The sequence below is a fragment of the Diospyros lotus genome, chromosome 12 (genome assembly GCF_014633365.1).
Source record: "Diospyros lotus cultivar Yz01 chromosome 12, ASM1463336v1, whole genome shotgun sequence".
In the NCBI taxonomy this organism is placed as follows: Eukaryota; Viridiplantae; Streptophyta; class Magnoliopsida; order Ericales; family Ebenaceae; genus Diospyros; species Diospyros lotus.
Genome location: NC_068349.1, coordinates 9468257 through 9529204, shown reverse-complemented (window position 1 = coordinate 9529204; position 60948 = coordinate 9468257). Strand labels below are relative to the sequence as shown.

The 60948-nt window shown below is 34.8% G+C and overlaps 3 protein-coding genes and 1 pseudogene across 5 annotated transcripts; all 4 read right to left on the bottom strand.

The window, feature by feature from the left end:
- Window positions 1–5403: 5403 nt before the first annotated feature.
- Window positions 5404–8703, bottom strand: LOC127787479 (cytochrome c oxidase subunit 6b-3-like; annotated as a pseudogene).
- A 678-nt stretch (window positions 8704–9381) lies between these two features.
- Window positions 9382–20578, bottom strand: LOC127787007 (vesicle transport protein GOT1-like). 3 transcript variants are annotated; one of them, XM_052314830.1, is made up of 8 exons: window positions 20469–20578; window positions 20304–20360; window positions 20048–20132; window positions 18760–18851; window positions 18556–18636; window positions 18366–18463; window positions 18202–18283; window positions 9382–9720 (listed from the first exon to the last, which is right to left on the bottom strand). In XM_052314830.1, exons 3-8 carry the CDS (start codon window positions 20076–20078, stop codon window positions 9682–9684), a joined length of 423 nt encoding a protein of 140 aa, XP_052170790.1. In that variant the 5' UTR covers window positions 20079–20132; window positions 20304–20360; window positions 20469–20578; the 3' UTR covers window positions 9382–9681. The 3 variants fall into 3 exon arrangements, with proteins under 3 accessions (XP_052170790.1, XP_052170792.1, XP_052170791.1); XM_052314832.1 differs by having other exon boundaries at window positions 20048–20128; window positions 20469–20561; XM_052314831.1 differs by lacking the exon at window positions 20469–20578 and having other exon boundaries at window positions 20304–20459.
- Window positions 20579–21162: 584 nt separating this feature from the next.
- On the bottom strand, window positions 21163–29950 carry LOC127787006 (haloacid dehalogenase-like hydrolase domain-containing protein Sgpp). The gene is made up of 5 exons (XM_052314829.1): window positions 29715–29950; window positions 22408–22522; window positions 22137–22288; window positions 21719–21980; window positions 21163–21627 (listed from the first exon to the last, which is right to left on the bottom strand). The coding sequence occupies exons 1-5, from the start codon at window positions 29744–29746 to the stop codon at window positions 21451–21453; spliced, it is 738 nt and encodes a 245-aa protein (XP_052170789.1). The 5' UTR covers window positions 29747–29950; the 3' UTR covers window positions 21163–21450.
- Window positions 29951–48523: 18573 nt separating this feature from the next.
- LOC127787478 (uncharacterized) lies at window positions 48524–50090 on the bottom strand. The gene is made up of 4 exons (XM_052315540.1): window positions 50045–50090; window positions 49192–49298; window positions 49010–49098; window positions 48524–48896 (listed from the first exon to the last, which is right to left on the bottom strand). Exons 1-4 carry the CDS (start codon window positions 50088–50090, stop codon window positions 48524–48526), a joined length of 615 nt encoding a protein of 204 aa, XP_052171500.1.
- Window positions 50091–60948: the final 10858 nt, after the last annotated feature.

The following is a 60948-nucleotide window of genomic DNA, read 5'->3' as shown; positions in this document are numbered from 1 at the left end:
GTTAAAATCTTAGGCTTTTTTTTATTGTGATTGTGATATGGATTCCTCATTAACATTACTAGGGATTCCTCTCGAAATTTGATCATCACCATCCATTCTAAGTTTCTAACAGAAGAATCCACACTGTAAATAATTAAAACAATTCATTTTAAATAATTAACACAAACTTTAGGCTTTAGCTAGGCAAATAATTAACACAAAACTTAACTTACCTTTAGGCTTTAGATAGGCAACAGAGGCAGGCGGCGTGAGCGAGAGAGGGCGAGAGGCGAGACCGAGAGTGAGGGGCGCGGGCGATAGAGGGCGACTGAGGGGCGAGGGCGAGGGTTGAGGGTGAGGGCGAGACAGAGGGCGAGCGAGGGCGATAGCGAGGGGCGAGGGCGAGGGCGAGGGCGAGGGCGAGACAGAGGGCGAGCGAGGGCGAGAGCGAGGGGCGCGGGTGAGGGCGAGGGTGAGGGCGAGACAGAAGGCGAGCGAGGGCGAGAGCGAGGGGCGCGGGTGAGGGCGAGGGTGAGGGAGAGCGAGGGGCGCAGGCGAGGGCGAGGGTAAGTGAGGGCGAGAGCGAGGGGCGTGGGCGAGGGCGAGGCAGAGGGTGGGGGCGTGGGCGAGAGGCGAGGCTGAGGGGGGGTTTTGTGGCCGATTAGCGGGCCAGCCCGGCCCGTCACCATTTGGCTCGTCGGGCCAAGCAGGGTCGGGCCAAATTGGCTCGGCCTTAAATGAGCCAGCAAAATGCTGGCCCTAGCCCGATCTCGGGCCCTAACGGGCTAGCCCGTCGGGCCGAGCCCATTTTGCCATCTCTATGTATTATAAGTTTGTCAACTAACTTTTTTCGCAGAAAGCATAATGGTTAGTTTTTCAAATCCCAATGATCACAAATGGCTAGCTAGTTTTCTCTTTAATCTTTTAGGATGCTTATAAATACAACTCAAGGATGATTATGAAGAGACTAATGGATCGAAATAAAATGATTTGAGTTTACATCTTATACACATTTTATTTACAATGATTGTGCTTCATTTTCTCTCTTCAATGCTTTGATATAAATTTGTATTAATTCATTCAAATCTTATTTTGTATTTTGAGAGATCTTGTAACTAAGAGATTCATCTCTTAAATTCTTTTTTTTTGTTAAAATCTTGTATTTCATAGCTTGTTGTGTTAAAGGACTTGGTCTTTGAAGCAAGGGGTTGAAATACCTAGCTAGGTGCTGGAGGGGAGGGTTTGTTTGTGTAAACAAGAGATTTGTAATTTCCTAGTCTTGAACTAGATAACCTAATTGGTTAAGTAGGAGGTTTTAGTGAATTGATTGAAAAATTCTTAGTGAGGAACTAAGGTAGTGGACTAGGTTTAATTAAGTCAAACCACTATAAATCTTTGTGTTCTTTTCTTACTTGTGTTGTTTGGTTTGTTTATCATTACTAGAATTTCATTATCACATTTGTCATTTTATACGTTTTATGTTTTAAATCACTAAAACCTCAATTTGTATCAAAAAATCTTTCAAATTCTATCAAGTTTTTAAAATACCCAATTCACCCTGTGTGTGCCATAGGATTTCAAACCTATCATTATGGTATTTTGTATAGTGAATTTCCCACTATATTAGAGGGATACAATGATGGTAATTGGATCTTGGATTCAAAGGGGACAAAATCCACTAGTGGTTATATATTCACTCTTGGTGGGAGTGCTATTGCTTGAAAATCGGCCAAACAAATTATCATTGCTAGATTCACCATGGAATAAGAGTTTATGGCTTTAAAGTTAGCTAGTAATGAGGCTAAGTGGTTAAGAAATTTCTTGACAAATATTTCGTTTGGAATGAAATCAATGCCTCCAGTGTCTATTCACTGTGATTGTCAAGTGGCAATAACCATTGCAAAGAATAAGTGATAAAACAATTGCTAAAAAATGGAGTTATATCGATCAATTATGTGAAGTCAGAAGTGAATTTGATGGATTCTCTGACTAAACCTTTGGGAAGACAATTAATAATTGAAATATTGAGGGGAATGAGACTTCAGCTAATTTGAGTTATTAATAGTGATGGCAACCCAACCAATATGAATGGAAATCCTAAGAATTAGGTTCATATGGGTAATAACAAGTCACTATTAATCATGTAAGCACTATTTATTTAATTATCCATTCTTATGGTGTGATAATGCAAGACTGCAATAAAAGAGATGATGAGCTAAAAACTCTTAATGATTTTCATATCCCTTATGGGTGGTGTACTTAGTTGTAGGATACACTTGATGAAATCACTTATATTAGTATGGAGTGAGGTCATTCCTATGAGATCGTGGTGAAATATGTAGAGCACTAATGAATAACCAGGTGCGCTGTAACGCACTGTTTCTCAAGCGCGTTATAACTCAGGACAATTCTGGGATATTTTTTTTTTTCATACTACTAAAACTAAGACTAAATCATATCATTACTCTTATACATCCCAAAATTTCATTCATTTATCTCCAAGGAGAATTATCATAAACATTAAATGCGAAGATAGAATCGAACCTAATAGCATAACGTTAATAAAAAATCAGCTCTCACATCACAAGAACATAAATTTCTCAACATGAGTTAATCATAAGTTCTCAACTACCATTAACCCTAAATAGGGTTTTACATCATCATTTCTCAAACATTTAGAATTCGAAGTAGCAGAACTTAAATACATGAGCAACATAACATACGTTCAACTGATCATACAACTCATCACGCACTTTGCTAAGTGCCATTACATACCTCGTTCATCCTCGTTTCTGCTACTATCTTTATCTAGAACGTTTGAATATTCCAAGGGCAAAGCCCATATTAGATGATGAATCATCTAAGTAAGGATACAAAACATTTAATGCTCATGTATGTATGCAATGCACATAACATCATAACTCTTATGTTTGGGTCGACTGCACCTTAAGATTACTTGCCATTTTTTCAGTCTCCCTACCAGACCGAGGTGTATGGGTGCACCCTTGGCAAAGTAACGGAGCCAGTACCTAATCTCAAACCCATGCAACGTATGGCCGTGAATCTCATCATACTTATATGCATACTTTGTCATCAATACATGTAAATGCAATCCACATGACATGTTCACATCAAGACATGACAACATGATGAAAATATTTACATAAAATCAAGTTTTGGTAGAACCACTTACAAGCCATTTTCATAAATTAAATCTAGTTGAATAGGATCACTTACCTTGCAAAAAGATAATTTTGCCCCTAACATAATTTTACCTCAAAATTCGCGTCGGACTTCCAATCATACTCAATTATGAATCTTGACGTATCTTGGGCATCATAATTACTTAAGAAAATCAGATTTATAATTTTCTCTAATTTTCCTAATTTCTCCCATTTTCTTCTATTATTTCCTCAAATTATGAAATAAATAGCTTCTCATAAAAGTTTCTCAATTTCTCTTCACAATAATTCCTAAAACAATATTTCTAAGCCCCATAAATTTCCTCATAATTTTCAGAATCCATATTCTATTTATTTCTCATTTTCTCTTTGATTTTCAAGCATCTATTGCTTCAAAAATTCATAATAAATACCAATCATGCATTTCTTTTCCAATTTCATTATCAAAAATTCTAAAATATCATTCTCATATTTTTGAAATTTTTCAAGAAATTTTTGAAGATAGCTCACCTTCTCGCGGAACGATTCGGTATTCTTTTATATTGCGACGAAACCTCAATTTGCGCATCCAACAATGCCTTCTACCACAAATTTTCACACAAACTACTAAACCCAGCCTATAGGATTTTTCTAAGAATTTTTTGGTATTTTTTTTTCTCTCTCTCTCTCTCTATTTTTTTTTTCTTTCTCTTTTTCAAATCTCTTTCTCACTCTCAAATCTTTCTTTCAACTTTTCTCCTTCTAATTTAAGTTCTCAAACCTTTCAAGTTTCCTCTATTTATAAGAGATTGAATTAAGCTTAACATAATTGTAGTGACCCACTATCTTTAATTATTTTGTCATATTTATTAATTATTTTTCGCTAATCTCACAAAAAATCCTTAATTATTTATCAACACCTTACTTTGTCTCTCACATTTCTCAATTATTTCACTTACCATCTTTAATTATTTTGTCATATTTCTTAATTATTTTCCACTAAATCTCACTCATAATCTTTAATTATTTGTCCACACCTTATTTTGTCTCCAACATTTCTTAATTATTTCACTCATTTTCTTTGATTATTTGTCCACACTTTAATTTGTCTATCACATTTCTCAATTATTTTACCCATCATCTTTAATTATTTTATCATATTTCTTAATTATTTTTCACTAAATCTCACTCATAATCTTTAATTATTTGTCCACACCCTACTTTGTCTCCAACATTTCTTAATTATTTCACTCATTATCTTTGATTATTTGTCCATACATTAATTTGTCTCCCACATTTCTCAATTATTTCATCCATCATCTTTAATTATTTTGTCATTTTTCTTAATTATTTTTCACTAAATCTCAGTTATAATTTTTAATTATTTGTCCACACCCTACTTTGTCTCCAACATTTCTCAATTATTTCACTCACTATCTTTAATTATTTTGTCACCTTAATTATTTTTCACTAAATCTTCTTCTAAATAGATTATTTTTTTATTTAATTCATTAATTTTAAACTTATTTTCTTAGCCTACTAATTAGCCCATTTTCTTATCCTTTTATTGTTTTCAACTTAGCCCACTAACTCTAAGTCCATTTAATTAGTCTTTATTTTTTCAATTTTAGCCCACTAACTCTAAGCCCATTTACTTAGTCTTTATTTTTCCAACTTAGCCCACTAACTCTAAATCCATTAATTTTTTTTCAATTATAATCTCTAATTGATGTTAAAAATATTTTAAATACAAAATTAATTATTATTATTCTCAAAATACTAGGATATTACATGCATGCACGACCTATTCGTGCAAAATCGCATTGAACAATAGATTATATGAGAAATATAATATGATTAGTGAGATTATAATTTTCACTAAAATTTATGGTTCATAGAAGATTTAATCTTCACAATTTATTTTGTAAGTTATATCTCATTCAATCTAGGCTTAGTTCATAGTCCAAAAGACACCATATTTGATGTATTATATCATTATGAGTAAACCTAACCAAATTCATTTCCTTTGAAGCCTTTTAAAATAGGTGGAGGATTGTTATAAATAAAAATATTTCAAAAGGCGTTTATCAAATATTTTGCATATTTTATGTCAAATTGTTTACATGTGCCCAAAGAAGTTTTCAGAGCTTATCTAATATCTTGGATTTAATGTTTGTTTGGAGTTTGGATGAGAAAAAGAGAGAAAGTTGAGCTTCTTATCCTTTCAATTTTTCACCCTAACTCAAAGATTTGTTTCCAGTAGTGGGAACTACTTTAGAGTCGCAGCAGCAACAATGGCCACAATGGTTGCTCTCCATAGCTTCTTCACTTATTTTTCTCTCTCTCTTCTCTTCTTCCTTCTAACGAGCCAAGTTATTTTCCGATTAGTTGTCAATGTTCACATGATTTGGCAGCTATAAATATCATCATTGGCTTTTGCTTCAAATATAATGAGAACACTAGTCTTTCCCTCCCCTAAACACCTTTTGCTCTCTGTTTGTTAGGTTTTTCTTCTATTAAAATTCTCTCGTTGTTCATGCTCTTGGTTTCAAATTAGAAGAGCCTATTGAATCCTGGTGGATACGTTACGTCGGCGAAATATCCTTGAGGATAGTGTCTAACACGTCTCAGGCTTTTGATCTTGTTTTTCTTATTTTTACAACAGTAAGAAACAATATTCTAAGATTGATGTTGAAAGATCTTCTATAAAGACAATTCCATACAATAGTATTGTGCGTAGTTTGATAAATATGAATGTTTATAATAAACATGATGTTGTATATGTAGTGAGTCTTATTGGCAAATATTTATCTAATTATGGACATGAACATATTGATGGGAGAGAGAGAATAACCAAAGATTCACTTGTTCTCCCTATTTGATTGAATCTGTGAGAAGTAAACACAATGGCACAACAAACACCACAATATATGAAACACAAAAATAATTTAAACAAGAACAAAACTTTAAGGCACGAGACAAGCAATTTTTAATGTGGAAAACCCCTTTTAATGTGAAAGGGTAAAAACTAGGAGACCCAATGGTCCACTCCAAAAAATTCCACCATGAATAACAAGCTTCTACAAATGATTGTTCAGCAGCAACAACAGGTACATAACCTCAATCAGCTAGCTATCATGAACAACTTTAAAGCATAACACAAAAGAGAGACTAAAGAGATATAATTGAAATTAGGCTGTTGTTTTAGAGTACAAAACTAGAGTTTTGGAACTCAAATAAACGATCTGACCATCCAAAATATTGAAGTTCCAGATGTCCTATGCTTGCTAACTAAAAATCAGTCAAATCAAACTACAGATGACCCTCATATCTACAAATGATCAAAAAAATATTCGCTACTGTTCAACTTAGAAAATTCCAAACAACAAATCCTCTGTTCAGAGACCAATAATCGGATCTACAAATCTTAAAACGTTAATCCGACTATTAGAATGAAGAACCAGATATCTTCTACAAATTGACCAAAAATCAACAAGATGGAACCACGAATAATGCCTCAATCGATCACTTGATCAAACCGCACACTCCACACACCTCTTCTCCAACTCTCATCTCTTTTCTTGTTCAAAAACACACGATTGCCCATACACACACCTCAAGGGGCCTTGGGTTTCTTGCTCATGTGCCAAATAAGTTTTGGGCTTCTCCACATAATAACGGACCAAAAACCCAGCACATATGGTAGTTACAAAGAGAAGGCGATGAGTTACTTGTAAAAAACTAGAAATCACATGCTTATTTATAAAAGAGTTAAATCATTTTGAGTTTATAAATCATGCAGATGTAGATTTAACAAGTTTAAATGATAAAAAATCTATATCAGACTATATCCTTATGCTTGTAGGTGGTGCGACATCATAAAGGAGATCATCCATCATGCAATCTTATTACTTTTATGTATAATATGAACCCAGAACTGATTTGCCATTAAGTTGGTCAATGAAGAGAGCTAAAAAAACCCTAAAGACTAAGCTGCTTTCTTATCCAAAATACAGTATTTTATATAAATAAAAACTATGTTAATCTATATCATTGAAAACCATTCCACAATTATCAAAGAGAGCAGAGGAAATATTAAAAAATATTTAATCTAAACATGAATCTCAATGTGTTAATTCGACATATAATGCCTAAAAAATACTCGGGTAAGAAAGAATTTGACTGTAAATTTGAATATTCTTTTATAACTTTCTTGAAATTGGGTGTTGTTTAAATTGTGTGTAGTATTATTTAATATTAGATCTACCAATGTCTGAAAAATACTCAGGCAAGGAAGAACCAAACGACTGTAAATTCTGAATATTCCCTTTTCACTTTCTTTAAATTGTGTGTTGGATTATATAATAATATTGTGTGACTCTATACATTCAACACCAAAACCATGAAAATTTCTATTTCATCTCCATCTAATTTCAAATTTGTGCCAATCACAATCTCAAAAAACCTAATTTTGAAACATTTCTTTTACTTTTCTGTACAAAAAAGTATCACTAAACATGACCAGATTTATATTTGAGCAAGAGGGGAGGAAGAGTTCCATTGCGAAACATACACAATGGCAAATTATGGGTGCCAGTCCACCATTGCGTTGCAGCTTCTTAGTTCTTTCACATGACATGAGTGCTTGGCCACGATCCCACCTTTCTTTTTTTTTTTTTTCTTTTTTTTCTTTTTTGTGGTTTTAAATTGGGCCCGGAAATATTCCAAGCTGTCTCTGCTCATTCCACCTCTCAATCTGCTCGTCATCCCAAAATCATCAAAATGAAGACAAACAATTACAAGTCATCAATGTTAAGCGAGGCAAGTATATACAGCTACGTTTCCACTCTTAAAAAACAGAAAAGTGAATTAGAAATCTGTATTTCCATATCAAAATAGTGACATATGATCCGAGGGGTGTGGATGTGTATCAGTATTTATCTACGCATGATCGTATCACCTGTGAAATTATTAAATTAGATTCTTACCCAGTCAGAAGGGCATAGAGCGCGATAGTACTTTGCAAACTTTTGTGGCACTCTACTGCGTCGTCACCCTTTGCTTGAATACACCTAAAAAGTAACGAAAAGAAAATTTTTTGGAGTTTACAGGGAATACAAAGGAAATTTGGTTTGAGAAAGAGCCGTAGCGTACGAACTTGTGGAACTCAAGGTAACGAGTGTAGCAATGGCGCGTTTGGTTGGTGGTGGGGGAACCTCCAGTCGAATGGCGCCGTACCTATCTCCTCCACCTGTTCATCGATTCAAACAGCACACATGACGCTATTATCCGTTATATCCCTAATCACTCTCTCTAATTAAAAGGAAAACATAAAATCAAATCAAATCTCCCTTAAATTGGCTCTAAACTCTTCAACTATTATCTCCTCAACTATATCCTTGAGAGAGGGAGAGACCTTGAGAGAGGGCATCGGAGGGGCCTTGGAGGCGTAGACGGAGCCGGGCTCATGAGCGGGTCTCGGAGCCTGCTGCCCGGTGGCCACTTTGCTGACATCTCTGGCCCTCATCTTGTCATGCGGATCTACGGCCGAATCTACCGACATCTTCTTCTTCTTCTTCTTCTTTCTTCTTCTATTCCGATCTCTTTCTCTCTCTCTGATTTCTTTCCGTCCGATTGCATAAGCTGCTCCAGCGCTCCGTATTTGAATGCTGCAACCTGCAACTGCTTTAAGTTTCGTTTCGGCCAATCGTGTCATCAACCTTTGCTTGCGACATAGCCACGTAGCCGTGGGAGTTTGTTGAGGTGTCGTGAAGGGAGGCTACGTATTAGCACGTGGCACTTACGCTCGTTTGGATAATTTCCTTTTGGTAAGAAAGCATTGAGAACTCAATTTCAAGAAAATTTATTCTTATATTTGGTTGCCCATGGAATGAAAAGAATTAATAAATAGAATTCACCGTGATAACGCATGTATAAAAATGTTCTTTTTTCTTTTCATGTATGAGAAAATCTTAATTTCAAACATATTAGTACCAGTTAGAATTATTCAAAAATTACAATTTAAATTGAGAAAATAGTTATTCTTTAAAAAAAATAAAAAAAAATTACGGATAAAAACGGACTCCACGGGCTCTCACAAAGCGAAAAGTTTAATTCATTAATACACTAAATACAATTGATTTGATATGCTTAGTGATGATAAATTAGGCACATGTGCCCACATAATTTTTTGAAGTTAAAAGAGAATTAAGAAATCCAAACATATTCACTCAGATCGAAATTGCACTTCCAAAAGGTAGAGATTAATAAAAATGAATGAAACCTGTACATTGATACATGTAGTAGATGCAAACAGAGAGTGGTGACATATCCCTTTCTAAGTATGATGCTAGATTCATCAATTCAGAACCAACACTAAGAAAATCAAGGAAACAGAAAGCACTGGTATATCATATCAACAGCCGGGAATGACGTAAAGATTGCCACATTGCTACCAGAATCATTCATCTGCAAGTACTTTACAACCGTTAACAAGTAGGTCAAGCTGCACAGCTTCCTTGCATTTCCATGGATCTAAGGTTCATACAGGCACCCTTTTGCCGCGATAACGATCAAAGAACTGCAGAACGAAATAAGCAGATTTCAGATCAAAAGTTTTAAGGCCTAAACACATAAAGAGATCGAGATCATTCATTAATGGGCGACCAGGATGGCATAGCATTCAAATGGTTAGAGAAGTAAACGTCTGAGGACTGAACAGTAGGAACATTTTATGAACTGTACTGGCTACAATAGACCACAAGAATGAAAGTGCACTTCGTGATTATACCACCTTCTGGACTACACGAAATGTGCCGTTGAGCGGCAGGTAAAGATGCGAGTTCAAAATATCGCATAGAGAAATTTAGGGTGGAGCATAGCCATTGTGCAAAGTATGATTATGCTTAATTCAATCCACTTGTTGGGTCGATCGATTAATCTAGTGCTTGGGTAATGAAAGCATGCCACCGAAAATAGTAGGGCGAATCCAATTTAACAACCCAAACGTCTCACCAAATTATTGCAATGCGTTCATTTCTGTCATCCTGTTGTCATACACTTGGTCAAGTTCCTAGTCACATGATTATTTATTCTAACTTATATGATGTGCAAGGAGTAGGCCAAAGAATTGAAAGTAAATAAACATGGCGTCTTCCTTTCTATCATCCAGTATCATCATGACCTTTTGTTGGTGCCAAGTTCTGTTGAGGTGACTATGTATCCCAGGTTATTCAGTGGGCAAATCTGAGGCCTAAAAAGGGCCATTAATAAACACCAATCATGCTCAATACTGGCACATATTAATTCCATGTCGTATACAAGCCCAAGTCAAGTTACGTTCTAAGACAAGTAGGTCGTTGGCACTTGGCACAACCCAAGCCCCCTTGGTTGCCAAGTAAGTGTAACCAGCATGTGCCTTAAGCTTTTTTTTTTTTTTTTGGGAGAGAGCTAGTAATAGAATGGAATGAATGAAAAATGAGTAAAATGACATGGAAAATATTTTCTCCCCATTTCGAAAAGGAGGGAAAGTAAAGTACTTTCTCCTCATTTGGAAGAGCCATGAAAATGAAAGAAGTGGAAAATTATTAAACAAATGACAATTGCACCCTCATAATAGATATATAAAAAAGATGAGACTTGGATATTTATACAAATAGAGGTTAGTTTTGTCCATGCAACCCCCCCCCCAAACAAACCCAACTTGGGAGAGAGAAAAAATGGAAATTTGGCTCGAAATACTTTCCATCCATTTTTATTCTGATCCACTAATAATGTCTCCCAAACGAGGTGAACCACTTCTCATCTATTTCCATTCCATCCCCTCTACAAGCACACTGTTAATAACGATAGAAAGAGAAAGTAAGCAAAACTAGAGAGAAGCTCAACATCACTCTATTAACTAGGAAAATGCTACAAGATGTGGAAGATCTGATTACAGATGCAAGGAGGACAGGCATATATACCCATCCACCTCCTTAAAATGTGGCCGGTATCTCATCGATCAAAGGACCTATAAAAAAAGACTCTTCATCTTACTGGACTTGTTAAGGTAATTAACTTTGATACCACTTCTTGGGAAAACCAAATATAGTAACTAAATTCCACAACACCCATGGAGGATCAAAATCAGAGACACATCTCATGGTTCGGCAAATTGTTTAAGTTCATCAGCAAAGAAAAAAACTCTCTCACTCAACACCAAACCCCAATACACCCAAACTCAAAATCTCACTTGCATCCTAAGTGGTGCACCCAAGCACCATCTGATAATTAGATATGTGGCTCTATTTATAGAGAAAATAAGATAGGTCCTTAAAATAAGCTGAATTCTTGAAAGCTTCTTGAAAGCTTACTTGAATATTATTAAATCCGAGTAGAAGTATTTACAAGTACAAAATATCCATTATATCTCCTAGAAAATAGAAATAAACTCAAATTTAGATGAAAGTAACTAATATTCGAAATGTTGGAATTTATCTTATGTTTTCAATATGTATCTTTCCGTTGACTCTTGGAGCTTTATCTTATCTTCTAGGCTGCCTTATCTTTTAAATCTTGAAGTTTTATCTTATCCAACCACCTTATCTTCCTTTTTTTAAACTTGAACACCCAATCTCATCGTTTAACACTCCCCTTCAAGCTGGAAAATAAATACTTGACATTCCCAACTTGCCAATTAGAGATTTGAAACCTGGTCTTGCCATGGCTTTTGTAAACACATCAGCCACTTGACTTACTGTAGAAATATAGGATAGATTAATTCCTCCTTTCTCAATTTCCCTTTTTATAAAACTTCGGTATATTCTCACATGCTTCATTCAATCATGATAAACTGAATTTTTAACAATACAAATTGTTGATTTAATATTACTGTACACATTTGTTTGCTGTGACAAAGGAATATGTAAGTCTTCCATAAGCCTTTCTACCAAATCGCTTCACAAATTCCTTAAGCTATAGCACAGAATTCTGCCTCAGTACTACTATAGGCAACAACCGATTGCTTTTTACTTCCTCCATGTAATCACATTTCCCCATACTTTAGTACAATACCCTGAAGTTGACCGGCCATCTTCAATAGATCTTGCCCAATCCGCATTAACAAAGCCCTCAATTCCCCTTTCTGTTGTTTTTTGAAATAGCAATCCCTTTCCAGGTGTCCTTTTTAGATACCTTAGGACATGAAAAACAACATTCATATGTCTTTGGGTGGGAGAATGCATATATTGACTTATTACACTCACTGTATAGGCTATATCCGGCCTTGTAAGGGATAAGTAGATTAATTGTTGGTATCTTTCCTTCTCTACCGGGGCATCATCACTGATTTCTCCAGATTTCCAGCTCTTTTCTTGAGGTGTTCTAGCAAGTCTACACCCTAACATGCTTGTTTCTTTTAACAAATCAAGTGTATATTTTCTTTGTGAGATGAAAAGTCCTTTACTCGAGCCATCTCCATTCCTAAGAAATACCTCATTGTTCCTAGGTCTTTGACTTCAAATTCAGCTCTCAATTGTTTCTTCAAGATCACTATTTCTTGCATGCCATCTCTTGCCACTATAATATCATCCACATAGATGATCAATATAGCCTTCCTTCCATTAGCTGTGTGTTTTATGAACAACATATGGTCTGCTTAGCTCTATTTATACCCTAACCGACTTAGGGTCATGCTGAACTTCTTGAACTAGGCTCTTGGTGATTGTTTTAACCAGTATACAGACCTCTTAAACTTACAAACCTTTCCACTGTCCACTTCTTGCTCAAAACCAGATGGAACCCGTATATATATATCCTCATCCAGATCTCCATTGAGGAAGGCATTTTTGATATTGAATTGATATATATATATCCTCATCCAGATCTCCATTGAGGAAGACATTTTTGATATCGAATTGATATAAAGGCCACTCTAAATTAACAACAATAGAGAGTAATACCCTGATAGAATTCAATTTAGCCATAGGAGCAAATGTCTCTTCATAGTTAATCCCATAGGCTTGGGTGAATCCTTGGGCCATTAATCGGGCCTTATATCTTTCAACACTTCCATCTGTATGATGTTTTACCATGAATACCCACTTACACCCAACTACCTTTTTATTTAAGGGCAATTCTACTATATCCTAGATATTATTACCAACTAAGGCTTTCATCTCTTCCAAAACAACAACCTTCCACTTAGGATCCTTCATAGCACATTGGATGGTTTTGGGGATTTCAATGTTGTCTATGCTTGCAACAAATGCCTTGAATTGAGGAGACAACTTTGAATAAGTCAAATGATTATAAATAGGGTACTTAACACATAACCTTACCCCTTTTCGCAGTGCTATGGGAACAGACCAATCCAAATCATCCATCCTTGTAGTAGTGTTGTCCTCAGATTGACTAGGCTCCTCAGATGGACCAACCTTTGAATTCAATGTCTAACTGTGCTGAGGTTGTTGATGGCCTTTAGGCCGCCTATAATAAGCTAGGAGAGGACTGTTAGGAGTTGGGAGATGACTATCGGGGGCTGGAAGGTGAGTGTCAGGAGCTGTTTTAGGAGTAGGAGTAAGGTTGTTTGGGATCAGGCATAGAGGAGGTATTAGGAGGGTCAATAGATGCTACCAGTATGTTGTTAGGAGTTGATGCTAATGCTCCTCCTTGAAAACATACTAGCAATGTAGAGGGAATAGAAGCAAGCAGAGGGAGAGAGATGAGGGGATCCCAAGGCCATTCTGCACTGGCAAGCTCCTCTAAAGAAGATGTAAGAGGATAAAAGGGGGTGATCCTCATAGAATGTTACATCAGAGGACAAAAAAAATTTGCGAGGGGGGGTGGGGTGGGGTGCGCAATAGCACTTGTATCCTTTTTGGGAAGAAAAATACCTAACAAAGATACACTTAAGTGCCTTGGTTCAATTTTGGTCTGTGAGGGCTTATTATTGTGAACATATACAATGCAACCAAAAACCTTGGGAGAAAGAGAAGTAAGGAGATGAACATAAGGAAACAAATCACGAAGAGTGTTAAGAGGATTTCTAAATTGCAGGGCTTTAAAGGGAAAATGATTGATGAGATAAGAAACGGTAAGAACAGCTTCCCCCCAATAGGAATGAGAAACATAGGTAGTGAACATCATAGCTCGGCCCACCTCAATAAGATGTTTGTTTTTTCTTTCAACCACCCCATTTTGTTGAAGGGTGTATGGACATGCACTTTGATGAAATAATCAGTGAAATCATGGGAAAAAATATTCTCAGCCATTATTAGTTTGAAGAATATGAATAGGAGTTTAAAACATATTCAAAATGAGTTTGTGAAACCTTTTGAAGGTGCTACTGGCCTATGATTTTTCTCTTATAAGACAGAGCCAACAAACCCTAGTATAATCATCAATAAAGGTTATAAACCAACAGGAACCTGAGATATTGGGATGCTTAGCAAGACCCCAAATATCACTATGAATCAAGTGAAAAGGTTTAGATAGTTCATAGAGCTGTATAGAATAATGAGAACGAGGTTGTTTAGCAAGAGTACATTGCTCACACTGAAAAGATTCTTCTTTATTAATGAAAAGGTGAGGATACAAGGATTTTAGATATGAGAAACTAGAATGTCCTAGGCGTTTATGCGCCAACAGAACATTGGCATTAGCCGTTACAATAAGGACAACTTTATTGGTTGGAGAATTTGGGACATCTTTTGACATATAGTAAAGGCCATCTCTTACCTTAGCACTGTCAATCATCATCCTTGAAGACTAGTCTTGAAATATACAATAGGATGGGAAAAAAAGTCACACTACAATTCATGTCTCTTGTAGGTATACTAACTGATAGTAAATTATACTATAATCTAGGTACATGTAGAACAACTTTAGATTTAATAAACACATTGTTCCAAACCCCAAGACAGAAGAGGTTGTGCCATCAGCCATAGAAATATTAATAGTTGTGCTACAAGGTGTATAATCCATCATAGAATTAGCCAAACTTGACATATGATTTGATGCACCAGTATCCACTATCCAAACATGTTTAGGGAGCTTTCGTGATTAGTGAATACTGAAGAATACCTTGTAGAGCTATTGAAGTTGTTGGCTTAGGAGTATGAGGACTTGAGGGGTTTGTACATGTGGTTTGATTTGGCAGATAGGTTTAGATTTGTGTTGTTCTTAGGTTTAGTGGAAACTTTGGTAGCATAGGCTGATCTAGTTGTTTCTCTCTTATTTCATGGCTTCCAGTTTGCTAGTTTGCTATGAATCTTCCAGCATGTTTCCCTTGTATGCTATGGTTTGTTACAGTGGCCACACCACTGCTTGTCCTTCCCTTTATTTCTTAACAAAGTATCCTCTTTTTTTACAGTAGCAAGAGCAGAATTTTGAGGGCCTAAGAGTGAGTCTGTTTGTTGGGTAAGCATCACCTTATGCCTACTTTCTTCTCTCCTTACCTCAGCACACACCTCTCTCAGTTTAGGTAAAGGTTTAGTACCTAATAATCTTCCATGAACTTTATCCAAATTCAAGTTAAGACCATGGAGAAAATAAAAAAATGATCATTTTCCAACATTTTAGTGTATTTTGTGCAATCAGCTGGACACTCCCAACTAATAGTGTAGAATAAATCCATCTTATGCCATAACTCATTCAAAACATTATAGTATCCTGTAACATTAAGGTTACCTTGTCTAGTTGTACGAATGGCTGACCGAATTTCAAAGCATTGAGAGGTATTCTCCAAATCTGAGTATATTTCTTGGACTGCATCCCAAATCTCTTTTGCAATCTTGTAGAAGAGATAAGTTCTACCGATCCTTGGCTCCATTGAGTTAATAAGCCATGCCATGATAGTTAAATTTTTCGCTTCCCAAATGCCATAATTTGCTGCTATGTTTGGTGGGGTAGGATTAGCTCCTGTCAAGTATCTAGCTTTTCCCTTCCCTTTGATCATGAGCAAAACAAATTGAAACCATTCTTTGAAATTACTTCCATTCAATTTATGTTGAGTAATCTGTAGATGATGGTTATCAATAGGGTTTGTAGAAAAATTGGACTGAGAATGAGGGTTAGGAGAACTCGTGGCTGAGGCTTCAGTTATGGTTGGGTTTAGTAGAGTTTTGGCCATGATTTTTAAACAACCTAGACCTTAAGATCTAGGTTACTAGGACTTGGCTTTGATACCGTGAAATAAGTTGAATTCTTGAAAGCTTAGTAGAGGTATTTATACAAATACAATATATCTATTCTATCTCCTAGAAAATAGGAATAAATTCAAATTTAGATAACAGTTACTAATATTCGGGAATTTATCTCTTGTTTTCAAGCATATTCTTTCCCTTGAATCTTGGAGCTTTATCTTATCTTCTAGGCTACCTTATCTTTTAAATCTTGAAGTCTTATCTTATCCAACCACCTTATCTTCCTTTTTTTAAACTTGAACACCCAATCTCATCGTCCAATAGTCCTAAAACCAAAACTCATTGAATTTGGTGTCATGCAATTAACCTAGTCGTGCTTGCTTGGCACCCACGTGGATTTTAGCCTCTATAATTTCAGTAACCGGCATTATTCCCCAAAAGAAATGTCACAACCCTAGGGTTTAGCCTAGGATTGGAATGACAATTGGAAGGAGCTGATGAATAGAATTAAGAACATAATGCTGGGAGGAAGAAATGGATAGAAATTGGGAAAGAATGTAGAGAGAAATGGGGAAAAGAAATAGAGAGAAAATGAGAGGGAGATTGTAGAGAATTGTAGAGAGAGAATTAGAAATTTATTTAATCAATTCAAGCATGTCCAACAAACTCCTAACAACAGCCTTATATAGGCGTCATTGACTTCTAACAGCCTAACCACTTGCTAACAATATATCTTAACAGTTATTATAAACCTATTACAAGGTTACCCCCTTTATTATATTCCTATTACAGTATTGACCCTCCTATACTCCTAGGTACGTGACAAGAAAGACTTTATAACACACGGATATACAACCTCAATATTCAACCATTCCTTTTCTACTTGTTTGAGGGATAAATTCTCACACATAAACCCTCCTATCACATTCATAGCGTTTTCTTAACATTCTTTTTCCCGGTTAAGAAACTTAAACATAACTCTTAGGGGCTGTTTGAAAATGCTGTCAGTTCTTTTGTGCTTGTTTTCAGTGTTGGTTTTCATTCCATTCATATTGTGTTCATTTCAGTTTGCTGTCATTCGTCAAAAAACATGAAAATTGAAGCTAAAAATAGTGTTTTATTTTTGTGGATAGGTGTGATTTCTTAATATAATTATATTATAAATATAATACCAATAATAATAATTAATAATTGTAATTTTTTAATACGATATACTAGATTATATTATATATTATAAAATTGAAGTAGATTATATTATATATTATAAAATTGAAGAGGTGGGAAAGAAATTAAATGGAATGTACTCAGAACCCACTTTTAGGAGCTTCCAGAATTTTGGAAATCCATTTCAATTTTTTAAACAGCAGAATGGAAATCAAACAATCTTTCCATTTTCCATTCCAAAAGTTTGGAAATGGAATGAGTTTTTGGAATATTTTTAGGTCTTGTATGAAATTTAGGTTTTTTATTTTATTTTATTAAATTTGGTCTTTTTTTCATATCAGAGACCAAATGTCAAACTTTTTTAATTGTTGAGGGACCAAATGTCAATTTTTTTTTTTTAATTGTTGAGAGATCAAATATCATATTTATATATTAAGTCTAATTTGATGTGTCTTGCTAACGTGGCATTCACTTGGAGAAATGGGCATGTGAGTGCACACGCTAATGAGTCGTCACGACAAGAACTTAAAACAATATTTTTTAATAGTTTAGATACCAATTGTTGACGTTTTGCACTTCAAGGATCAAACGCTATATTTTTTAACTGTTGAGGGGCCTTCGTATGTATTAAACCTTTCCCAAAAACAAATCCCAACATAAATTACATAGAGAAAGCTAGCCAATATATACATGGCTCCAGTGAAGGGAGACAACCAGCAGAAATCCAAAAGAATTCTCTCTAAGAACACTGTAATGAATTGCAAGAAACGTACCGATCTAACATATGGCTGCTGGAACACCCAGCCAAGAAAAGGTATCTTCTGCAGAAAAACCACCAATGTTGGCCAAAAGCCACTGCATAGAATACCCATCAGCATCTTAAAATAAGGAAATATGAATAGCGCATCATAAAAAAACAGAAGGAAATACAATTAACCTGAAAAGAACAATAAACCCATATGCCTCTAGAATCATTCCCAACACGGGCCATCCAATAACAACCAAGAAAAATCCCACACCAAAAGAAATAGTTCCCTGTACAATTATCACAAGCACAGAGAGGTAAACAAAAAATGGAAAATAAGAATATCATTGGTGGAGCCAAAAAGACAGGGAGCAAAAATGACCTTGAAATTGCTACGTTTCATGAAGAACTGCATTGAGGACTTCAGCCCAATGGTTAATGTCACCCCTGAGAGGAATAGGATCTGATTCAGTACCACCAAAATAACACCAAGTTAAACAGACATCAAACTAAAGTAAACTAAATGAGAAGGGAAAATCAATAGAATAATCTGAGCAATGAAAAGATGATAGGAACTTTTACATACATTTCCCATTGCAATTAGACCCTTGTCAAAGAAGAAAATGATTCCCAAGAACGAGAAGAATATGCCAAATCCAGTCAGCCCTAGCCCAATCTCTGTTTTGTCACAAAGTTGCAATCCTTTAATTGATCAGAACTTTGAAATTGATCCAGTGACACAGCAAACCATTGAGAACAAGATTCATATTAAGTAAACATGGAACCCAAGTAAACATTCACTACTAGATAGGACAAATGGCCAAAAGCAAACATTCACTACAAAAACCAAAACTTGTGCAACTCACATGGAACCCAAGTAAACATTCACTACTAGATGGGACAAATGGCCAAAAGCAAACAGAAGTATTTCTTGTCAAGCAAAAGCAAAAGTATGAGATTTATATATACTCACATTCTTCATCCTACAAGATAATCAATTTCTGGTGACTTCAGGGTGTGGAGGCAATTAACAATTCAATCCTCCTTAAACACCAAACCCCAACTCAAAAAGTAAACTAATAGCACTGAGCAAGATCTACAAAATGTCCACGTGAAAACCATCTAGATTTTGCACAAGTAAACAAATAGCACTGAGCAAGATATTTCACTCAGCTCTGTGATGTGTATATTTCATGTGCTCACTCTCGTTGATGTGGTAACAACACCTTCAAACAGAATAATTGCCCATTACCTAACAATCTAAATGCATATGAACAGGTGAGTGGGAAATAGATCACTACTCCATCCACAGAACCACATCAGGCAATTATTGGCTGTCATGAGTAATAAACTTCACATCAGCCTTAACATACATCATCAGCGAACTGGAACGGCCGCAAGCAAGGGAGGAAAAAAGAAAGAAAAATGAAAAAAAAAAATGACTACCATCCCCTGAAGTGTGGTGATGGAAAATGATGTTTCCTACTTGGATAATTAAGAAGGCTATCAATATTATCCCAAGCGAGTCAAGTACAATTTCCAAATCAATTAGTAGGAAATGGCATCATTTCAGAACAACAATCACGGGCAATCCCCTGGAAATACTATGGATACAACCCGGGCCAATGATAACAAATTCGTGCAGTCATTGTGCAAGCGATGTGGCTAGTAAGCTAGCAAAGGATAATTGAGAGGCAGTATATTTGTCAGACCTCAGTCCATAACTAGCCTTAATTCCGCATTTAGTATTTATCTAGGTCGCAAAACGATGGGGCTACAGGCAAACTATACGCTACACAATCAAATGGGATAAACACATGCATATGTATTCGAATTGTTATCAAAGTCCAGAGAAATAATGCCCGTTCACTCACTTTTGCGGTCGTTCATTTCGAAGGAAATCATTTTGCCGATTCAGATGTGGCGACGCAATTGCCAAAATTCCAACAAGCCACCTGCCTAGCATACAAAAGCGAAACAAAAACAGACCAGATCGAAGCACATCGAAATTTTCAAAACCACGAAACAAGGACAAACAACTAGAAAGAAACAAATCTGCACAAAACATATCCGTCCACTAATATCAGTCTAGCGTGGCTATGGCCTGGAATATGAATCGAGAAATAGTACCTCCGCAAGTCTGAAGAAAATGAACTGGAATCAACGGCCTTCCGAGAATAGCAGGTTCTAAGATCGAATAAGCGACACAATCAAAGCCAGTGAGCATATACGCGTTAAACTGCATATATATATATATATATATAGAGAGAGAGAGAGAGAGAGAGAGAGGGGCACCGATTATCAGCTTCAGGCTTTCAGCCTTCTGTGCGAAGGAATGAACGGGATTTGCCCGATGATGTTGTCCGGCCAAACTGATTAATGACGACTCGGAAATGAATCAGAACGGCCGAGTTGACCCGTTGCGCTCTCAGTGATAATGTTTGGTGCGGATGTTAATTATTAAGCCCGGCCCAGTGACGTAGCAAGCAGGCCATGCCAGGCTGGGGTTCTCGACCCTTGACTCCTTCAGCCCGGCCCGTGACCCACTTGGCCTGTTCCAATTTTTTTTTTTTTTTAAAAGACAATCTTTTTGTGTATTTTCTACTCACTTGTGGTCTTTGGTACCTTCAAATGTTAATAATCTCAGCGGACAATCCCTTTTACTGGCGGAGATTGCGTGTGACAAAATTTACAACAAAAATAAAAATTATATTCATGACATGATCAAATTATGGTTGATATTACATTCATGACAATGATCATATGCATTATGCTATTATTACACAAATTTAGATGGAAAGTGGATTGTGATGAAACTTGGTCATGAATTACGATCATTATTGTGGTTTTAGCTATTATGTTTTCAATTTTAGAATAGATTAAAAATACACATTATGTGACCAACTCAAAATGTGTATGCAACGGCAGGGTTTTGACCCTCACTTGGCCCAATTTTAGGACAGAAAATTGCTTCCTTGGAAGGAGAAGATTCGAAAGAAGTTGTGTTCTAATTGTATTGACTCTGAAACTAAACTAGCAAAAACTTAGAACCATACGAGCAATTACTCTATCTTAAACCCCCAAATGCAAAGGGTCATGGTAATACAGAGGGAATCTCCACTCCACAAGTATTGCTACTATGTACCGCCTGCAATTTGAACTCTCAATTTAGCAGTGACGAATTGTATGATTGTTCAATTTAGTGGCCACAATCAGCTAACTCTCATAAATTGAGGACATTATTTTCTGTAGCTCAATGATGTAGTAATTAACAGCCTCAGGCTTTGCCTGCCTTCTTGTCGAGCTCTTCCAAAGCGGCCCACAACTTTGGGTCCTCGTAATCCTTAATAAGAAACATAGGATTGGCTTTCATCAAGTTTTCATGATTCCAGGCCGCCAAACCAATAACCGGCAGCTCAGCTTCAACAGCGGCTGTAATTCCCGACACAGAATCCTAAGCAAAAAACAACATATAAAGCATTAATCTCAGTAGCTAAGCAGCAGATTAACTAGAAGATGTGGCATAGTCTGATCAAAGCCAGAACCTCAAAGACAATAGCATGATCCTTTGACACCTTGAGCACTTCAAGAGCCTTCAAGTAGGGGTCTGGGAACGGCTTTGCACGCTCACATTCTCCCCCAATAATAAGAGCCTCAAAGAAATCAGAAAGGCCGAGAGTTGAGACCATTTGTTCTGCATTTGGTCTAGGAGCATTAGTCACGGCAGCCCGTCTCAGACCTCGATCTTCAATCCATTTCGTCACTTTGTAAAGGCCATCTATAGCCTTCAATTTGTCCTTTGCTAGTCTGTTATTTTTTTTAACATAAATTATAAGTAGTGATATTAGTTATAAGGGCCTTACAAAGATAATACCATAGATAAAAATGATTGGCAATAACCAAACCCTAATAGCAGGAGAATATTTTTGTTGTGGGTTATGGAGTGTGGGAATTGGAGTTTACCTTCGAAACATAGCTTCTTTATCATCTACAAATTTTAAGCCCCTTTCAAAATCCTCAGGGAAGAGAGCTTTAGCAATATCGTCATTATGCTTCCCTGCAATGTTCTCCATATAGAACTCCTCCGAAATAGGAACCCCACCATTGAAGCCTATCTGTTAAACACCACAAGCATCGTACTCTTAACTCTTCGAAGAGTTTATTCATAAAGAAGATTCATTTTGCAGAAAAATGAAATGAAATAACACTACATAAATAAAAGTGAAAAATATACCTCTTGAAGCATCACACGGAAAGCCTGATAATGGATGGGATCTGAATCACATAGAGTTCCATCAATATCGAACAGTACTAATTCAAGAGGAGCAACTTCAGAGAGGCAACTCAAGCTGCTTAGACAAAGCCCAGGCAAAAGTTAGCCACCCACTTCAAAACTCCAATAGATTAAAAAATTTTCTGTGCTTCATAGCTAACAAATGTCACCACCCATTCGGTCCATTAGATCAGTATTAACTGTTAATACTGCAATAGGACACATCAATGGCTTTACCCATTTATAAGATCAGTTGGTATCAAACTGCGAATGAGCCATGGCATTTGGCACATGGTAGCTAGTAATTAAAAAAAGACGGCACAAGAGAGCGGGCAAAGTTTTCCCTTGATTTCTTATGCTACCATTTGATCTAAAACAAAGGAACATCAAATCCAGTAAAAGTTGCACGGACGAAAATTTAACCTAGACAAATGATATTATTAAGACTCATTAGCATGGGACTATCAAGTTAAACATGCAAGCAATGAAAACACATGCAACCCTCTGTTGGGAAAGGAAGGCTAGACTACTAAGTCACACGCAACAGAAATAACACTTTCCCTGTATTCATTTTGTGCAAATTAAGTAGTCAAGCAACACACAACAAATATAACCAGCCAAGAGAAAATCACATGAGCACAAGACACAGAATTTTATGTGGAAAACCTTTCAGTGTGAAGGGAAAACCACGGGCCAAGCCAGCAAATATTCTTTTGCTATGTATAACAATGGGATTACACAAATATCCTTTCTAGCTCAAGCTAAAGGTCACCACAAGAGTATCGACATCAGATGTTCTTCATCTATGGTGGATTTCTACAAACAATAGATAGATCTCACTAAGATGGCATTACCTAGTCAGCCAGCTAAATGGGGTACAACAATCAGCACCAGAGCCTTCTTCTTCTTCTTCTTGATGCACTGCTTGTATTTCCAACTGCTTCTTCACTCTCTGCTGCCTCTCTTCTCAGCTTTCTCATTCTTCTGCTTCTCTCCAAGAAAAATTGATGCACCGCCACTGCACCACACCTTCCAATTTTCAGATATATATATATAGGTAGGGGAGGCACTGGCTTAGCCATTTCTCCTCCCTTTTTATTTTTATTTTGTGTGGGTCCCACCACATGGGTGGGACAATTAACAAATCTTCCCCTCACGTCCATGTGGGGAGAGCTGCCATGCCTGCTACCTTTTTGCACTAGACAAGTTTCTCTGTAGGCATGAGAATCAACCTTTCTAAACTTCTGTAGTTGACTTGATCAACCTTTCTCCTTCAACTCCTCTGAAAGGCGATGTGCCAGAAAATGTTTGGATAGGGAAAGAAGTTTCATATGGTTACTTGAGAGTGTTTGGTTGCAGGGCATTTGTTCACATTCTGAAAGATGAAATATCCAAGCTTGATGACATGGCAAAATAGTGTATCTTCCTGGGGGTATGGAAATGATGAGTTTGGCTACAAGCTATGGGATCCAAAGGATAGGAAAATTGTCAGAAGTAGGGATGTTGTGTTTCTTGAGAATCAAACTATTGATTACCTTGAAAAAGCAAAAAAACCTAAGCTAGCAAGAAAGCAATCAATTATAGATCCAAAGCCTCCTTCTATGTTGAATGACAATAGTGGGTAAGATGCACATGATGAAGATGATAGTGGTAATGGTACAATTAATGAGCCAACACTTGATGATGATGACTTGCTAGATGATCATGATGAGCCAGTTTCTTTAGAGCCACCAATACAATCTCAGTTGAGAGGATCAGAAAGAGAATGCAAGCCCCTCTGAGAGATATCCATCCAATGACTATGTTTCTATCACTAAAGGGGAAGAATCAGAAAGTTATCAAGAGGTTATGTCTAGCTAGAAAAAGGAGTGGTTGAAAGCCATGCAAGATGAGATGAAATCCTTGCATGAAAACCACACATTTGAATTGATGTAATTTCCAAAGGGAAGGAGTGCATTGTAGAACAAATGGGTTTTCAGGCTAAAGGCAGATGAAAACAACTCACAGCCAAGGTATAAGGCATGGTTGGTTGTAAAAGGAATTGGACATCATATCCGATCCATTATCATCAGTATAGATTATCTCAATGTGAAACTTCTTGATCTCTAGTGCATCTCGAATCCAATGGTACCTCACATCAATGTGCTTTAACCTAGAATGGAATGTAGGATTCTTGCTAAGATGGATGGCACTTTGACTGTCATAATACAATACAAACTTTTCTTACTCCAGACTTAAATCTTGTAGGAACTCTTTCACCCATAAAAGTTCCTTAGCAGGTTATGTGATAGCAATATATTCTGCCTCAATGGAAGATAAAGGCAACACATTTTTGTAGTCTTGATTGCCATGACACTGCTCCCCCTGAGAAGGTCATCAGGTACCCAGATGTGGACTTTCTAGAATTAAGATCATTTACCATGTTTGCATCTATGTACCCATCCAACATAGGTTTACCATCACTACAACACAAACAAACTCTAGCAGTGCCTTTGAGATACCTTAATATCTACTTGACAGCATTCCAATGCTCATTTTCAAGGTTTGAGAGAAATCAACTACATGAGCAACATCTGACCTTGTGCATACCATGGCATATATCAAACTACCCAAGGCTAATGCATAAGGGACTTTCTTCATTTCCTCTTTTACTTTCTCACTTGAAGGACACTATTTCCAGATTAACTTGAAATGACATGCAAATGGAGAACAAACTGATTTGGGTTTGCTCATGTTGAAATTCTGTAATACCTTTTCGGTATCTTTTTTGAGATAACCAAAGCTTCCCATTCTTCCTATCGCGATCTGTTTTGTCGGTCCTAAATCCTTCATTGCAAAGGACTTGCTCAATTCACCTTTCAAATTCTGAATTCTCTTAGCATCATGGCCAACGATTAAGATGTCATCCAAATATACCAAGAGAATAATGAAATCACCATTAGAGAATTTCTTCACAAATACAAAATGATCAGAGATTGTCTTACCATACCCGTGATTTTTCATGGAGGAATCAAACTTCTCATACCACTGTTGAGGTGTTTGCTTGAGCCCATACAAACTTTTCTTCAATTTGCAAACCAAATGCTTTTTTCCCTTAACAGGGAACCTCTGTCTATTCCATGTAAATTTTCCTCCTCTAAGTCACCATGAAGAAAAGTTGTCTTCATATCAAGATGCTTAATCTCTAAATTCATGGTTGTTGCTAAACCAAGCACAACTTTGATTGAGGACATCTTAACTACGTGTGAGAAAATTTCTTCAAGGCCCATACCCTTCTTTTGACCAAATTCTTCACAACCAATTGTGCGTTATACCTTGGTTATGAGCTATTTTCATTTGCCTTTATCCTAAAAACCCATTTGTTCTTCAATGCTCTCTTGCCCTTTGGCGATTCCATCAATTCAAATGTGTGGTTTTCATGCAAGGATTTCATCTCATCTTGTAGGGCTTCCAACCACTCCTTCTTGTTCTAGCTAGACATATTCTTTTGATAACTTTGTAGTTCTTCCCCTTCAGTGATAGACACATAGTTACTGGATGGATATCTCTAAGAGGGCTTGCATTCTCTTTCTAATATTCTCAACTGAGACTGTACTAGTGGCTCTGAAAAAATTGGCTCATCGTGTTCATCTAGCAAGTCGTCATCATCAAGTGTTGACTCATTAACTGTACCATTACCACCATCTTTTTCATGTACATCTTCCCCACTATTGTCATTCAACATGGAATGAGGCTCTGGATCTATAATTGATTGCTTTCCTGCTAGCTTAGGCTTTTTTGCTTTTTCAAGGTGTTCAACAATTTGATCCATAAGGAACACAACATCCCTACTTCTGACAATTTTCCTGTCCTTTGGGTCCCATAGCCTGTGGTTAAACTCATCATTTCCATACCCTAGGAAGATACATTGTTTTGCCTTGTCATCAAGTTTGGATCTTTCATCTTTCGGAATATGAACAAATACCCTGCAGCCAAACACTCTTGAGTGACCACATGAAACTTCCTTCCCTATCCAAGCCTTTCCTGGCACATCGCCATACAGAGGAGTTGAAGGAGAAATGTTGATCAACTCAACTATAGTTCTCATTGCTTCACCCCAAAAACCTTTTGACAACTTTGCATGAGAGAGCATACATTTGATCCTTTCAACAATTGTGCGATTCTTTCTTTTTGCCACTCCATTCTACTGAGGTGTCCTAGGCATTGTCGTCTCAAGCCTGTTGCCATGGTCCTTGCAATATTTCTCAAATGGACTACTCATCACCACTATTTGCTCAAACACATTTCAGCTGCCCTCCAATTTCTCTTTCAACGTTGACATGGAATTGTTTAAATGTCTTGAGCACCTGGTCTTTAGATTTCAAGGCAAAGGCCCAAACTTTCCTAGAATAATCAACAAAAGTGACAAAGTACATTGCACCACCAAGGGTTCTAGCATTTGTGGAGCAAACATCAGTGTGGACCAACTCTAAAACATGAGATTTTCTAGATGGGGAGGATCCATTAAATGCAACTCTGTGTTGCTTGCGAATAAAACAATGAGTACAAGTATTTAGATGTGTACCTTTCAACGGGAGGAGTTTCTTCTTAGGTAGTGTTTGTTAAAATGAGTAAGATAAGGCTCTATCAAGATAACTTATCTGTAAAGTTCAAGATAAGTTATCCGAAGGTGGAGAAGGGATAAATTTATCTTGAAAGTTCAAGATAAGAAGTCATGTGACTTCTTTCAAAAAATTTAACAAACACAATAGAAAGCACTTTTGTTCGGGATGCTTTCCATATCCCACCTTTTCCAATCTATATCTTAGTTAACAAACATTACCTTAATAAGAATGCTCAAACCCTTCTCACTCATGTCGCCAAGCCATTTATGCCATAAATCACTAGAGGAATCTTCAACTACATTTATCTCCTCTGTAATATTTTTGCTTGTGTGCGATATAGGCCTGTTTCTTGCCTCTAGCAATCACAAGGAAACCTTTAGTGAGCTTCCAAATTCCATCACCAAAATAGCTAGCATAACCTTCATCATCAAGTACTTCAATAGAAATCAATTGAAGGTGGATATATGGCACATGTTTGAAATTTTTGAGCACCAATACACATCCAAGATTGATTTTTAGATGAATATCTCCCATGCCAACAATTTTGCATACCCATCATTTTCCATCCTAGCTTCACCAAAATCACCAATGGTATAGCATTTGAAGAATTCACACTGAGAAGTAACATGATATGAGACAAAAAAATCAACTACCGAATTGGAATCCTCGCATGTGAGATTTACACAGCTTTCATCACACACAACAATTACCTCACCTTTAGATGCAACTGCACTAGTGTCCTTTTCTTCATTTTGCCCTTCGCCTTTTCCCTTACCTTGCTCCCTTTTCCATTTTCTACACTCATTTTTTTCATATTTCCTGGCTTGCCACAATGATAAAATTTAATTTCTTTTCTGGATTTTGACCTCCCTCTTGGCTTTTCCTGATCATTAGAATTTTGGGGGTTCCGCGCTCTATTCCTTTCCTCTTTCTCTATAATTAATGCTTCTGGCTAAGTAGTGAACCCTTGTTCCTTTCGTCCAGTTTCTTCATTAAGCAGACTCTCTTTTACCATGGTCCTTGACAACTTGTCATTTGGAGCTAAGGTGTTGATTGCCACAACAAGAGTTGTCCAACTATCTAGTAAAGTACCCAAAAGCAAATAGGCTTGTAGCTCATCCGGTAGGGGAATTTCCAAGTTATTCAGCTGGTTCACAATATCTTGAAAAATACTAGTATGCTCGGCCATGCTAGTTCCATCCCTGTATCACACATGGAGTAGCCATCTCACCAGAAAAGTTTTATTTTGTGCTGTCTTTCGCTCATACAAGCTCTCCAGCTTCTCCCGCAAAGCATTGGTGTTTGTCTCTTAAGCAGCATGATGAAATACACTATTACAATTGGGAGGACATGCGCAGGACAGCCAAACACCCTCCACTGTCACAATTGGGAGATACACCGATCAAAGCCAATTTTTTCTCTCTTTTCTCCATTATTGTTTAAACAAAAATGTTCCTTATCAATGAGATAGAAAGGCTTTATATAAAGTCTTTTCACCAAACCAGTATGGCTTTTGAGGTTCTTTTTCTCAAACCAGACATGCTTAGACCTTCTGTCAAGCCATATGATATTTTGAATTTGCTGTTGCTATCAACTTTATGTGAAGTAGTTGTTGCCAGCACTGAGCCAATATTCCACAACCATCTTGATATTTGAGAAGCGCTTTACTTTTTCACCATGTGTTTTAGTGAAATAGTGAAGTGGCTGCTAACAACTACCATACTCAAGCAATGACCCACAAAGAGTCTTGGTAAAAAGCCCCTTATTAGTGGGATATACAATTGGATATTAGATACTCCCCATAAAGTACTTAGGTTGATTACAAAATCAATTAACAATGGAAAATTGGACTATTATCAATGGAATAGAGAAATTGAAGCCCTTTTGATGAATGTAATCAAAAGAATAAAATAAAACATTATAGTGTTCCTCCCTGTTGAAAATCAATATCGACAGCACCATGGAAAAGGAGGAAAACGATTTGGATGTTCTGCTCTTTGCTGGAAGCAATCACACATTATGATGATCATTTTGTAACTTTCTTTGATACCATGTATGTTTTAGGAGTAGATTACCGATGAAGGAAGGAACAAGCTCATTATCCCTCATTAGGGATAATCACACTATATATATATATATAAATATATATTCTAACAACAAAGGGGTACATATATACATTTACAATAAAGTAATTTCTAAATATAGAGAAATTCCTAAATTCTCTTAACACACTCAAATTCATAATCTTCTGTAATATTCACCACAAAAAAGATAGGCCAAAAATCCTAAATTAACAGAGTTTTGAAGCACATCAAGAAACATCACAGTTCACAGATGATACATAGAGATAGAAGTTTCTTTCAAAGGTCATGCCCACAATCACACAAAAAACAAATAAGTAGGAAAATCTGTATCATCCAAAAGGGAATGGGGATTCTCATGGTAATGAAATGGCTCGCATTCACCAGCAAAAAAAAAAAATGAGAGAGAGAGAAATGGATTGCATTGCAACACAGCCCAGAAACTTCATCAATAAATCAAAGAAACAAATGAAACCCGGATAATTAAACTTGTTCCAACATCAAATCAACCGCAGAAAATTGTCATATATCAATATGTGCGCATATATAAATGTATAAAATATCTATATATATACATGATCACCTGTCGGCTGAGATTTCAACGGAAGAACCCATGATCAGATTGGCGGTCAGCAACCTTGTCTCAGTCAGTGAGAAACTGTTGTGTAGGAAATGGAAAATTTTCAGACTCCAGAGAAGGAAGATCGAAGACAAGCGAGTGGTGAAGCGAGAGAACGGGAGAGGGAGAAGGAGTAGGAGTAGGAGAAGGAGAGGGGTATTAATTAGGGAGAGAGAATAAGAGCGCCAGAGTTGCGTAACGGTGTCCGTCTCGGTTCAAACTCGTGCTATTAACGATATCTTTTGGATTAGGGATGAATTTTTAATTTAATTAATATATTTTTATTAAAAAATAAAAAAGTATAGATATTTATGTTTATATTGTATTTTTTTATTTTTTAATAAAAAATATTAACTAAATTGAAGATTCATCTTCAGATAAATAATATTATTTTTATTTTTAATATAATAAAATTAATTATAAATATCTATATGAAAGAATGTGAAAAGATTTAAATTTATAATATAAAATATCTTAAAAATACTTTATGCTAATATATATATATATATATATATGAGACTAAATCTTTCAATGGGACAACTGTGATTTCACAGAAAAGGAATATATTCCAAGGCTTTAATTTTTCTTTTGTTAATTATGGGTGAGTGGCAATTATAGAATTCTAAGCGCATCTTCAATGGGAAGTGGCATCTGAGGTGCCATTTTCATAATTGTCAAAATGACATTCTAGATTAAAAATTAATCATTCAAATGGGGTGGAATATGAGGTTGTAAAATAATAACAATTCTTTTGGGGTGCCATTTTTGCAATATTTGAAGAGAGAAAAAGGAAAAGATGCAAACTTCAATCATCATTTTTAATTGGTCTATTTCAACTTTTATTATAAAATTTAATAAAAAAATATTAAAATATTAATGATATCTCTATTTTGGCACTTACCATTGGAACAGATTTATTTTTTAAAAGTACTATAATTCTATTCAAAATTATAAATAAATAATTTAATGCTCTAAGGACTCGCATGCAATAAGCCCAAGTTCAGGGCGTGTTCAACCAAAAAGGAAAAAAAAAAAAATTGTTATTTTACACATTAATGCCATACCAACTTTGGGATCATTATGTGATATAAAAAACAAAAAAAAGTATATTGATTCGTTGTTGTCTAGATATGATAATAAATTTAAATGTTAAAAAATAGTATTCAAATTTTCAATTTCTATAAAAAAAAATTGATTAAAGGTTGTAAATATTTTTTGACAATTTTTTTGATATTTAAATTAGAGCCATTAAAAATTAAAAGAGAATGCAATGAGTTCAATACAGTATTTTTCGTATATATAGAAATAAGGAGCAACCTCTTATTTATAAGGGTGGTAGATGATAAGGGGTGGGGTCTTTCGTAATTTCAAAATTATCTATTTCTACTTTCAAGAAGAAAATATTAGAAATAACAATTTGTATTAAGTTTTAGAGGTACATTCCATGAAAAATTACTTGAGATAGTTTCTTTAGACCTCCTTCGAAGATTTGTGGAGAAGGTCCCCCAATAACTCTTTATTCGAAAGGGTATTTTCAAGATTTTTTTAGACTCGTGAGATTTATCTTCTTTTGTTGGTCTTTTGGAAATACAATAAATTAATTAACTACCCAACATTGCTATTCTCCGCATTATCTTTCACATATATATATTATTTCTAATGTATGTATTGAAGGACTGTGTGTCTTACTAATTGCAAAAGTGGGTCAGTATTAAAATCCAACTTGGATTTGTGCACTTCTTTTCCACGGTTCCAAAGCTGCAGTCAATGTTTGGTCCAATTTGCCCACTAGTAGTCGCATCTCCTTCTTGGGCATAAAAACAAGGCCTCTTTTTACTTTGTAATTGCTGTCTTTTTTTTATTATTTTGAAATGAAAAAATGATCAAATTTAAAATTATTATTATCAAAATACAATATTAAATTTATAACTCAGAAAAATTGATCTTGATATTTCTATGTGCGATGATCAAGACACCGTGGCCCTAAATGATCAGGAGACTTGAAGAAAGAAGATCTTGTTAATGAGTGGTTGTTTACTAATGAACGGGAAACCTCAAATGATCGAGAGGCCCTTAATAATTGAGAGGCCTGTCAAAACAAAAAAATTGTGAGAGATGTGAGAGGTTATTTTTGCACAAGTCGTTCGATACTTAAGTTAATTTTTGGGTACTTAAACGCAAAAATAAGATTCGAATATTTGAGTGAACGTACTTGAAAAATGAGGTGGCCCTCCTATTTATAGAATCTTATATCTGGGAGAGGAGACACGGTGACAATCATCTCGACTTTCTCAAGTGACATATTTTGAATATATTCTCAATATTTTTGACATATTCTATAAAATCTTGTAATATTCTTGACATATTTTATAGAATCTTATAATATTCTTAACATATTCTTAGCATATTTTGCTCGTGTGTTCGCATATTGGACTTGCACTTCACGGATTGCATTGCTTGTCCGCCACTTAGGTGATTGCAAGTCTTCAAGTCTTCAGTTGGCAGAGGCGACAGAGGTATCACCCACTCAGCAAGCCAATAAAATATGATAAGATTGGAGAAGAGAATTGGGAGATTAAAGTAACGCAAGGGAGTTGGAAGCCAAGTGCACTTGAAGAATAAAATAATACAAGTGAAGATAAAGTATGGCAATTGGTATTTGGATGTTGCACGAGCACTTTGATTTGTTAATGATCGAGCGGTGGCCTCTCGGTCATTGTCTTGCTCTTTTTATTTTATTTTATTTTTTTGTTAGTTTTTCTTTTGGGTTATGCATTTTGGCCCACTTCTGTATACATTTTAATCTAAGTACCTATTTATAAATTTGACCTGAATTCACTACTTAGATTTGATCCATATATAAATTATTTGTTGTTTGTAGGGCATGAAGGGATTTATCGCAACCGAGTCAGACGATCACACAAAAAATAAAGAAAAATAAGAGAGACACACGAGATTACCCAGGTTCACCCCAAGTTAGAGCTACGTCCTGTAAAGAATTTTTTACTATATTTTTCGGTTACAGCAGATTCAACAACTTACAATTGAACAAAAGAAACAAAAATATATATGTCTAAAAAATGGGCCTGAAACCTAAAACAATATAAAAAACTCTTAAGTCCAACCATACGGGCCAGCTTACGTAAAAGTCCAAACCCGTAGAGGTTTCGGGGGCGCTGCCCCCGAACCCCCGTATCCCGCGCGTAGGGGTCACATTTAGTTGGGTAACACTTCAATTCCCCTAAGCTCACGTGGGCGTACCCCGTGTGAGAAACAAGGGTCCCCGAAGTATTCACCAACTCCAACAAGGCATACCAAAAATATTAAAAAAGATAATGTGTAACTAAAATGTAGCATTGGGAGTTGAGTACGATTGATGAAAAAATGAAAAGTATAAGAATATGTTGTCTTTATAATTTTAGTCATGTTATTTTGTGATAATTGTGACTCAAAATTTAAATTTATCTGTGATTGAGATTCTTAATTTAACTATGATTAGAACTTCGAATTTGATTATGATTAGGATGTTAAATTCGATTGTGATTAGGATTTATTTCATTTGGACATTTCTCCTCTTACATCATCTTCTAATCAAGATATAATTTATTGTGTATATGTACAAATAAGTTTAAGTCTATAAATAGATATATGATATCTTGAAATTAGTGTAGCAATATTAGCTTAGTGATATTTGGTAGTGGCAATATCACTATTGTAGTACCAATATCATCTTAGTGATATTTTGTTCTTTCTACTCATAATTTTTCTCAATTTGAGTTTTTCATGTTAAATTTTGTGTTCGTTTGTGTGGTTGATGATTTGATAGTGGTTTGTTTTTTATTCAAAATTGTTGTTGTATTGTCTATAATTCCAATACTCTTAGGATTTTTGGACGTTTCTCACAAACGACGCCTCTACAGTATGTATTCTACCATATGATAGTGGTTTGTATTTTTTTGGAAAGATTCTTGATTAAACTGTCTTCTAGCATTGCCTCTACAGTATGTATTCTACTATCACTGCTTGGATCAATGTGTTTTCTGAGTTTAAGAGGCTCATGATTCTCATAATGTAGCTATTTTTTCTATCTTACACATCAAAAAATGTCCAAGTAGCTTGATCAATAAGAGAGATCTAGGATAGAAGAACTCGAGTTCGTGGATACCAGGGCCAGAATTGTTGCCCCTCATCAAGACTTATCCCACGAACGCATCCTTGTTGAATCAACTCAATGCCAGTATAATGAGAGCGGATTGTTTAGAAACCTTTATCGAGCATTCTAATTTACAGATGATAGATTCGAGAACTGGGAAGGATTGATTCCAGTCGAGTTTCGAACTCCAAAAGAGCTTTAATGGCGTCCATGTTGCTGATGGAGTATAATGGAATGGGAATGGCCTTCATATCTTTAGAGGCTCCCTTGAGAGCTTTCAGGAATCTGAGCTTGGATTGCTCGTCTTGGTTTTCTTCCATGGCTGCTCTAGTTTTTTGCCAATCTTAATTGCCCTATTCCCCAACCTTGCATCAGTCATCGCTGGCCTTACGCAAACGCTAGGAAGCCTTGTCTGTTACTTGGTCATTTATGCGACTACTATTTTTTCCCTTCAATGCTGCCATCATCGTTGCTTGTTGCGACCATTGTTTGGGCTTCTACGATCGTTACTTTGATCATCTGCCTCCGTAGTCGCTTATCTCGACCACTATTTTTGTTCCCTGGCAACGTCTTACTCTAGGTCTCTCGCGACCATCGCTTTGACCTTTATTGTGGGTTTTTTGCCATCATTGTTGTTGCCACAGTTGATCTTGTTATCGTTGCCCTATAGTTGATTTGTCGTCGCTAACTAGCAGTCGTCGGTCTCCTACGACCTTTGCATAGCCGCTTGTTGCTTAAGGCCTCCGTCTTTTACTTTTAGTGTCGTCTTTTGGAACTCTTCCACTTCCACTATGGATTCATTAATGAGATTATCATATACGTGTAATGTCTTTTTTCCCAATTGATTTGATCAGTTTTCTTACATCTTGAGATTGTGTGAGAGTTGTCGTAGTATTCGTAGGCTTTTTGGACGTTTCCTGTAGATGACGCTAATTTTTGTTCATAGATACAATAATAATTTTATTTGATTGAAAACATCATCGTCAACCCGCCTAGATCTGTAAGAAAGAAAACAATCAGAGGGTGCACTCCCTGCGCAAACACTCTGATGCTTAAGTCAGAGACTGAATATGAAAAAAATTGTATTGAAACCATTATCAAAGACGTACATTTTTTGGAATAAGTGCCTACTTATTTATAGAGGGATACAGAGTAATCTTAATTAATCTGAAATTATAATTCTTTATAGATAATGCCTATCTTGATTATTCATAGTCTTGTTAGAATTAAGATTATTACAAATAATGTTTACCTTGATTTTTCTTAATCTGGTTAGGATTATGATTCTAACATTTTGGAACCCATTAGGATTAGGATTCTTATGGATGATGTTTATCCTAATATTTTGAAATCCTTTTAGAATTAGAATTCTTTATGGATAATTGTTTATCTTTCTGAAAAAAAATCGAATGTCGGAGTTATCTAGTTGGCACGTTTGTGTAGGACCTCCTCATGCGATATGAAAATTTACGCCTTTTAGCCTAAAATAATATTTTGAGCTTTTGGGCATTTTCTTTGGTCTTTTTCCTATAACACAACAAAAATCATAACATATTTAAATTTATACTATTGTAAATGCAATGGTCCTCCTGTACGCAAGTAATATAACATGTATAAGAATATAGGGTGACATGAGTTGGTCGGGCACACCTTAAGAGGTTAGTTTGAGCACTATTTCATTTGTCAACTTAGTCTTAGTGTAAATTTGATAAAGTCTAAATTAAACATTATTGGTATTGGTCACAACTCACAAATATTATTGAAAGAACATAACAATTAAGAAGTCTGAAAACTTCATTATCAAGTTAAAAAACCCCCCCAAAAAATAGAGAGAGAGGAAAAGCTTAATGAAAGAGGCTAACCCGTTTAGGCAAAAGAGCTTAGCTATTTCTTATAAACACGAGGTCTAACTTTGTTTACAATGAGAATGCTATTTCGTATAAGCCTCGACCTCCATCAAGTTTCATTCACCATCATAAACCCTTCATCAATGCAAGCTTTGTCATGGTCTGAAAATTGTGAGCATGGTCCTATTGTTATATAAGGAGAATCCAAAGCTACTAGTCCTTCAATAGCATATATACACCTCAAAAAATTATATATTTGATGATGTTAGAAATAAATCACCAATATATTTATTAAGAAAAGAATGTATCAAATGACAAAAGTCTTATTTAGACTACAAAGATACTAGTAGACTGCAAAACAAAAGTGGTAAGAATGCCCTCGAGCTAATTGGAAAGGCCATTGCAATGCTTAAGTTAAATATGGAGTGAGAAGAGAATGAGATATTTTTATTTTTTATAGTCATGCAGAGGTAACACTTAATTTAGTATTAGGTTTTCTAATTCAAGAGTGGCTAAGAGAATTGCTATTATAGACAAATTAAAAGGATTAAGATTATCCTTCCAAACAAGTCTCCTAAGATTTAGGAGTAGAGGTATATCCCAAATCTATATATTATGATTTATATGAATTCCAAAACTTTAAGAATCTAATAATAAGTAAGATAGCCTTTCTCATAAATTAGTGAAAGTGCTTCCCTATTCAAACAATGGAAGGCCCCTAGTGGAGTATTGAGGCCAAACATGCCCTGTTCTACAAGTTGGGGCCAAACCTAAAAGCTAATTCTTAGGTATGATCAATATATTACGTAAATTTCTTTTAACAAAATTAGTTTTAGATCATATGAACAAGGAACAATTAATACCCTAAAAATAATGTGTTTAATTGATATGAATTTTAAGCCAAAACTAGAACCATGTGCAAGATTGCTAGAAAGAAATGTTGAATGAATGGTGTGTTGAAGAATTGTGGTGTTGTAATGGCAAATATGTTGTAGTAATCCAAAGATTCCAAGGCACAAAAACTCGTTTTCCTTAAGACTTTGTTTGTTCCAAAATGCAATGCACAAGGGATCTAAACAAGCCTCCAAGATATAATAAAATCAAAAGTAATGTTTGTTGGTGAATGTGCAATTCTCTACAACAAACCCGAACGCACAGTAATAACAAACACAAGAGGCTTTGTATTCTAATTCTGCAATAAACGAATATAAAGAATTGATCTTTGAATCAGTGGCGGAGCCACGTTATGGCCAGCTGAGGCCTTAGCCCTAGCTAACTTTTCTATTTTTTTAATTTTTTATATATATTATTATAGATAATTATAATTTAGCAAGGGCTAAAATTATAATTTGGCCTAGACTAAAAATCTTTCTTGGCTTCGCCACTACTTTGAATGCACAAAATTTATGAAATGTTATGTAAGAAGGTAGGAGAAGAATAAGGAGAGAGAAACAATATGAATCTTCAAGTATTTTGATCCAAGAATACATCAATTTATTTATAGATAATGTTACAATCCTTCACCAAAGATACAACCCTTCACCAAAGGTACACCCCTTCACCATAGGTTACAATCACTTATTTGTGTAAATAGAATTTAAAACAAGTGAAAGGTTATAACCATTCATATGTATAAATAGAATTCAAAACGAGTTAAAGGTTACAATCTCTAGTTCCTTGACTTGGATCTCTTCCCAAACATGTCAACCATTTTACAACAAATTCTTTTTGAAAATCTCTCCAACAATCCTGCACCATTTTCAAAATGAATGAAGTTTTGAAAAACTCTTGTGTGAGTTAGCCAAACTTATGCATAAACGAATGTATCTTTTGGACTCAAATCTTCACGTAGTGAAAGCATTTCAAATGTCAACCAAGGTGGCATGGTAGACAAGCTTTGAACCAATGACTCCTATCTGATTAACCAGAAATACCTCACGCTTTCGTTTAAATGTCCTTATTGTGTTCATAAGTACCGACACGTGAATAGGCCATGTGTCCATATCTTGGTTTTCTTTTCATGAATATCTTGAGTAGTTTGCCAAACCACTTTGGAGATGGAACCATAGGTAGGCATATTGAAAATACCAACGTATCTAAAGCATTTTCTAGAAATCTATATAAGCCTATTAAAAGCAAATTAGCTTAACCTCCCATTATCGATACATTCCCAAATATTTCTACCTTGGGATTAACTTAAATGTTTGCAATCACTCATATGATGTTCTTTACTCATTGAACCTAAGATCTTGATGTTTCAAGTGTTAGGTTGAGTTTCCATCACTAATGATTATGAATTGGCCACAATCCCATTCCCTTTGACATTTTAGAAACTAAATCCCTTGCAAGATCTTTCGTCAAAGGATCCACTAAGTTTTGACTTGACTTCATATAGTCCACTGTAATGACTCCATCTAAGATCAATTGTCTAATCATGCTATGTCTTAACCTAACGTGTCTAGACTTGCCATTAAATATTTGGCAATATGCTCTAGACAATGTAGCCTTACTATCACAATAGATAGAAACCAGAGGCATAGGTTTAGGCCAAATAGGAATTTCAATCAAAAAATTCCTTAGCCATTCCATTTTTTTACTACACAAAGCTAATGCTATAAACTTCGTGACCATGGTGGAATCCTCTATACAAGTTTATTTCTTTGAACCCCATGATAACACCTCTACTAAGTATGAAAATCCACCCACTTGTTGATGCATGATTTTCTCGATTAGTGATCCGACTAGCATCCATGAATCCTTCTAAAACAAGAGGATAACTGGAGTAATGTATGCCATAACTCACTATTCCTTTTAGATATTTTAGAATTATATAAACTCCTTACCAATGTAATAGGGTTGGATTGTTTGTATACCGGCTCATTTTTTCAATGGCAAAAACAATATCCAATCTTGTAGAAGTCATAGCATACATGAGACATCCAATAACCCGAGCATACTCTAATTGAGATACCGCTCTACCAATGTTAGAATACATTCTAACATTTGGATCAAATGGAGTAGATATAGACTTGCAATCAAAATGATCAAACTTTTTCAACATTTTTTTTTATATAATGTGATTGAGTAAGTATGGTCCCGGTATCTTCTCTTATGATTTTAATTCCAAAAATCACATCCGCAAGTCCCATATCCTTCGATCAAAGTTGGATGATAACAATGACTTAGTAATTTTTATGACTTCTAAGTCCGTTCCGAATACTAACATATCATCCACATATAAACAAATGATAACACCATTGTGTCCATTAAACTTGATATATACACATTTTTCAGATTCATGGATTCTAAATCCATTGGCAATAATAATTCTGTCAAACTTCTCATGCCATTACTGTTAGATATAAGCCCTTAAGACCAGTTCTAGTGACACAATAGGGCTTGATCTTGTAATTCTTTAAACCTTATTTAATGGCAAGTTTTATGTTTAATTGAAATTGCAATATGATTTAAATTGAACATACAAATATCCTTTAGTATAATAAGGAGTGGATACCATTCTTAATTGTTAAGAATAATCGAGACGGATAATCCACAATACGTTATACTATAAATATGTTCCTGGCCATAGAGTTCCTAACTTGGATAATTAGTAACTCGCAAAGGCTGGCACATCGTCTTCCTCCTTGTTCAGTATAAGATACCGAAAGACAAGATTGGTGGGTCTCATACCACTCTGTATAAGATACAGAAGGAAGACGAGTGGGTGCTCGTTATAGGAACGAGTTCACTGAACGGGACTATTAATATTGAATCACATGGGTTTTATCTCACGGGTCAATGATTTAATATTAACTGCGGATTTGCATTAGCCCTTAGACCTGAGATGACATGGATATCTGTGTGTTAGTGGATTAGGATATCAACGATATTATATGGTTGTCCTAATCAGGGATAGCCGTACGTATCTATGTGCCTAGTTCAGTGACACATGAGGTATGTGTGCATCAGACATGGAATCTATCATCTCGAGATATACGAGGAAGATATCCTATGCGATCCAGTGGTCACTTGACGATAAATCCTTGGCCGAGGTAATATGACGACGGAATTTGGATTCCGTAGAGGTTGTGTCATATTAGTCAAGTGTGATTATTGGATTTGGTCATACGACGAGATCGAGAGATTTGACCTACCGACCGTGATCTCATATCTCGTCGGGATATAGTATGATAGAGGGACTATATTGCAGGACACCGTAATGTAAGGTTCACATTCCCGCTTCACATTAAATTGGGTAATCATGACATATTGCTAGATGTCACTCGTGATTTACGAGAATTAATAATTGATTAATTCTCGTTGCCAATTTAATTGTGAACCCAGAAAGTCCCACCCAATAGAAATCGTTTTTTAAAAGAAAAAGGGGGCAAATTTAGTAATTATGGAATTACTAAATTATAAATGCAATTATTTAAGAAATAAGAATAATTAAATAAGTAATATGATTATTTATTTAATTATTAATTTGGTTTGGGCTTTTTGCTAGCACCTAAAGCCCGGCCCAATAGCATTTAGGGTTTTAGGGTTTCTTGTTTATAAATATAACATTAAACCCAAAATCCAATTTATCAATTAGTTGAATCAAAATGGAAATTTTAGAGAAAATTTCCGAGTCCCTTTTTCTCTCAAGTCTATTAAAGTCTTGACGATTTCGGGTGGACCGACTCGGCATCTCACGCGTGGGAGATATCAGGCGGGTTATCGACAACGAAATCAGATTTCGTTTCGAGATAACTTTTCGTTTTATGTCTTCGATTTAACCGTAAGATTTGAAAAACGTGATACCAATAAAATCAGATTTTATTTTCCACTGCGTATGATCAGATCAATGTTTTCTAACAGTGGTATCAGAGCCATCGTTTTTCCAAACTTATAGTTTTAATTTATTTGTTTGTCGGACATTATTTTGTGTTTTGAATCAAAAATAAACTTATGTATATGAGATATACATATGTGTATGTTGCTGGAAGAACAAAACAAAGATTATTTTATTTAAATGTTCAATTTAAAAGTGTTTGCTGGGACGTCAAACTATATATGTATGTATATATGTAATATATATATATATATACTTGCAGAAAACCAAAAAAAAAAAAAAAAACCAGTAAAAGGGAAGCGGCTGATTCGATCCGCCGCCGCCGCTGGGCGGCGCTGATGGCCGCGGCACCTCTGGGCGGTGCCGGCAGGCTGGTTGGCGCTGCTGGGCGGCATCGCCAGAGGGAGAGGCGCTGTTGGGCGGCGCCAGATGTAGTGATCGGCGTCGCCAGCGGCGCCCATGGCCGAAGGCCGCGCTGCTAGGCAGCGCGGCCATGGCCGCTGCAGCGACCGCCGTCGCGGTCGGTGACAGTGGCCGCGGGGGTGAGAGGTGGCTGCTGGGCAGCCACCTGGAAAGGGAGTCACCGCCTAAGGTGGTGGCGTGCAGCTGCGAGGCGCGGGCATAGCCCGCGACCGCCTAGGGCACAACGCGGGCTGGGCCCGCTTCCCTTTGCTGGGCCGCGGGCCTGGCCCGCGAGCGCAACCTTGGCCGCGTTCATGGGCCGGGCCAAGGGCCCGGCCACGCGGCCTGCATGGCCGCGTGCCTTGGGCAGGCGGCCATGCGCGTGCGCCCATGGCGCGCGTTGCCGCGAGCGGCCGCTCTTGCATGCGCGCGTAGGGCAAAACCCCCCCTTTTTTTTCATTTTTGTTTTTAATTTATTTTAAATATTTTCCAGCAAATTTAATTTCGAAAAAAAAAAAATTGTTTTTCAAAGCACTTAGGGTATAAATGTTATACACATGTCCGACAATCATATAAATTTTATAATATGCTTTTAATTGTTAAATAGCATGTTGTGAATGCCATGTCATATTTCGATATTGGTCATGGACTTAGGACACTACATAGATGATGTATGTGTTGTGTGGATGTATGGATTATTTTATTTGATGGCCTGCGTGCCGAGATTTGCCGTTTTTGGATAACGGTTGTAAAATTAATTGTTTAATTTTATTTTCGCTTTTATTCTATTGTAAAAGTAGTTTATAGTAAATGTAGAAGCAATGATTCAATCAATGGAGGCACGACGTGAAATAGAGTCATCAAAGGTGAAACAATCAAAGAAACGAAGACCCTATGTAAACGGGTTATGCTTGTAATAGTTATAAGCAGTTTTCTTTTTATGCACCCACGTATGCACCGCACGTTTCCAATGGCTGGAATCGTGCTTAGAATGCATGTTTGAGTCCATGACTATATCGACTAGATTATGCAATGTTTATTTTACATAGTTGATGTATGATGATTAAAACGTTGCATGTGTAAAGTGAGACCTAAAAATTAGACCGAAAATCTCCCATATTTATAAAATTAAATTGTAACCGATTAGACCTTAAGAGTTAAGGCAATTTAATCGGGGCTCTCCATCACGGTAGAGATTAGGGCATTTTGATTCGTGTGTTGACCGGCTATGGATACATAGGGGTTGCACACTGGTTAAAATGTTTTTAATTTCTATTTATCATTTGATGAGACGGGAATGCACAAATATTGAGACCCAAGAACCTATTATGTGAGGGGATCGATATTCAACTGTGCAGACTTGTCAGCGTGATGGTATAATTTAACCATGTTCAATTGCCAAGAAACTGTTATGTGAGGTACATTGGACTGGGAGCCAAAATAATATTTGGGCCGTACATGAGATGTACTGGACAAGAGTTGTCCACTTTTGAATTTATTATTCGAAGAATCTATTATGTGAGGAATAATAGATTTAATAAGAATCCAAATACCCCACTGGAATTCATGCCAACGTGAATTCGCATTTTCCTTCATTGGGAGTAAGGAATCTGATAAACTTAGTGGGAGGCACTGTTTGATTTAAAGACCAAAGTCAAATGGTTAAGGAAAACAAGATATCTAATAATCTATTTATTTTCTGCAGATACATCAAATGGCTTCATTGCACCCACTTACAAGAAATCTTGACAAGCACCAATTAACTGGACCAAATTTCAATGATTGGCTCTTAAACTTGAAACTGATTTTGAACTTGGAGAAAATCACTTATGTATTGGATGCTCCTGTACCCGTGCCTGCTAATGATGATGGAGGGGAAAGTGTTCCTCAAAACATTACTCAAGAGGAGCAAGATACTCTTACCAAGTGGCGAGATGATGATCTCACCGCTAGGAGTTATATGCTTGTTTCAATGAGTAGTGAATTACAGCGTCAACATGCGAATATGCCTGACGCGTACTCTATCATCACACGCCTACAAGAGTTGTATGGCGAACAAAGTCGGAGTGCGAGATATGAGATATCTAAGGCACTATTTAGGGCAAAGATGTCTCTGGGAGGATCAGTGGGAGAACATGTTCTCAAAATGATCTCCTTGTTAGAGAAGTTGAAGGGTTTGGGGGATGAGTTGAATCCTCACCTCCAAATTGATTTGATCCTTCAGTCTTTGCCAGATTCGTATGAAAATTTCATATCGAATTTCTATATGAATAAAAGAGAGTGTACTCCGGCTGAGTTAATGAACATGCTTATTACGGCACAAAACAACATGAAAACGGGTACTGTGATGGCTGTTACCTCTTCCAGTAAGACTAGGAAGGGGAAAGGCAAGAAAAAGGCCACACAAGTACCACAGGGGGCCAAGACAATAAGTAAGAAGAAGGGAAAAGCTGTTGCCAAAGGAAAATGTTTCCACTGTGGCAAGGACGGGCACTGGAAGAGGAACTGCAAAGACTACCTCAGTTCCTTGAAGAAGGAAGCGGAAGGTATGATGATAGTTCACGAGTATTTTTCCATTGCTCATTGTTCTACTTTATGGATTCTAGATTCTGGAGTGACAACTCATGTTTGTGCTTCTGTACAGGATCTGGAGCAAAGTAGAAGGCTCGCAGATGATGAGATCGTGCTGAAGGTGGCAAACGGGGCAAGAGTTGCAGCCACGGCTATTGGCACTGTTACTTTAAATAAAAATAATAATTATTTAGAAGTACAAATATGTTTTATGCCTTTAGTTGCTCTTCTCATTTTTGGGGACCCCACACTTTTTGGAGCCCCCTAAGCATAGGCCATGCCTTGAGCCCATACTACTGCAACAACTGTAACTATGTATGAAACAGTACTTGCTAGAGTTAAATGAGTAGAGTCAGTTTACATATACATGTTAGCATTTCGATGTCAACGTCAAAAACAGAAACAAAAAAGAACAAAAAGACACTTGGTAATCTTTGAAATAACATGAGAAAGGCATCTGCGAAATTCCTAATTGACATCTTTGTTAGCTAGCTCTTGAAATTCTGTTTTGATATGGATGCAATCTGTCAAATAAAACTCAATTTGACCAATAGACGAAATTTGTCAAATAAACTGAGAGCTAGAACAACTTATCCTTTTTTCTTTTTTTTTGGATAAGAAGTGACAATTTTTAATTATTTAGAAGAGCAAGACCCTATATATATATATATATATCTGGGGACGGGCGTTGCTAGAAGAACACCCAAAACAGAAATGCCTCTATTCCTACAAAAAATCCCCAACCCATGGCAAAGCCTCCACATATTGCCTTAAAAGTTAAAACCAGCCCTATTCAAAGCCATATATAGCAGCACTAATTAATTAATTTAGTAGTCCACTTCTAATGCCAAAGAAACATTTAGACAAACATCGCCTTAAACTGGTCATATAAATAGTTTCGGGCAAACTGGATTCAAAAGATTCAAAGTATTCAATCAATGAATTAAAGCTGCCAATAATGGACATGCACTCAGATATTTTGTGATGCAAAAATGGACATTCTAGTTGGAGTTGGATGTGAGCTGACCAGAAATTAAAACAAAACAATATGGAAACGAAAGATGCTCAAGCTAAATAATCAAAGAAATTCCGTGATGCTCCTGCATTAATAGGGGAGAGAAGAAGAAGGGGGGAGACATAGAGAAGAGAGGAAGAATACATGACAAAATCAGAAATAGACCTGTTGGAGCTGGAGGCTACAATGGAGACAGCGACGGTGTTGAGGCAGCGGATGTGACGGCGGCGTTGAGGTAACGGATGCGACGGTGGCGTTGAGGTAGCGGATACGGCGGAAGTAGTGACAACGTTGAGGTAACAATGAGGTTGTGGCAGAGACGAAGCTGGAGCCGGAGACGAAGCTGGAGCTGGAGACGAAGAAGGAGATAAGATGCTACAGTGAAGGAGATAAAGGCGATGGAGAGAAGGAGACAGAGAGGAAGATGGAGATGAAGGGAAATGGGGGCGGGAGAGATGAGGGAGAAAACCTTGTTTATAAATAATTTTAAAATTTAAAAGTTATTTTTAACTTTTGTTTATATTTTGAAAGAAAAAAAATAAGCAAAATATCTTTTTCTGTTTTTATAAATTTTAGATATTTTTTAAACTTTTGTTTATATTTTAAAGAAAAAGAAAAATAAATAAAATATCTTTTTATTTTTTTGTAAATTTTTTAGTAGTAAAAAATATACTTTTAAAGAATATTGAAAGAAGAATGAAATAAAAACATACTTTGTTTTTAATTATTAATTATATTTTTAGAATATAAAAATATATTTTTTCAGAATAAGTATATTATTAATAATTAATTATAAAAGTATATTAAAATAAAAATATACTTTTTAAGAATATCAAAAGAAAAATGTTATTAAAAAATAAAAACATAATAGAAGAATGTTATTAAAAATGAAAATATTTTTTTATTAATTATATTTTATATTATAATACTTTTTTATATTAATAATTTACTTTTAGTAATTGTCAAACCAAGTATATTATGCCAAAAGTTTTTAATGGCCACCATGTTCGATTGTCATAAATAATTCACTTTTAGTGGCTACCACATTATGCTCTCACAAATAGTCATCTTTTAGTGGTCACAAGCCTCGTCCCTCACAAATAAGCATAATGACTCACTTTTAGTCATCACAAATAATATACTTTTAGTGACTACCAACTCTGACTGTCACAAATAATGAACCTTTAGTGGCGGCCTTCAGCGACCGTCACAAATAAGCTTGTTAAAGTGTGTTTGCTATCCCCAAACTTTTAGTGGCCGCCATGTTAAGCTGTCACAAATACTCTACTTTTAGTGGCCGCCATCCGTGGCCGTCACTAATAATGTACTTTTGGTGGCTATTCGTGCTGACCCTTACAAATAATCTTGTTTTTTTGTTAGAAATAATCCACTTTTAGTGGCCACCTACACATGGCCGTCACAAATAATCCACTTTTAGTGACCGCCACACATGACCCTCACAAATAATCTTGTTTTTTGTTAGAAATAATCAACTTTTAGTGGCCACCACACATGTCCGTCACAAATAATCCACTTTTAGTGGCCGCCACACATGACCCTCACAAATAATCTTGTTTTTTGTTAGAAATAATCCACTTTTAGTGGCCGCCACACATGTCCGTCACAAATAATCCACTTTTAGTGACCGCCACACATGGCCGTCACAAATAATCTTCTTTTAGTGATTGTAAATTCCGCCCCTCACAACTGACTGTCACAATAATGCACTTTTAGTGGCCACAAGTCGTGGCCGTCACAAATAATGAGCTCTTTAGTGACCAATTTTTTTTACCATCACTAAACATGTTTTTTTACTGACAAACAGTTTATGATCGCCACTAACAATTGTATTTGTGACAAATATCTTTTGGTCGTCACTAAAAGTGGCCACTAAAAACTACTTTTCTTGTAGTGTCTATTCGAAGATGCTGGCCTAACTTCTCAAAGGAAAGAACATCCTTTCTATGTTTAAGATTCTTTATATAATCTTTCCAACTAGAAGGAAGTTTATCAACGATGAGTGATATAATAAAGGATTCGTCCATTTTCATGTCATGTTGTTGAAATTGGTTATAAATGTGAACTATTTCATGAAATTGTTTAATTACTTTACTATTGTCCACCATACGATATTGATGAAATTTAGAGACTAGAATTTCTTACTTGTGGCATCCTCGAACATGTACTTAGCCTCAAAAGCATCCCAAATCTCTTTTACACTTTTCTTGCTATGGTATTAGTCAAATAAAGCATCTGACATAGCATTGCAAATGTGGCATTTGCAAATGTAGTCATCTTGATCACATTTCTGCCTTGCCCTTGTATTTGCCAAACTTTCATCTTCGGTTTTTGTCAGTCTTGGTGTTGTAAGCACATGTACCACATTAAGTGTGATAAGGAGAAAATATAGTTTATTCTACCAACACCGAAAATTAGATCTTTCAAACCTCTCCAATTTCACAAAATCAACAACAAAGTCTCATAGAGAAGAAGTCGGTGGAGTCATCACAACTTCAAGAAACAAAGTCTTAAGATTGTTGAAGATTTGTGTTGTAATGGCAAATATGTTGCAGTAACCCAAAAATTCCAAGACACAAAAACTCGATTTCCTTAAGACTTTGTTTGTCTCAAAATACACTCCACAAGGAATCTAAACAAATCTCTAGATATAATGGAATCAAAAGTAATGTTTGTTGATGAATATGCAATTCCCGACAACAAACCCTGAACGCACAGAATTAATAACAAACACAAGAGGCTTTGTATTCTAATTCTACAATAAAAGAATATAAAGAATTGATCTTTGAATGCACGAAAATTATGAAGTGTTATGTAAGAAGGTAGGAGAAGAATAAGAAAAGAGAAACAATATGAATCCTCAAGTGTTTTGATCCAAGAATACATTAATTTATTTATAGATAATATTACAACCCTCCACCAAAGGCATAACCCTTCACAAAAGGTACACCCATTCACCATAGATTACAACCACATATTTGTGTGAATAGAATTTAAAACAAGTGAAAGGTTATAGTCATTCATATGTATAAATAGAATTCAAAATGAGTGAAAGGTTAATTACAACCTCTAGTTCCTTGACTTGGATCTCTTCCCAAACATGTCAATCATTTTACAACAAATTCTTTTTGAAAATCTCTCCAACATAGTGGTAGAAATGTTATTAGTTTTGGTAACTGTTTTTGCTGTATTTCTTGGTGAGATATAATATCTCTTCACAAAACAAAGTGAGTTACATAAGCATAAGAATAATCCATGGAGAGCTTAACACTACAAGAAAACAGCTGTTTAGAGACGAATTTTTTAGTCTCAAATTTTGAGAGGGATTTTGAGACTGGCATTTCCATCTCAAATTTAAAACGGATTTTTTTCGTCTAAAATTTGAGACAGATTTTTTCGTCTCGAAATCCGTCTCAATTTTGAGAGGATTTTTCTTCTTAAATTTCAAACATATTTTTTTTGTCTCAAATTTGAGACACATTTTCTCGTCTCGAAATCCGTCTCGATTTTGAGAGGGGTTTTGAGACAAATTTTTTCGTCTCAAATTTAGGAGGGATTTTGAGACGAAAAAATCCATCTCTAAATCTGTTTCGAATTTAGAAATGGAAAAATTCCTCTCAAATTTGAGACGGATTTTTCCACTTCGTCGATTTTTTAGAGAGATTTTGAGATGAATTTTTTCGTCTCAAATTTAAATATAATTAAAAAAATAATTTAATTTTCTTTTAAAAAATTTTAAAATTCAACCTAATAAACACATTTATGAACTGAGAAAAATCATCCATACCATACAATAAATCTATAAAGTAATACTGATTATCCATAAATATTAGAAATATATTGTAAAATCTATCATCCATACTAATAATACGTCCATAAATAGTAAAAATACATAATAAATTCTATCATCCATACAAATAATGGATCTTTTTAATGATCAGAAGTATACGGGGGCGGTGATGATGAAGACGGCGGAGAAGGAGGAAAGCTACTTTCAAGGGCTGGTAGGTGATCGTGAAAGGGTTCAATAGCTGTCATAACGGCTTCTTGAATCTGCTTTGCCAGTGAGCTCGACGACGATGACGGTGGCAGTGGCGATGATAGGTAGTAGGAACCAGGGATGACATAGGCTTCTAATCCCATCCCATAGATGCAACCCTTTTTTCTTGTCGCCCGCAACCTCCAACCATATTGATCTCTCGTCAATAACTGATTGCGAGGGCAAGACAATGTCATTATCTTCTGATTGGCCAAATGTCGATGCCTGTGATAATGCCTCATGTTGTCGTGTTTGGAAGTTAGCCTGCAAGCATCATAGATACATGAAATAAGTTGTATTATCAAAAGGTCAGTCAACCATAATAGAATAATATAAAAAGACACAAATAATGTATACTTGCATAAGTACCCTCGAACCTCCTATCAACAAATCCCGAACTGTCTCTCTTTCTGTGTATTGCGAGAAACAACTCAATCTGTATGGATGGGCGACCAAATTGCTTGGACTGCAAAGGAAAAAAAACGTGTTCATGCAAAAATTGTTGTTTCTTAAAAAATAATTAAGTAAAATAAAAATAATAAAAAATATCAAATATTACCAGTCTTTTCTTATGCTCCGACATAGGAATGGAACCACGGGTGTGCATACTGCCCTCAACATCTAAATCTCGATTTGTCTTTGCCTTTTTAGACTTGTCCTTGAATTCTGCAGAATTTCAATATTCTTTTAGGGCTTCAAATACAGACGGACAAATCCAACCTAGTTTTTTAGTCAAATATTTACGGACAGAAAATAATATGTCTGTCATATGGTCGAATGCAGTCTTTTCAAAATTAGTCCTGATTTGATGTTCCAATTCACTATACTAAGACCAGTTCTTCTATAATGTTAAGACAAAGTAAAAGTTACAAAAAAAAAAAAAAAAAGTCATAACTATATCATTCACTCGATTGCAAGCCAAATTAAATTTAGACATTACTAAAGCAAACCATCAATCATAGATATACTAAAGCAACATATTACCTTAAACTCGTCAAACCACATTTCTCTGACAATAGGTTTTGTCTTTTTCCAACTTGGGTACGGCCCCTCAAACTTATTTTAAATGATTCGAAAAATATCCCGTTTACACAAATTGTTATCAAACTTGTTAAAACACATGTGCTAAAATGAAGATTTCTTTGTTGAAATAAAAATTGATTAGTAAAATAAGAAATACTTACGAGGAACTCAATAGATGTATCATGTGATAGTTTTGAGGGGTAGCCGTGGGTGTGGAAGAAGGCCCGTCATAACTGGGGTGGGGTGTCTATGGGCTAGGGGAATCAAATCTTATCTCAGTCGATGGAGATGAATGTTCCTCTGCAAAACAAACAAAAAAAAAAAAAATGATTATGAGAGGTTCGACATACAAAATAATAAATAAGCTAAAGATAGGATGTAGGATGTACCAATGTGGTCCTCGCCATCACTCTGTCTGAACTGGCGACGTTGCATAGACTAGCCTTGTGTGTCATATTAAGTCATACAAGGCAAATAACAGTTAATAGGCATGTGATAACGACTTTTAAATACTTTCGAAATAAAATATGATTTTATCATGTAGAACATTAGTTTATATTATATTCATGAACTCGTGTTTAAAATAATACTCAAACAGTAAAGCATGCATTTAGCTCCTAACCCACCTTTAGTTTATTATTTCTTCTTTCTTTTGTATGGTAATGATCACAAGGTCAGGATTCTTTTGTATGGTAATGATCACAAGCTCTTATTAATTTTGTATGGTAATGATCACAATTCACAGCCCATCCCCTCACTTGTTTTTCTCATTCTTTTTTGAATTGAAATTATCAATTCTTTTAATATTAAATTATCTTTGTCAATTTTCAATTCTCCTCTCTGATATGCTTTCTTTTATATCATATATTATATGTAAAATAATACAAGTGGGGCAATCTTTTCAATTTGTCTCCCACATTCTCTTCAATTAACTTTTTATTTCTTTTCTAATTGCCTAAATCCCTTTGCACACTTAGTATTGTTTATTAGTCATTAACTCACTCAACCAAATTTTTCAGCTTATATGCATTTTATATTTTTTAGGTTTAAAACACGCAAATTAATCTGAATATTTTAAAAATATGTGAATAATTACTTGGGTTGATTTAGTTATTGGTTCAACCAACATTTCTCTTTCTCGAAGGTTGAGCTAAGTAATGGACAAGCTCTTAGTAATTAAAAAGTAGCACAATCATAATAATAATAAAAACAAGAACAATAAAATAAAGATGCAAAAAATAATAGTCAGTGCATTTAGCACCTAACCCACATTTAGTTTATGATTTCTTCTTTCTTTTGTATGGTAATGATCACAAGGTTAGGATTCTTTTGAATGGTAATGATCACAAACTCTTTATGATTTATTATATTATTGGTCACTAAAAATACTTTATTTTCTTTTTTATTGGCTCACTGTTCATAATCCCTCGTCAAAACCTTTAGTTGTTTGGCTCAATGGGGATAAGACTCTTCACTTAGTCACATCTTTTCAATTTGTCCATTACATTATCTTCAATTAACTTTTGGTTAGCAAATGTAGAGAGGAGCTAGATTTTGGTTACAAAATGTAGAGAGAAGATAGGTTTTGCATTACAAAATAATTGATTTTTTGCGGCGATTTTTTTGCAACGGTTTCTAAAACCACCACAAAATACGGTATTTTGCGACGATTTTTTAAACATTTAGCAAAGATTTTTCAAAATCGTCGCTAAATTCAAAAAATAAATAATTAATTAAAAAATTAAATTAAATTTTACGACGATTTTTTAAAAGTGGCCACTAAATTCAAATAAAATTAAATAATTAAATAAAAATTAAATTAATATTTGCACGATTTTGAAAAATCGTTGCTAAATTCAAATAAAATTAAATAATTAAATACAAATTAAATTAATATTTGAGACGATTTTTCAAACCGCCGCAAAATACAATTTTTTAATCAATTTAGCAACGATTTTCAGTTTTAATAAATCGCCACTAAATTTAAAAAATAATTAAATAAAAATTAAATTAATATTTACAACAAAATTTAATTAAAAAAATTAATAAAAAATTTAATTTTAAAAAAATAAAAAAAACATGCAGCAAAATTTTAATAATTTTAAAATGAAATTTAAAATATATATATATATATAAAATCTTCATTTTATTTTTTAATCAATTAATTTATTTAATTTATTTTTTTAAATTTATTCCATTATCCTTTTAAAAAATAATCCATTAATTTATGTTTTTCAATTTATTTTTAATTTATATTAAAAAAATATAGAATATGATTCTAGAAAATGAGATTGATTTAGTATATAATTTATATGCGCAAATATTTAACAATGAGGCTTCACAGATCAGATGGTTTTGGGCGCATACGTGCGTATAGGAGGTTGCGGGTTTCGAATCCAACGAAAAGAGAGGCTGGAAAATTAAATTTCCAGCCTGGCCACGTAGCGCGCAGGATCAGGCGCGGGCGTGTGGGCCTGCGCCCACGAGCAGGCGGGCGCTTGGCCTTGCCGCTTACTTGTGCACTGGTGCGGTAAATAGTGGCTGTTTTAAAACTGCCGCTAAAATTCAAAATTTTTGAATTTTTTGTAGCGGTTTTGAAACCACCGCTCAAATTCAAAATTTTTTTGCAAATTCAATATTTTGCGATTTTTTTGCGACGGTTTCGAAATTGCAGCTAAATCACTTAGTTTGTAGCGGTTTATAAATCGTTGCAAAAAATAGCATTTAGAGGCAGTTACTCCAGCGGTTACTGAAAACCGTCGCTAAATGCTTCGCGATGCCTAATATAGTGGCGATTTTCAAAATCGTAGCAAAATGCAAAAAAATCGCCGCAAAATGCAAAAAAAAACTGTCATTAAATGCTGATTTTTTTGTAGTATTGATTGCAAAATTAAAGGCAAATATGACATAGAAGATGGGGACATAGAAGAGTACCTGAAAGTCAATCAGCAAAGCTAGAAGAAGAGAAATAAATGGCGATCTTAAGGCGACAACAATAATCGAAGGTGGAGACGGTGACTATGACTAGAGGCGGAGGCAATGAGTTCACATAGAGAAAGAGAAAAGGGGGTAGAAAGAGAGGGAGGCAGTGAGTTTGAAACATTGAGGCCCAAGTATTAAGCCATTATTTGAAGTGTCTTTTAGTATGTAAAGCCATCCAGCAAGTAGTGACCATGCATCGGAGCGTGCCATGTGATCAACATAAATAGCAATTATCGATGCCAACCACTCACCTATTTTATTTTTAACATTTCCATGAAAACTATTTGTAAACATAAGGGTTTTCTTGTAAATTTAATTTTTAGTATAAAAAGTAATTATTAAATTTAAAAAATAAATATAAATTTTATAATGCATTCAAATAAATTTAATCAATTATTAAATTTTATATATTAGTTTACATGTATATATAATTTATTTTATATTTTATGCACATGAAATATATTAATTTATATATTTAGAATTTAATTTCTATATCTATAGATAAAAATTTTACATTTTATAAATTTGAGATAGATTAATTTTCGTCTCAAATTTGAGACGAATTTTTTTTTGTCTCTAAATTTATCTTTAATTTTTCAAAATTTTTCTTTTTCTTCTCTCTTCCTTCCTTGCGTCTTGTCTCCTTCCAGATCCATCACCTTCTAGATCCACAGAGCGCCTTTCGTTAATTAAATCACTCTTTGCTTTTGGACCCAGATAAAGTATTATTATTTCACACAATAATACCATTTATTATTTCACAGAGTATTATTATACCATTTATAATATCTTATCATATATATATATATTTGAGGCGCTGGGCAACCCTAATTAAGGCCTCCTCCAATTCACGCCACTTTAGTATAATATATAATAACATAAAAATATATATATTCATTTTTTTTATTATTAAATGAATAAATTTTGCGATGATTAAGAATGTTAATAACTATTACAAATAATTAATTATGAATTTTATATTTTATAAATTTGAGACGGATTAATTTCCGTCTCTAAATCCGTCTCAATTTGAGACGAATTTTTTTTCGTCTCTAAATTCGTCTCTATTTTTTTAGAATTTTTCATTTTTTCTCCTTCTTCTTTCCTTCTTCCTTGCGTCTTCTCTCCTTCCAGATCCACTGGCTCTGCCTTCTAGATTTTTATCGCCTTTCAGATCCAACCCCTTCCAGATCCACCGGCACCGTCTTCCAGATCTACCGATCGTCATGCACCTTTCAGATCCACTGGTTCCGCCTTTCAGATCCACCAGTCGCCGTGCACCTTCCAAATCCACCGTGCATTGCCTTCTAGATCCGCCGGCACCACTTTCCAGATCCACCAGTAGCCACGCACCTTCCAAATCTACCGCCTTTCAAATTCATCGACTTCGCCTTCTAGATCTACCGACTCCGCCTTCCAGATTTGCACCACCGTCCAGATCACGATGAGTTTCTATATTTTCTTGGTTCTCCAATTATTCGTTGTTCCAGCCATATCTATCTAGATCGGCCTCCAAGTCTGTCCGTCTATTTGTATGCCCCGATCTACCCAAATCCATCTAGATCTACCAAGATCTATCCAGACCCAACATCTATCCAGATCCAACCAGATCTACCTAATACCCAGATCTAGCTAAATCTATCCAGATCTGGCTAGATCTATCTAGTACCCAGATCTAGCTAAATCTACCTAGATCAGACTAGATCTACCCAATCTTCAAAAAAAAAAAAAAAACTAGAAGATCATGTAAAAACCTAATTCTCCGTGTAGTGCTTGCAAAGTCTTGAGAAGAAAATATACTCAATTGTGTGTCTTTGCCCCTTACATCTGGCATAAAGAAATACCTATTGATTTTGCAACCATCCACACGATTTTTGGTGCCAATAATGTCTCTAAGCTCCTGGCTCAGCTTCTGAAAAGTAACTGTTATAGGGGCTGCCGCTATATTATTGTATGAAGCTCAAGTTAGGCTTCAAGATCCTATTTATGACTTCGTATCCTACATTTTTGCCCTCTAACAGTAGATCGTCGATCTTCAATTTCATCTAACTTTGTTGGAGGAATTACTATTTGCAAACTCTTACATAAACTATCTCAATGTTCAAAATTGATTTCACCTAGAAATCAATTCAAACTCATATTATGACAATGGATCTTTCTCGTGGATGATCCAAACCCCATTTGGAATTTTGAAAACTCAGTCATCCAAGAAGAAAATGTGTCGTTTCCTTATTTTTAAGAGACTAGTTTGCAACATTACCTAGTCGAAACTAGCAGTAGCCAATGGCCATTCCCAGATAATATCGATGAACTTGGATCCATTGTGTTCAGCAACCATCATTAGCATTGAGTATCGACGAAATCCAAAATTATGAACGTGTGTGAATTAGATTATTACTTTGTAGATTCTATAATGAAGTTGTACTACTTGAATATTCTATAATTACTTTCATAGATGTTGTGTAACTTTGGATCTATGATTAGAAATGTTAGCACGTAATTCTCTGACAAATGAGCCGCAATCATTGTTTCTTTGTCATTCTCGCTAAATTGATCTTTCATATTTTAATTATACCCTCGATCTTATAATTAATTATTATATAGCATTTGTAGTGTTTGTTTATTACCAATTGTGTGGGTAATTGTTTAAAAATTAAATTAAAATTTTAATAATAAAATAAAAAATAATGGAATAAATTAATTGATTAAAAAATAAAAAGAAGAGTTAATATATATTTTTTTATACATTTCTAAAATTTTCTCAAGATTAAATTTATTTTTTTATTATTAAATAAATAAATTTTGTGTTGATTAAGAATGTTAATAACTATTACAAATAGTGGGATCATATTGTATATATTTAATAACTATTACAAATAGTTAATTATTATATATTTAATATATATTTTAATTTATAAATTTATATATATATTAGTTTACATGTATATATACTTCATTTTATATTTTATGCACATGAAATATATTAATTTATATATTTAGAATTTAATTTCTATATCTATAGATAAAAAATTTACATTTTATAAATTAATATTTCAAAATTTTATATTTTATAAATTTGAGAGGAAAAAGAATTTCTATCTCAAAATCTATCTCAATTTGAGATCGAAAAATATCATCTCAAATTGAGACAAATAAATTTTTGTCTCTAAAATCCATCTCAAATTGAGATGGATTTTGAGACAAAAAAAAAATCATCTCTAATTTAAGAAGAAAAAATTTTCATCCCAAAATCTCTCTCAAATTGAGACTGATGTAGTGAAAAAAAATTCATTTCAAATTTGAGACAAAATTTAGAGATAAAAATTTTCTCGTCTTAAACTAGAGACAGATTTTTTTCCACCTCTACGTCTGTGTCAATTGAGACATATCAGTTTTTGTCTCTAAATTCGTCTTTTACTAAAAAGGAAAGGAAAGGAAGGAAAACAGTACCCAACCCAATGAGAATAACATTACATGAATTGATCAATTCTTATAGCAGCAACAACTATTTGCGCCTGGCCCAAGCCATACGCGAACCCTCTCTCAGTGCATGCTGTGTGACAATCCTCAAACTGTGCGCATTTCCCGATCACTGTAAACGGATCACCCAAAGATTTCGCCTCCGTCCCACCAATCGGCCCTTCAACAAATTTCTTAATGAAATTATCAGATGATTTTGGTCATCTCATCGATCTCAATGATCTCATCTCCACAAGAAACTACTAATAAGGAATAACCCATGTATGGCTAAAGACGAATTGTACCTGAACTTGTAGCCAAAACCAGAACCGTGAACACAAACAGAATTGCTGCACAGAAACGTTGGATGCTGCTGGGTCGATCTGGGAGAGAGATGTCTTTGATGTTGGCCATTGTTTTCTTTTCGCTGCCTTTCTTCTCTTCAAGGAGAGTGTAGTCTATACATATATATATACATACGGAATCGTATTTGAGTGAGCTACTTGTAATTGTGATTAATGCACCGAATATGAAAATATTTGGTAAATCTGATTTGTTTCTTGTATTGTATTAATAATTTTTTTTTTCTTTTTATTAACTTTTTCTTAGTGTTTCATTGACAGTCACCCCCCACCCACTCACCATATCTTAATCTCTCGTTTTTTAAAATTTAAAATTAATTTTATATTTAATAGAAATCAACGTATTTTCAATATTTATCTAATTGTCAAAGTATTTATTAAATATTCATTCACATTGCATAACAAAAAAAAATAAGAACGAAGGAAGGATACGGCCGAAACCCAAAAAGCAGAAGGCCCAACCCAATGCCCAAAAATCCACAGCTACACAGTGAACATTGATGACCAACCCAGGCCAACACATCTAAGATTAACATATTTCTTTTTAAGATATAATAATAATTCACATTTATTAAGTATGAGATCGTATTATATTACATTAGATGGGGCAAATTAAAAAATTAAAAAAATTCAAATGATACTTTATTGGGTAGTGTCTGACCATTGCAGTTTGTTATTTTTTTTTAATTTTTAGTCTAATTTTAAATAAAATAAGTCTTGGTATGGTGGTAAGATTATTTATAAATTACTTGTTATTTAAAAGTTATAAATTCAAATCTTATTAATATAATTAATTTATATTTTTTAACCCAAAATAAATAAAAGATATTTATCAAGACCTTGGGTGTATAACAAGAGAGAGTATAGCAGAAAGCAGTTAAAATTGTTTCAAGTACAATCATTACAGATATAATAGTTGGTAACAAAACACTACAACTATTATAAGTTATTAGTAAAATCAATTACAAATGTGACTAACTCACTCCTGAAAATAGTCATATATATATATATAAAGCTTTACCACCTTGTATCGAGATATTATGAATGAAGACTTGAATTTAATTTTTCATTTCTTTTTTTTTCTTTAATTTCTCTATGTTTCCTCCCCCCTCTTTTCTTTTTCCCTCTCTCATTCTATATTTTGTTCTTCATCAAACCCTAAGTCAAGACAAGATCCTAACAATATTTTAGAAAATATCTTATCGATAGAGTTTCATAACCCTCAAAAATGCGTAATGAAAGAGAGAAAATTCGTGTTTGTGTATATATCCAATAGAAAAAAAAAAAGTTTGTATTGTGTAAAAGCCTCTTGAGGAGACATCTAGTATTTCGATGTTAAAAAGAAAAAATAAACAAATATTTTTAATTATTAAATCATAATCAATAGGAACATAAGTTTGTTTTTTTTTTTAATTTTTAAGATCAATTTTAAGTCCATATCAATACATTGTTATGTTATTCTAAAGGAATATTTTGTACACAAAACTAAAATAACATAAAGTTAATATTTCACCACTTTTTAAAACTTTAATTTCCTCAATATCTTTGTAAAACCTATAACTTTTACATAACTACAAATGTAATTAATTAATCAAAGGGACGCCCCACTATTTTGAAAAATTAAGAGTCTCTCCCTGCTATTAAAAAGTTAAATGACCATTTTATCCCTCTTTATTTACCAAAAATAAAAATAAAATAAAAAAAACATGGCCACCGGCCACCAAATGAGAGAATTAATTATCGTGGAGTGACTTAGCAAAGATTATAGAATAAAAAGAAAGAGACAAGTGGAGTAAATATATGTCGCGATGAAACCTTTTCTCAATACAAATCTAATAATAGTTAATTTCTCGACTCCCCTGCATTAATTTTGCAAGAACTATCAAATTTTATTATGTTGCATTTGAATAAATTGCTTTTGACGCTATCATTTGAAATTTTAAAATTATAAGTTGATCGCATGGACTTAGATTCCAAAATACCTTAAAATTGATTTAAAAAATTTAAAAAGATATCATTATTCAATTAGCTTCGATTTTGTAATAATTATTATAAATATTTATTAAATAAGAAATAATAGCCAATAAGAACACATGCTAAATTGTGATCAAATTTAATTTGGGAAAATATTTCCGTGAGATTTGAATCATTTGATGGGCTAATTAACGAAGTGCCATTTTATATTAATGCTTTGACGCCATTGAGGTTACACATTAATCTTGAAAAGTAAGGATTGAGGGTATGAGATGGAAGATGGATGATGAGTCGACGTTACAATATTAATATTTATAGATCTTCAAACTTTAAAACAACAGCAGCTATAACCTGACTCCGGGCCGAGAAAGATGCACAATCCACGAGCAAACCCTTTGTCGGTGCAGGCTTTGTAACAGCCTTCGGGTTCAAATTGTTTGCAAGACCCTATCACTGTATATGGAGGATCCAAACCCTCTGCCTCAACCGCAACTGCTCCTTCAATAACAACAGATGAAATTAGAGACTTTGATCATCGAAGAAGAAATGAACTACCCCTAAAAATGATGGGTTTGATGAGATTTCTACCTGAACTCATAGCAGCCAAAATGAGAATCATGCACACAATTGCTTGAAACAAACGTCGAGTGCCAGCAGTAGACATTGTAGCCATTGTTTTCGTTGGTTTTCTTCAAGGAGGTGACCTCACCTGTACATGAGAATAATAATATGTGCAGAGTTCATTTATATATATAGATATATAGAATTAATTGTTTCCCAAGCTGGTTAGTAGTAACGAATGCAATGAATGCAATAATATATATTGGCAAATCTGGTATCTGATCAGATATTCAGATTTCCTTAACACTGTCTCAATTAATTACATTATACAGTATCTTTTCTTTACTACTAGAGCTTGAAACTTCCTAAGAATGCAATATCTTGAAATAAGGTTCTTTCCAATGAGGTTTACACTTTCCTTAGTTATATATATGAAAATTAGTGGTGGTGTTTGTGCTATGCCCATGCATGGGCGTGGTGTGGTTGACAGTAATAAATTTGTTATCTTTTTTTTTTTTAATGATAATAATATGAATAAATTTATTTTTTTATTGAAGATCATAAATTTATTTAATGAATATTACTATTATTTCTTTTTTTTTACATTAAAAAGAATTCATAAGGTTTTAATAAGTCTGTATAATTTACAAAATTTTATGCATGTAAATAATAAACTCATTTCATTTTCTCATTTCCACCGTTGAAAGGAAAGGAATCTGTAGATATTTAAAGACATTAAATGGTGAGATATTTGTACAGACCCTAATGATGAGATATTGATACATTACTTCAACAAAAAATGCTTTACGTAATACATACATATATATATATATATTTAGGTAATGATGTCAACTTGTGAAAGGATTATCCTACCATTATGTCGAAAGCAACATTTGCAAACCATATCCCATTGCCTGTCTGCTTTAGAATATAAAAATTGGGCAGAAAGGCAATTGGTTGTGTTGTTTGTCAGTGATTGGGTCATTATGTGTAATCTACTTCCCAAACCATTTATATCTGTCTAATCCACACCCTTGCAAAAAAAAAAAAAAAAAAATTATTTTTTTTTTGAAAATCTTTGAAAAAGTGTTCTATAAAATATTATTTTAAAATATAATTTAAAGAAATATCTTAATAAAATAATTCTAATGATGCAATGTTCTAATAAAAAAAATTAATAGGACATAATTTTTAAAATATCCTAATAAAATAATTCTAATAAAATAGTTTGACGAAGTACCCTAATAAAATAATTCTAATAAGACATAATTTTTGAAATGCCTCAATAAAATAATTTTAATGAAACACTTTGGTGAAGTGTCCTAATAAAAAAATCTAATAAGGCAAAATTTTTAAAGTGTCTTAATAAAATAATTCTAATGAAATATTTTGATGAAATACCCTAATAGAGTCAATTTACTATCAAATTAATATGGGCACATATATTAGTAAAGAGCCTTGTAGATCAGGTGGTTACACACGTTCACAAAGAATGAGAGGTCCAGGGTTTGAGCCAAGGGAAAATTAAGTGAGCATGCTGGAGTTATTTTCCAGCTTGCCACAAGACCGTTTTTTATGGGAGATCCACGTAGTCGCGCGTAGAGAGAAGACCTTGCAAGAAGAATAAAATGGGAGAGAAAGCATCATGTACCGCGGGGAGAGAGATCTTACGGAAAGGAAGGCCTTGCGGCCTCAAGGTAATTAAAACCACATTTATTTTTTATGCATGTTTACAGTTGTTTTTGAGATATTAAGATAGATATCTTGATGAATTTACATAGCATTTATAAGGGTCTCAATAAGCTTTTGAGGCATAATACAATACTTTTATTAGTGTCCTAATAACTAAAATATCTCAATAAACTACATATTAAGGTATTTTTAAATACTTCTTAATTTCAAAACTGTTGTTGTGCATTTACACCAATAGAAAGAAAGAATGGGGATATATTAAA

What these genes read in the sequence shown, in the direction of transcription:
- LOC127787007 (XM_052314830.1), bottom strand. Translation starts at nt 20,078, where the DNA reads ATGATTTCCTTCGAAATGAACGACCGCAAAA. An exon ending in TGAAACGTAGCAATTTCAAG is followed by an intron (nt 18,464 to 18,555) that starts GTCATTTTTGCT and finishes ATAATTGTACAG; the next exon opens with GGAACTATTTCTTTTGGTGT. An exon ending in AGCAGCCATATGTTAGATCG is followed by an intron (nt 9,721 to 18,201) that starts GTACGTTTCTTG and finishes TTCGTTCTGCAG; the next exon opens with TTCTTTGATCGTTATCGCGG.
- LOC127787006 (XM_052314829.1), bottom strand. Translation starts at nt 29,746, where the DNA reads ATGGGTTCTTCCGTTGAAATCTCAGCCGACAG. An exon ending in TCCGTGTGATGCTTCAAGAG is followed by an intron (nt 22,289 to 22,407) that starts GTATATTTTTCA and finishes GGTGTTTAACAG; the next exon opens with ATAGGCTTCAATGGTGGGGT. An exon ending in AAAGAAGCTATGTTTCGAAG is followed by an intron (nt 21,981 to 22,136) that starts GTAAACTCCAAT and finishes AAAAAATAACAG; the next exon opens with ACTAGCAAAGGACAAATTGA.
- LOC127787478 (XM_052315540.1), bottom strand. Translation starts at nt 50,090, where the DNA reads ATGCAACGTCGCCAGTTCAGACAGAGTGATGGCGAGGACCACATTG. An exon ending in TGATGGCGAGGACCACATTG is followed by an intron (nt 49,299 to 50,044) that starts GTACATCCTACA and finishes GAAATTCTGCAG; the next exon opens with AATTCAAGGACAAGTCTAAA. An exon ending in CGGAGCATAAGAAAAGACTG is followed by an intron (nt 49,099 to 49,191) that starts GTAATATTTGAT and finishes TTTCCTTTGCAG; the next exon opens with TCCAAGCAATTTGGTCGCCC.